The 72,089-nt window shown below is 42.3% G+C and overlaps 2 protein-coding genes across 2 annotated transcripts; one reads left to right on the top strand and one right to left on the bottom strand.

Annotated features, from left to right (window-relative positions):
* The first annotated feature begins 7,990 nt into the window (after positions 1-7,990).
* LOC110522527 (4-galactosyl-N-acetylglucosaminide 3-alpha-L-fucosyltransferase 9-like) lies at positions 7,991-11,819 on the top strand. The gene is made up of 2 exons (XM_021600973.3): positions 7,991-8,255; positions 9,510-11,819. Exon 2 carries the CDS (start codon positions 9,511-9,513, stop codon positions 10,621-10,623), a length of 1,113 nt encoding a protein of 370 aa, XP_021456648.3. The 5' UTR covers positions 7,991-8,255; position 9,510; the 3' UTR covers positions 10,624-11,819.
* A 22,911-nt stretch (positions 11,820-34,730) lies between these two features.
* On the bottom strand, positions 34,731-36,606 carry zgc:112001 (ankyrin repeat domain-containing protein 9). The gene has a single exon (XM_021600974.3). The coding sequence runs from the start codon at positions 36,168-36,170 to the stop codon at positions 35,286-35,288; it is 885 nt and encodes a 294-aa protein (XP_021456649.1). The 5' UTR covers positions 36,171-36,606; the 3' UTR covers positions 34,731-35,285.
* Between the last annotated feature and the right edge of the window lie 35,483 nt (positions 36,607-72,089).

Below are 72,089 nucleotides of genomic sequence, written 5' to 3' on the forward strand. Positions count from 1 at the left end.
GCGTGGTAAGTGTTAATATTTTTAATAACGTAATGAACACTGAACATAAACAAATAAAACGACAAATGAACAGTCCTGTATGGTGCTGAAAAAACACTGAACAGAAAATAATCACCCACACCACACAGGTGGGAAAAGGCTACCTAAGTATGATTCTCAATCAGAGACAACTAACGACACCTGCCTCTGATTGAGAACCATACCAGGCCAAACACAAAAAAACACCACATAGAAAAAGGAACATAGACAACCCACCCAACTCACGCCCTGACCATACTAAAACAAAGACATAACAACAGAACTAAGGTCAGAACGTGACAATTATGGATCCCCATTACCTTCAATTAAATTAAATTCAAATTTATTTATATAGCCCTTCGTACATCAGCTGATATCTCAAAGTGCTCTACAGAAACCCAGCCTAAAACCCCAAACAGCAAGCAATGCAGGTGTAGAAGCACAGTGGCTAGGAAAAACTCCCTAGAAAGGCCAAAACCTAGGAAGAAACCTAGAGAGGAACCAGGCTATGTGGGGTGGCCAGTCCTCTTCTGGCTGTGCCGGGTGGAGATTATAACAGAACATGGCCAAGATGTTCAAATGTTCATAAATGACCAGCATGGTCCAATAATAATAAGGCAGAACAGTTGAAACTGGAGCAGCAGCACGGCCAGGTGGACTGTGGACAGCAATGAGTCATCATGTCAGGTAGTCCTGAGGCATGGTCCTAGGGCTCAGGTCCTCAGAGAGAGAGAAAGAAAGAGAGAAAGAGAGAATTAGAGAGAGCACACTTAAATTCACACAGGACACCGAATAGGACAGGAGAAGTACTCCAGATATAACAGCTACTCTGCCTGGGGTCCGGCAAAGTGCTTTCTGTGGTGGTGGGGCAGCCAGCAAAAAAAGAATGGAGAGTAGGGGTTGGTAATGCTCTCTAGTTGAGCTGGGATTGGCTCAGTGTTCTATCATTCATGGGGACACTATGTCACTGCAAAATCTATGGGTAGAGTTCGAAAATTCAAGCCTCTTGGGTGCTGCCATGCTCTTACATTAGAAGTGCCCATCCAAAAAAGCTCAAGGTCATTGGCCACAGATGAAATGATGTCCATTCACATATCTACAGTAGCTTTGATTGATATTTTTTTTATTTATCCTTTATTTAACTAGGCAAGTCAGTGAAGAGCAAATTTGTATTTGTAATGACGGCCTACACCTGCCAAACCCAGACGAGTCCCTCTGGGACTCCCAATCACAGCCAGTTGTGATACAGCCTGTATTCGCCATATAAAGATAAATTATAGATAAAACGTATCAGTGCTCATCGGCCAATGGACATAAACATTACACAACAAGTTGGAAACTGCACATTCAACAATGAGTTCTAAGGCGCCACTGCGGCCCCGTGTTCGATCCCAGGCTGTGTCGCAACCAGCTGTGACAGGGAGACCCCATGATGTGGTGCACAATTGGCCCAGCGTCGTCCGGGTTAGGGGAAAGTTTTGCTGCCGGGATGTCCTTGTCTCATCATGCTCTAGCGACTCATTGAGGTGGGCCAGGCTTCTGCACGCTGACCTCGGTTGTCAGGTCGAGTGTTTCTTCAGACACATTGGTGCAGCTGGCTTCCGGGTTAAGTGGGCAGTGTGTAAAGAAGCGGTGCGACTTGGCTCTCGACCTTCGCCGACTCCGTAGGGGAGTTGCAACGATGAGACACGATCGTAACTACCAATTGGATATCACGAAAAAGGGGGTAATGCCATACGCCAGAAAAGTTTGAATACATCGGCCATGCTGTCAATCCAGCATGACTTCTGTCGCGTTAGAAACAACTGGAAACTCGGAGCTGGGAAATCTCACATATCAGTGAGTTCAAGACAACTGGGAACTAGCTCCGACTGGTAAAATTCTAAAATGAATTCCAAGTCAGGATTTCTAGAGAAGGACCCTAATAATTTGTTCCTCCCTCATTAGTCTACTGTTCTGACTTGTTGGTGCACATGTAGCCTATAGCCTGTTTTAGAGAAATGTCAACATCGAATATTGTAAGTGCTTTCATTGTCTGCTTATATGCCCCCTTTATTTATCCTACGGTTCTGACTTGTACAGGGAGAATAGTGTAAGAACGTCCCATGTTCTGGATTCTGTCGCTGTACATTTCAAAAGTTCTGAACATATGTGCTATATTGACTATGTCTGTCCTAGCTCGCTCATTAACGTCTTAATCGAAATGATGGATTGCCTCTTATCCGCTCGTCTTCCCATTATGCCATAGTTTGTACATATTCATTGTTAGTAGAAACCACATTTGTTTAAGCAAGTCAGCCATATCAGCTATGTTTTTTTCAAAGGCAGTAAATGAGGCTGATTGAACTGTTTCGCTGCTTAAAAGGCTCCGCTGATAGCCAGGTGTAGCAGTGGTAAGCGGTTGGGACTCTGCTGTTGGGACAGCTGTATGTAGGCCCTAACAGTTTGTGGGCACCGTTTGTCACCATTATAGTGAAAGTAATGTATTGTTAAGTGTTGTGGCTTTGCTGGCATGCATAAAACTTTTTTTGCCCCACCAAGATTTACATGCTAAAATCGCCACTGAGTGTAATACATAGCAGAATGTCAAAAGTCTGGGTGTGAGACTGGACAAAAACAGTGCAAAACAGTGAACTCCAGACATGAAATGCGTTAGAAAATAAAATACATATTGAAAGCAGGAAAAAAGTTTAAAGTAATTTTAGTCTCTACTAATGGATGTGAAATAATCTAAATTAACACGTACAGTTTATTTCAATAAAATAATAAACTGTGTGTAGGCCTAATATAGTTTACTTAATTAAAATACATTGTAATTTCCCCTCTCACCCTTCCTTTGGCTCTGCAGTCACTACTTTACTTGCCAATGTTGCCAATGTTGAAACCTTCAAGAAAGGAATTGAGTTCTTACATCTCCGGGTAAGTAGAAATGCTGCCTTCATTGCCAAAATTTGGCAACGTGGTTATCAACAGTCTTGTAACAGGTAACTAACTGTCTTGTAATTCATGTAGCTGTTCTTTAGCCTATGGTTTAAAATAAATGTGTTCATATGGGCAGATTTTAAGGCTTATACAGTGGGGCAAACAAGTATTTAGTCAGCCACCAATTGTGCAAGTTCTCCCACTTAAAAAGATGAGAGAGGCCTGTCATTTTCATCATAGGTAAACTTCAACTATGACAAAATTAGAAAAAAAATCCAGAAAATCACATTGTAGGATTTTTAATGAATTTCTTTGCAAATTATGGTGGAAAATAAATATTTGGTCAATAAAAAAAGTTTCTCAATACTTTGTTATATAACCTTTGTTGGCAATGACAGAGGTCAAACGTTTTCTGTAAGTCTCCACAAGGTTGGAACACACCGTTGCTGGTATTTTGGCCCATTCCCCCATGCAGATCTCTTCTAGAGCAGTGATGTTTTGGGGCTGTTGCTGGGCAACACGGACTTTCAACTCCCTCCAAAGATTTTCTATGGGGTTGAGATCTGGAGACTGGCTAGGCCACTCCAGGACCTTGAAATGCTTCTTACAAAGCCACTCCTTGGTTGCCCGTGCGGTGTATTTGGGATCATTGTCATGCTGGAAGACCCAGCCACGTTTCATCTTCAATGCCCTTGCCGATGGTAGGCTTTGTTACTTTGGTCCCAGCTCTCTGCAGGTCATTCACTAGGTCCCCCCGTGTGGTTCTGGGATTTTTGCTCACCGTTCTTGTGATCATTTTGACCCCACGTGGTGAGATATTGCGTGGAGCCCCAGATCGAGGGAGATTATCAGTGGTCTTGTATGTCTACCATTTACTAATAACTGCTATCATAGTTGATTTCTTCAAACCAAGCTGCTTACCTATTGCAGATTCCGTCTTCCCAGCCTGGTGCAGGTCTACAATTTTGTTTCTGGTGTCCTTTGACAGCTCTTTGGTCTTGGCCATAGTGGAGTTTGGAGTGTGACTGTTTGAGGTTGATGACAGGTGTATTTTATACTGATAACAAGTTCAAACAGGTGCCATTAATACAGGTAACGAGTGGAGGACAGAGGAGCCTCTTAAAGAAGAAGTTACAGGTCTGTGAGAGCCAGAAATCTTGCTTGTTTGTAGGTGACCAAATACTTATTTTCCACCATAATTGGCAAATAAATTCATAAAAAATCCTACAATGTGATTTTCAGGATTTTTTTTCTAATTTTGTCTGTCATAGTTGAAGTGTACCTATGATGAAAATTACAGGCCTCTCATCTTTTTAATTGTGAGAACTTGCACAATTGGTGGCTGACTAAATACTTTTTTGCCCCACTGTATTTTGTAGTTAAGGCTAAAGAATTTATGAAAATATTCAGATCAGGCAAAAGGCCAATATTTGGTTGTTTCAATAAAATAAAGACTGTTACATGACAATAGAAATGGAAACATTGTAATTTTAGAGACAAAAAGTAACAATAGCCTCTATGATGAAAGGGATAGAGCCCATTTGTTACTGGGCCCTCACAACATAATTATTTACATCCATAACGATACAGGGAAAGACCCAAATGCAGACACAGGAGGCAGATGGTTTGAGTCTCATATACTTATTAAAATACAAGGGGCAGGCAATAGGCAAGTTGAGGACAGGCAAAAGCTCAATAAACAGGTCAGAGTCCGAAAGGCATAGGGGGGCAGGCAGGTTCGAGGTATGGGCAGGCTGAATGGTCAGGGCAGGTGGAACCGGGAGGGCTAGAAAACAGAGACTAGGAAAACAGGAGCACGGAAAAACACACTGGTAGGCTTGACAAGACGAATTGGCAACATACAAACAGAGAACACAGGTATAAATACACTGGGGATAATGGGGAAGATGGGCGACACCTGGAGGGGGGTAGAGACAAGCACAAAGACACATGAAACAGATCAGGGTGTGACAACGTCATTCAAATTCACCAAATCATTGGCTGCGGTTCAAACACTTAAAAAAAAAACACACCCTTGTCCACTTACCAGCGCTTTATGCCCTTGGGGGAATCCTCCTTGCCATCTTGGAGTGTGGTCCAAATGATGAACCAAGCAAGGGAAGTTTGCAACGTAAGCCCTTCAGCCCTCGTTTTTCGTCGGCTTTGCAAGTGTACAAATATGTTCACTCCGGGCCTGAAACTCCCCATAATTCAATTCGGACGATTGTACATCCGCTAAGAAAAGTCCGCAAAAGCATAAAAACAACATCAATGGAGAAGTCAACCTATAAGTAAAAACGAATGCAAATACGTTAGAAATTGTCCTACTAATGCACATGAAGGTACATACATGTCTGTAAAAAGTCATTATGTTTTTGTTTGGTTATCTTTTGGAAATTGTAGAAGTAAAACATTTTCCTTCTTCAGAAGTTCCAGCGAGACAGGCTAACGTTAGTTAGATAATTAATTTGCTATCATACAGTAGGCGTATATTAATAATTATATATTTAAAATAAGTTAACATGCACTCATAATTAACTGTAGCGCATATAAAGCACCAACAAGCTACCGGTGGGTGCAAACACAATCATAGCGGGATGAACGAGTGACGAATTTCCGGCCAAGGGTGGTCCATTTAAAAATCATTACTTCCTCCCTCGCCCCTTGCCCTGCAAGTGTATACTCGTCAGACGTCATGATATGTCATCAGAAATGTTCACTTATTTTGAGGGCTGAGGGGATAGGGTGTGTCTTTTAAGTGTTTGGACCGTATCCCAGTGTATATAAGCCCACTAGGCTACAATGTGTCATTAAATGTCCTGAATAATACAAAGTGAAATACAGTTGGGTGTAAGCATAACAGCCCAGGCTATCCAACACAATTTGTGCACAGCTTACGGTGTCCAATGAGACGCACAGAAAAATATGAAACCATTAACTCATTACCTTTACTCTTTCTCTGTAAAATCTTCTATACTCTGATGCTTTCTCTGTTAAATCTTCTAACAATAGCAGATACTCAACATAAATGTAGGGGTATTGGATTGGATCCAACGTGGATCACAACTTCACTGGCGGAAAGCACTAGAAACCAACATATTCTGGATATTCTTCCCGCACTGGCTGCTTTTGCATCCATGATATAGGCCTATCACAACAGTTGTTTGTCACTTGACTGTCATTTAGACTTTCCCCCCTAGATAAGTTGATGATGGTCGACAATATTACGATGCCTAACTAAATAGCTCGATAACAAATGCACAACGAACAAGTAGCTCTATTAGCCGTTAATAGTGCACCATCTCACATACTCAATAATACAGTCCCACTGATGGCCCATAAAGGGGTGTTTTTAATGAATGTATTAGTAGGCTTAGGGATCACATTTCAAGTTATTCGCCTAACCCAATTTAATTTATTATGTCTAAAAGAAAGGTAAAGAATGCAGCACATGTTTATTTATTTATATAATATTCTGCCAATATGACCGAATTTACATAGGCCTATAATATTCTGCCACCAGCCAGCAGTCATTTACCAGAAAATAGCTCATTTGCGATGTTCCCCAGACAATCGCAAAGTCACAGACAAAAAGGAGTTGGGTTCTACGGCAGCCTTTGGGACACTACATGTCAATATGCTTCAGCGAGCCGTCTCTAAAAGAAGCCAAAATCAACGTACGGTATCCCTTCAATGGATTCTTTCGGCATAGATGAACCCACTCATTAAAACTCACCAGCTTATTCCACTACTTTAACCCTATCTGATCCTACCCCAGGCCAACGACACGAGAGGATGGGCACACTGAGATTTACAATCCATCTCTGCGGTAAAGTTGATCACCATTGCTAAGAAGCCAACCATATATCACTCATTGGTCTATCCCTCTTTTCTGGCACAGATCTACTGTTCACATGGATCCTCTGAGAATGCATGTCTCCACAAACAATAGTGGGACAGAAACGGCTAAAGATGTCATAATATCAAATAGAACTACAAATGCTAGATAGAACATAACACATCTATAATAGGTTTCTACTAGTACAAAACACATGTACAAATAAAAACTTAGGTGTTAGTATATGGAACCCATACTCTCAGAAACAGAGCAATACAGCCAAAAAACGGCACACAAAAATAAAAGAAATTTAAAACATATGCAATACAATAACAAAAACACATGTGTTTTTTAAATTATTTTTATTTACCTTTATTTGATCAGGGAGTCAAACTGAGAACAAGGTCTATTTTACAGATGAGCCCTGAATGACATAAATGACAGAAAATACACACATCAAAATATACATGTATAATGCAAGCAGAAAGAAAAACACGGTCATAAAAAACAAACACATTCATGGTAATGAGGTCCTCATTCAGCTTTCTGAATTACACTAGCGGGGCCAGAACATTACATTTGAGTACATTTTGAAGATCGTTCCACAAATAAGGTGCAAGAACTAAATTCTGATTTTACCAAAATCATTTTCAAAGTTAGCCATCCCCGAGACCGGGTGTGGTAACTTGTGTGTCTAAAGTTTAGTAATGATGTTAGGTAGAGTGGGACTTTTTGTAAAAATGCTTTATAAATGAAAACATAGCAATGTATCAACCTGCAGTACGTGACATCAGAGGGCCATCCAACTTTCTGGTAGATAATGCAATGATGAATACCAAAACTGTCACCCATAATAAAGCGCAGTGCGCAATGATAGATAGCTATGTAGAACCAGGATCTTTCTAAAAACAACTAGATACAGGTAAAGGTTATGGTAACCTGTCCGGGTAGTATCAGGACACAACAGTGGCGTCATGGATACAGGACACACTAATACCTGGGAGGGGGCTATGTTTGAAGCTAAGATGCTGACAAAAGGAATTTAAAACATTACCCTCATATCAAAATCCTAATTAAGTCATAATCTCTGTAGGGTTAATGAAGTATTAATTCAGAATAATTCTCTCTGGCTGAGTTTACGGTCGTTTTTCTCAATTTCTGCCCTTGCTGCTCATTGGCTGTGACTAAGGAGGAAGTATCACAATCTGCTTTGCCACTCCTGAAATTTTCCCCTGAAGCGTATTTCTGCCGCTGTCTGATGCTTCTTCCTTTTCAAATGTAAACAATAGGTGTATATTTTGAAGATAATTTGAAACAGCGTCTCACTGTTTCACGTTTATATACTTGAACAGATGAGTATGTGACTGAGAAACAAATCACACAGTTCAACATTTCTGACTGGGTGTGTGTAGGAATTCCAAAACCGATCACAAAGCAGATCACTGAACATCTCTGAACAAGAACAACCTGTTGACTCGTGAGTCGATCTTTTTCTCTTTGATTATAGACCTCATTAAACTACAGACTTCACTTATCTAAGAATATGGTAGCTAAGTGAACATAGTTTGTTTTATAGACCTGCTTGTAAATATGAAGGGAGAGGATCCTTAGGGTCATTTTGAAAGGTCAAGTGAAATAATCAAAGGTTAAGTCTGATTAAGTGTTTTTACACATGACAAATACATTTGAAACAATTTTAGAAGAGATTGTCATTACCTAAACCAGATCACATTGCAGAACAAAGCGGAAGAGCAGGTTGGAACTGTATTAGTAAAGGGTAGAGATTTGAAGTTACTTGTTTAAAATACACCTCACCAACCATTGTAAAATGTCCATAAAATTGTGTTGTACTGAGACTAAAAGTGAACTATTGACAGACACAGACCTGAGGTGGGTGTGTATGGCATGAACGAGAGAGACGTAATAGTTGTCTTTCAGCTACAGGGTAAAAGCTAATTAACAAATAAAAGTCTATTTTACAGATAAAAGCAGACTTGTCCCTCTTGAATAAGTTAACTGACATCTCTTACCATGTTGCTTGGCCCTGTATCGTCCGCTTCCCCTTTGTTGTAACAGGATTTGGTTTACAGTTCTGGGCTGACATATACTTTGTGCAGTTGTTGCATTTGCTATTTTCTCATACTTTCTTCCTGTACACAAAACAAGCTGTTAAGAAGTAAAACAAGCAGTTAACAAGTAAAACAAACTGTTAGTAAGTACAACAAGCAGTTAAGAAGTAAACAAACTGTTAGTAAGTACAACAAGCAGTTAACAAGTAAAACAAACTGTTAGTAAGTACAACAAGCAGTTAACAAGTAAAACAAACTGTTAGTAAGTACAACAAGCTGTTAACAAGTAAAACAAACTGTTAGTAAGTACAACAAGCAGTTAACAAGTAAAACAAACTGTTAGTAAGTACAACAAGCTGTTAACAAGTAAAACAAACTGTTAGTAAGTACAACAAGCAGTTAACAAGTAAAACAAACTGTTAGTAAGTACAACAAGCTGTTAACAAGTAAAACAAACTGTTAGTAAGTACAACAAGCAGTTAACAAGTAAAACAAACTGTTAGTAAGTACAACAAGCTGTTAGTAAGTACAACAAGCAGTTAACAAGTAAAACAAGCAGTTAAGAAGTCAAACAGACTGTTAAGAAGTAAAACAACCTGTTTTGTGTACAGGAAGATTCAATTGACTTAAAATCATTCAAAAAGTTTTTTTTTTTTTTGCAGAATGCCCAAAATGGTTTCTGGAGTTGTACGCGTTGTCCTGTTCTCGATCCTTGGTATAGGGGGATTTCTGACGCTGTTTGTAATGTACTATCAATCAGCTCCATCTCAGATCTGCCCTCCCCAACCTGCTTTGCCACGTCATTACTCAAAGTCACCTGAGAACAGCTCCTTATCTAAGAAGCAGCCAGAGCCAGACAAGCCCATCATGCTGTTGTGGTTCTGGCCAGAAAACCGCAGGTTTGATTTTAGAGATTGCACCACTTTCTTCAACATTGATGGCTGCCACCTGACAGATGACCGGTCTCTGTACAACAAGGCAGATGGGGTGCTCATCTTTCACAAATCCATCAAACATGATTTATCCAACTTGCCTCCATCACCTCGACCACCATTCCAAAAGTGGATCTGGTATCATGTGGAATCACCTACAAACACAATTAGAATACCTGGTCTAGAGAACCTTTTCAACTTGACCTTGAGTTATAGGGAAGATGCAGACATCCCTGTACGTTGGCGCTTAACTGCAAGGAAAGGCCAGGGTGAGGACTTTGTGCTGCCCAAGAAGGATAAATTAGTTTGCTGGATTGTGAGTAACAATAACCCTGCAACTGGAACAGCAGTAAGGGATAACTATTACAGAGAACTTGTCAAACATATTAAGGTGGATGTCTATGGAAAAGCCTTTGCAAGATTCTTGAGATATGAGGACTACTTCTCAACACTCTCCAGCTGTAAGTTCTACCTCTCCTTTGAGAACTCAGTCCACAAAGACTACATCACTGAGAAGCTTAACGGACCACTTGTAGCAGGAACTGTGCCAGTAGTATTGGGCCCACCGAGACAGAACTATGAGGACTTTGTCCCGGGAGATTCCTTCATCCATGTTAATGATTTTCCCAATGCAAAAGCCCTGGCTGAATTCCTCCTGAAGTTGGACAAGGATGATGAGGCATATCTGCGCTACTTTCAGTGGCGTAGAAACTTATTTGCTCAGCAACATCTAATTCAACTGAGTCAAGAGTTCATCCAATCTATTTGTTATGCCTGTGACCATATAGGCAAACATAAGGAGTACAGGGTTGTTCACGATCTTTACAAATGGTATTTGGTTTAATTAGTCCCTTCTGATTAGCTATTACCATCACTGGTGTAGTTCCCCCCCCCACCCCCCAGATATGAATATGAACATGTCATAAACCATGACTAACAATGTTTAGAATTACAGGAAATTAGCTGTAAAACTGCAAAGTTCTCACTCAGCCTTATGGCAAAGTGTGTAAAAAAGCACAAAATGTGCTTGAAAAATGTACAATTCTCTAGCACGAGATCACCTATTAAACTTCACATGTTTTTGAGAAACTGCTGTAGGCCACTGATTATCATCATATTGTCTGTATGCTCGTTTTCTTTAGGAAATATTTTTGTGGAATGTACTACTCTGCTGAGTGCACTCATTGCGATACATTGAGTTTCGTTGTAGGTCTATTTAGCGGGGAAACAGTGAAGCCAGCTGTAGCCTATTGCCTGTTTCTGTTCATTAGTTTTTTCTAAAGTAAATTGAAAACAAAGCTGTGTCTATTTCTTGCTTTTCATTCAATCTTATGGCTGTTACTTAGGCTTTGGTCTAAAATAAATTCGTTTAGAAGGGCAGATTTGAAGGCTTCTATGTTGTATTACAGGCTAACGAGTTTGTGAAAATAAACCGTTCCTACGGAAATATTCGGACCTGGCAAAAGGCCGACATTTTTTTCGTTTTAATTAAAAAATATATACTCACATGACAATAGAAATGGAAACGTTGTGATTTTATAGACACAAATTATGAAAGCGATGGAGTCCATCGGTTACTGCGCTCTCACCATCGTCAATATCATTATTTACACTTTTGAAATTCACCATTTTTTTAAATTTATAAATACACAAATGAAAACATTGCGGTATGTGTAAAGAGACAGTAAAATATTATATTTCTCAGACGTCATACGTGTGTCAAATCATTCCTGCACCAACATCGTTAGAGATGGATGTGATTGGTACATCTCTTCCTCTTCAAATGCATTATGTGTGTAGGTTTGAGTGAGAGGCAAGAGAGAAAATAGAGAAGGTGCCTGATGAATCAGGAATCAAGGGTTTTGCACCAAATATCAACATTTAAAGAGGTTTATGTTCTGCTTGTATAGTTGCATCTGTGCCACGGACTTAGTCTGGCTTTAAATGTCTTCAAATTAACAATTGATATGTTGGATTCACGACTACATCTCAACGAAAAATGAAAGACTAGGGATAAATCAAATAAACTTCATTTCAAGTTGGATTTGATTTAGTTATATTATTGAACTTGATTTTCCTCTTCAATTGTTTATATTTGGTTGCATTGACAACCAATCACAATTCAATATCATTTTTGAAATACATAAATAGCCTATTAACTTGACCATGTGTTGGATTAACGTCTCCAATTGAACCAAAAATAAAAGTTAAAGAATGGGATTAAGCCAGTGGCTCAGACGGAACTATCCAAGCAGTAGATACTGTACATCTCCTTTAAAATGTTGATTTTTGTTTACGTTGTCAAGTAAACAAAATGCTATATTACTTTTGTAATCCAGTAAATAGCCTAAAGTTAAGGCTGTTTTACAAACTAATGTAACATTCAACCTTACAGTGAGGAAGACATCCATAGCCACATTGAGGTTTCCCGGAACTATACATTATAGAGTAATAACGCATACATCTGTTTTATAAATCAACACATTATCTGGCATTGTTTTTCCATTTAAACTTTTAAATGGTTGTCTTTTTGAGTGGGTGAATAAATCTTGTAATCTCATTGATCAACATCACTCTCAACCAAATATTACCCAATTATCCAGGTGGAAATGACGTGGTGTGCCCAGTGAGTAGAACCTGAAAGCATTGTGGATTTGTTTGCTAATCCTGCTCTTCATAGTTCAGTGAAAATGCCAATGTTTACAAATAACTTTCCTGACCTCATTCGACATGTAAACAAAGAGTTCCTGGTTTATATTATATTGTACGCTAATTAGTAATGAGTACCGATATATAAAATCGACTGTATATCGATATTAGTTCAATTTTTTCGATGGACCTAAAATGAGTAAAATGAGGCTCTATATCGTGTTATAAAATATGTGAATGCGTGAATGTTCCCTTTTCTGATAACTTCCATGTCTCCTTAAAGTCGAGACAGCTATGATTATCCATCATCTCTCTATGTGTAGGGTACAATATGCAGTTTCAGCATATGGCGCGTGGAGAGAGGAATTATTCTTTATTTTATTTTGTATTTTATTATTGGCTGTTGCGAAAGCAGCAGCTACTCTTCCTGGGGTCCACACAAAACATGACAGAACTTTAATAGACAAGGTCAGCTCAAGGACAGAAATACATACATTTAAAAACGGAACTCATAGCCTTCACATTGTTTTACAATTTAATCTCCCGATCACAACTGGTCGCTATCAGAGTCCAAATAGGGCGGCACACAATTGGCCCAGCGTCGTCCGGGTTAGGGGAGGGTTTGGCCGGGTAGGCCATCATTGTAAAATATTAATTTGTTCTTAACGGACTTGTCTAGTTAAATAAAAGGTTCAATTAACGTGAATAAATAAAAAAACATCAATACACACAGTGCATTGTGAAAGTATTCATACTCCTTGACTTTTCTCACATTTTGTTTTGTTACAGCCTAATTCTAAAATCGATTAAATACGTTTGTTTTCTTCATCAATCTACACACAATACCCAATAATGACAAAAGAAAAAACAGGTTTGAAGAAATCTTTGCAAATGCATTAAAAAAAAGAAAGAAATTAAAACATCTACTAAATATGTAGACCCTTTGTACTTTGTTGAAGCACCTTAGGCAGGGATTACAGTCTTGATTATTTTTGGGTAGGATGCTACAAGCTTGGCACACCTGTATTTTGGTAGTTTCTCCCATTCTTCTCTGCAGAGCCTCTCAAGCTCTGTCAGGTTGGATGGGGAGCGTCGCTGCACAGCTATTTTCAGGTCTCTCCAGAGATGTTCGATCGGGTTCAAGTCCAGGCTCTGGCTGGGCCACTAAAGGACATTCAGAGACTTGTCCCAAAGTCACACCAGCATTGTCTTGGCTGTGTGCTTAGGGTCATTGTCCTGTTGGAACATGAACCTTTGCCCCAGTCTGAGCTCTCTGGAGCAGGTTTTCATCATGGATCTGTCTCTACTTTGCTCTGTTCATCTTTCCCTCGAACCTGACTAGTCTCCCTTTCCCCGCGACGCGGATCCTGTGTTCTGCCTTACAAACAGGACAACGGAGTGGATCCTATGCAGCGACCCAAAAAAACGACTCCGAAAGAGAGGGAAACGAGGCGGTCTTCTGGTCAGACTCCGGAGACGGGCACAGCGCGCACCACTCCCTAGCATTCTTCTTGCCAATGTCCAGTCTCTTGACAACAAGGTTGATGAAATCCGAGCAAGGGTAGCATTCCAGAGGGACATCAGAGACTGTAACGTCCTTTGCTTCACTGAAACATGGCTCACTGGAGAGACGCTATCCGAAGCGGTGCAGCCAACGGGTTTCTCCACACATCGCGCAGACAGAAACAAACATCTTTCTGGTAAGAAGAGGGGAGGGGGCGTATGCCTCATGGCCAACGTGACATGGTGTGATGAAAGAAACATACAGGAACTCAAATCCTTCTGTTCACCTGATTTAGAATTCCTCACAATCAAATGTAGACCGCATTATCTACCAAGAGAATTCTCTTTGATTATAATCACAGCCGTATATATCCCCCCCCAAGCAGACACATCGATGGCTCTGAACGAACTTTATTTAACTCTCTGCAAACTGGAAACAATTTATCCGGAGGCTGCATTCATTGTAGCTGGGGATTTTAACAAGGCTAATCTGAAAACAAGACTCCCCAAATTTTATCAGCATATCGATTGCGCAACCAGGGGAGGAAAGACCTTGGACCATTGTTACTCTAACTTCCGCGACGCATATAAGGCCCTGCCCCGCCCCCCTTTCGGAAAAGCTGACCACGACTCCATTTTGTTGATCCCTGCCTACAGACAGAAACTAAAACAAGAGGCTCCCACGCTGAGGTCTGTCCAACGCTGGTCCGACCAAGCTGACTCCACACTCCAAGACTGCTTCCATCACGTGGACTGGGAGATGTTTCGTATTGCGTCAGATAACAACATTGACGAATACGCTGATTCGGTGTGCGAGTTCATTAGAACGTGCGTTGAAGATGTCGTTCCCATAGCAACGATTAAAACATTCCCTAACCAGAAACCGTGGATTGATGGCAGCATTCGTGTGAAACTGAAAGCGCGAACCACTGCTTTTAAATCAGGGCAAGGTGTCTGGTAACATGACCGAATACAAACAGTGCAGCTATTCCCTCCGCAAGGCTATCAAACAAGCTAAGCGCCAGTACAGAGACAAAGTAGAATCTCAATTCAACGGCTCAGACACAAGAGGCATGTGGCAGGGTCTACAGTCAATCACGGACTACAGGAAGAAATCCAGCCCAGTCACGGACCAGGATGTCTTGCTCCCAGGCAGACTAAATAACTTTTTTGCCCGCTTTGAGGACAATACAGTGCCACTGACACGGCCTGCAACGAAAACATGCGGTCTCTCCTTCACTGCAGCCGAGGTGAGTAAGACATTTAAACGTGTTAACCCTCGCAAGGCTGCAGGCCCAGATGGCATCCCCAGCCGCGCCCTCAGAGCATGCGCAGACCAGCTGGCCGGTGTGTTTACGGACATATTCAATCAATCCCTATACCAGTCTGCTGTTCCCACATGCTTCAAGAGGGCCACCATTGTTCCTGTTCCCAAGAAAGCTAAGGTAACTGAGCTAAATGACTACCGCCCCGTAGCACTCACATCCGTCATCATGAAGTGCTTTGAGAGACTAGTCAAGGACCATATCACCTCCACCCTACCTGACACCCTAGACCCACTCCAATTTGCTTACCGCCCAAATAGGTCCACAGACGATGCAATCTCAACCACACTGCCCTAACCCATCTGGACAAGAGGAATACCTATGTGAGAATGCTGTTCATCGACTACAGCTCGGCATTCAACACCATAGTACCCTCCAAGCTCGTCATCAAGCTCGAGACCCTGGGTCTCGACCCCGCCCTGTGCAACTGGGTACTGGACTTCCTGACGGGCCGCCCCCAGGTGGTGAGGGTAGGCAACAACATCTCCTCCCCGCTGATCCTCAACACTGGGGCCCCACAAGGGTGCGTTCTGAGCCCTCTCCTGTACTCCCTGTTCACCCACGACTGCGTGGCCACGCACGCCTCCAACTCAATCATCAAGTTTGCGGACGACACAACAGTGGTAGGCTTGATTACCAACAACGATGAGACGGCCTACAGGGAGGAGGTGAGGGCCCTCGGAGTGTGGTGTCAGGAAAATAACCTCACACTCAACGTCAACAAAACTAAGGAGATGATTGTGGACTTCAGGAAACAGCAGAGGGAACACCCCCCTATCCACATCGATGGAACAGTAGTGGAGAGGGTAGCAAGTTTTAAGTTCCTCGGCATACACATCACAGACAAACTGAATTGGTCCACTCACACAGACAGCATCGTGAAGAAGGCGCAGCAGCGCCTCTTCAACCTCAGGAGGCTGAAGAAATTTGGCTTGTCACCAAAAGCACTCACAAACTTCTACAGATGCACAATCGAGAGCATCCTGGCGGGCTGTATCACCGCCTGGTATGGCAACTGCACCGCCCTCAACCGTAAGGCTCTCCAGAGGGTAGTGAGGTCTGCACAACGCATCACCGGGGGCAAACTACCTGCCCTCCAGGACACCTACACCACCCGATGTCACAGGAAGGCCATAAAGATCATCAAGGACATCAACCACCCGAGCCACTGCCTGTTCACCCCGCTATCATCCAGAAGGCGAGGTCAGTACAGGTGCATCAAAGCTGGGACCGAGAGACTGAAAAACAGCTTCTATCTCAAGGCCATCAGACTGTTAAACAGCCACCACTAACACTGAGTGGCTGCTGCCAACACACTGACACTGACTCAACTCCAGCCACTTTAATAATGGGAATTGATGGGAAATGATGTAAATATATCACTAGCCACTTTAAACAATGCTACCTTATATAAATGTTACTTACCCTACATTATTCATCTCATATGCATACGTATATACTGTACTCTATATCATCGACGGTATCCTTATGTAATACATGTATCACTAGCCACTTTATACTATACTATGCCACTTTGTTTACATTCTCATTTGTACATACTGTACCCGATACCATCTACTGTATCTTGCCTATGCTGCTCTGTACCATCACTCATTCATATATCCTTATGTACATATTCTTTATCCCCTTACACTGTGTACAAGACAGTAGTTTTGGAATTGTTAGTTAGATTACTTGTTATTACTGCATTGTCGGAACTAGAAGCACAAGCATTTCGCTACACTCGCATTAACATCTGCTAACCATGTGTATGTGACAAATAAAATTTGATTTGATTTGATTTGATTTGATTTGATTTGCTGCTGACAAACATCCCCACAGCATGATGCTGCCACCACCATGCTTCACCTCACGGATGGTGCCAGGTTTCCTCCAGACGTTACACTTGGCATTCAGGCCAAAGAGTTCAATATTGGTATCATCAGACCAGAGAATCTTGTTTCTCATGGTCTGAGAGTCCTTTAGGTGCCTTTTGGCAAACTCCAAGTGGGCTGTCATGTGCCTTTTGAGGAGTGGCTTCCGCCTGACCACTCTAACATAAAGGCCTAATTGGTGGAGTGCTGCAGAGATGGTTGTCCTTCTGGAAGGTTCTCATTTCGAATCTCATAGCAAAGGGTCTGAATACTTATGTAAATAAGTTATTATGCAAAATGTACACACAAAATATATGGGTCAAAAGGGGAGAGGCATTGTGCCATGAGGAATGACCTACCCAACCAGTCTGATCACAATGTGATGCTCATCAACTGCTGAATGCTCACAAGTAGGCAATTTACATTTTCTTTCAATCACTTTGGTGCAATGTTTCAAAACTGTAACCACATTTTCAATTCACTGAGTACAACAAAAATTCAGTCGCTTGTTCACTGCACCACTTCACTCTGGCAGAATGTATTCTTGAGCGATGTATCTTGCATTTTTTTGCTATTGTATTAACTGGTTGTTAAAACAACTAAATTGATTAGATATCATGTTGTGTTTTGGTGATTAAATCGATGTTCTCATGGTACTTCACAGTACAGCATATAACAGTGTATTTTGGATCAATGGTTCTGTGGTGAAATATGTCTCCAAACAAAATGAATGCAAAATAAAAGGTTTTGAAAATAAGAATTGCTGTGTTACAAGTGTTACCAGTTCTTGAGTTTTGTACTAAGAATTTGGAAAATAGCACCAAAGCCATTGAGAAAAAAAAAAAAATGTAACTGAAACCACTGCCACAGAATGTTCCAAATGAGATAGTGGGACAAAAAAGTATTTAGTCAGCCACCAATTGTGCAAGTTCTCCCACTTAAAAAGATGAGGCCTGTAATTTATCATAGGTACACTTCAACGATGACAGACAAAATGAGAAAAAAAAATCCAGAAAAATCACATTGTAGGATTTAATGAATTTATTTGCAAATTATGGTGGAAAATAAGTATCACAAAGTTTTAATTTATCAAATCCAGTCAGATGCACAGTATCTGAAGTACAGTGTGAAACTGGTCATTTGATCTCCACACCTGGCCAAGAATGTGTTCTTGCCTGGAGCTTCAAAACTAGTCATGCAAATAGGTGTCAAGATCAGGTTTCTAGATCCCAGGCCAACACACTGACAAGGTTCTTTATCTCAAACATTCTTGGGGGGTTTCATGCAAGGATACTTTATGGACACACACAGGAATGAAATGGGCATGAAAGGTGGTAGAATGGTAGTGGTTTTGAAACAGCGGAAACAGGTAATGAATACATGGTACATACAAGAGCAGAACTAACATTAAGATAAGAGTGTATAACTGTACATGCTACCTGTGCATATAACACAGGTACAAACAGAAGCAGTTTACAATATGAATAGGCAATAGTTTCATTCCAAAACAGTATATATCCATTTTTAGAAATGATGGTGAATCTGCTTGTATTGTTCAAAGAAATTATGAAAGCGATTGGTGTTATTGTTCACTGTCTAATCATGGCATGGGGTTGTTCAATGACAGACATGTATTTGTTTAAAATCTACTTGATGGTTTCATTTCAGGGAGACAAATAATCATGTTACTTTTGTTGCAAAATGCTTTACAGTGGCTTGCGAAAGTATTCACCCCACTTGGCATTTTTCCTATTTTGTTGCCTTACAAATAATTCCAGGTTGTATCATTTGATTTACACAACATGCCTACCACTTTGAAGATGCACAATATTTTTATTGTGAAACAAACAAGAAATAAGACAAATAAAACAGAACTTGAGTGTACAACTATTCACCCACCAAAGTCAATACTTTGTAGAGACACCTTTTGCAGCAATTACAACTGCATGTAACGGTTTTCTTGAGGTGAAGGAGAGGCGGACCAAAACGCAGCGTGGTTTCTATTCATGGTTCTTTAATAAAGACAACTATACATGAACAGACTAACAAAACAAATAACTTGAAAACCTAAAACAGCCCTATCTGGTGCAAACACAGAGACCGGAACAATCACCCACAAAACCCAACACCAAACAGGCTACCTAAAAATGGTTCCCAATCAGAGACAATGACTAACACCTGCCTCTGATTGAGAACCATATCAGGCCAAACATAGAAATAGACAAACTAGACATGTAACATACAATGCCCACTCAGATCACACCCTGACCAAACAAAACATAGGAACATACAAAGCAAACTATGGTCAGGGTGTGACACTGCAAGTCTCTTGGGGTATGTCTCTATAAGCTTGGCACATCTAGCCACTGGGATTGTTGCCCATTCTTCAAGGCAAAACTGCTCCAGCTCCTTCAAGTTGGATGGGTTCCGCTGATGTACAAATATTACATTTCCACAAAGTTTGCTGCTTCAGTGTCTTTAGATATTTTTGTCAGATGTTACTATGGAATACTGAATTATAATTACAAGCATTTCATAAGTGTCAAAGGTTTTAATTGACAATTAAATGAAGTTGATGCAAAGAGTCAATATTTGCAGTGTTGACCCTTCTTTTTCAAGACCTCTGCAATCCGACCTGGCAAACTGTCAATTAACTTCTGGGCCACATCCTGACTGATGGCAGCCCATTCTTGCATAATCAATGCTTGGAGTTTGTCATAATCTGTGGGTTTTTATTTGTCCCCCCACCTCTTGAAGATTGACCACAAGAACTGTCCCTGGATGGTTGGGAGAAGATGCTCTCGGAGGATGTGTTGGAACCATTCTTTATTCATGGCTGTGTTCTTAGGCAAAATTTTGAGTGAGCCCACTCCCTTGGCTGAGAAGCAACCCCACACATGAATGGTCTCAGGATGCTTTACTGCTGGCATGACACAGGACTGATGGTAGCGCTCACCTTGTCTTCTCTGGACAAGCTTTTTTCCAGATGCCCCAAACAATCGGAAAGGGATTCATCAGAGAAAATGACTTTACCCCAGTCCTCAGCAGTCCAATCCCTGTACCTTTTGCAGAATATCAGTCTGTCCCTGATGTTTTTCCTGGAGAGAAGAGGCTTCTTTGCTACCCTTCTTGACACCAGGCCATCCTCCAAAAGTTTTTGCCTCACTGTGCATGCAGATGCACTCACACCTGCCTGCTGCCATTCCTGAGCAAGCTCTGTACTGGTGGGGCCCCGATCCTGCAGCTGAATCAACTTCAGGAGACAGTCCTGGCACTTGCTGGACTTTCTTGGGCACCCTGAAGCCTTCTTCACAACAATTGAACTGCTCTCCTTGAAGTTCTTGATGATCTGATAAATGGTTGATTTAGGGGCAATCTTACTGGCAGCAATATCCTTGCCTGTGAAGCCCTTTTTGTGCAAAGCAATGCTGACGGTACTTGTTTCTTTGCAGGTAACAATGGTCAACAGAGGAAGAACAATGAATCCAAGCATCACCCTCCTTTTGAAGCTTCCAGTCTGTTATTCAATCTCAATCAGCATGACAGAGTGATCTCCAGTCTTGTCCTTGTCAACACTCACACCTCTAATGAGAGAATCACTGACATGATGTCAGCTGGTCCTTTTGTGGCAGGGCTAAAATAAGGTGGAAGTGTTTTTCGGGGATTCAGGCCATTTGCATGGCAAAGAGGGACTTTGCAATTAATTGCAATTCATCTGATCACTCTTCATAACATTCTGGAGTATATGCAAATTGCCACCATTCAAACTGAGGCAGCAGACTTTGTGAAAATTAATATTTGAGTCATTCTCAAAACTTTTGGAAACAACTGTACAGGAACGTGTTTGCTTATTTCTTTCTTTAAGCAATGGATTTTTTTCTGGCTACTCTTCCATAAAGCCCAGCTCTGTGGAGTGTACGGCATAAAGTGGTCCTATGGATAGATACTCCAATCTCCTGTCACGCCCTGACCTTAGAGATATGTTTTTTTTCTCTATTTGGATAGGTCAGGGTGTGATGTGGGGTGGGCATTCTATATTTTGTATTTCTGTGTGGTTGGCCAAGTGTGGTTCCCAATCAGAGGCAGCTGTCTATCGTTGTCTCTGATTGGGAATCATACTTAGGCAGCCTGTTTTTCCACCTTAGTTGTGGGTTGTTGACTTTGTTAGTGGCCTGTATAGCCCTAGTAAACTTCACATTCATTTTGTTGTTTCTTGTTTTTGTTCTTAATAAAAGATAATGTACACTCACCACGCTGCACCTTGGTCTGGTCATTTCCACCTTGATGATGATCTTGACAACTCCGCTGTGGAGCTTTGCAGCTCCTTCAGGATTATCTTTGGTCTCTTTGTTGCCTCTGATTAATGCCCTCCTTGCCTGGTCTGTGAGTTTTGGTGTGCAGCTGTAACGGGATTCTTCTGTTGAAGGACAGGCGGACCAAAACGCAGCGTGGTTATTGTTATACATCTTTAATAAAGATGAAAATAGAACAATATACAAAAAACAAGAAACCGTGAAAAACCAAAAACAGCCCTGTCTGGTGTAACAAAGACAGGAACAATCACCCACAAACCCCAACACCAAAAAGGCTACCTAAATATGGTTCCCAATCAGAGACAATGACTAACACCTGCCTCTGATTGAGAACCATATCAGGCCAAACACAGAAACAGACAAACTAGACACACAACATAGAATGCCCACTCAGATCACACCCTGACCAAACAAAACATAGAAACATACAAAGCAAACTATGGTCAGGGTGTGACAGCAGCAGGTTTGTTGTGGTGCCATATTCTTTAAAAAATGTAATAATGGATTTAATGGTGCTCTGTGGGATGTTCAAAGTTTTGGATATTTTTTATAACCCAACCCGGATCTGTACTTCTCCACAACTTTGTCCTTGACTTGTTTGGAGAGCTCCTTGGTCTTCATGGTGTCCCTTGCTTAGTGGTGTTGCAGACTCTGGGGCCTTTCAGAACAGGAACTGAGATCATGTGACAGATCATCTGACACTTAGATTGCACACAGGTGGACTTCATTTAACTAATTATGTGACTTCTGAAGGTAATTGGTTGCACCAGATCTTATTTAGGAGCTTCATAGCAAAGGGGGGTGAATACATAGCATGCACCACTTTTCCGTTTTTGATTATTTTTTTAAACAAGTGATTTTTTTTCATTTCACTTTACCAGTTTGGACTATTTTGTGTATGTCCATTACATGAAATCCAAATAAAAATCCATTTAAATTACAGGTTGTAATGCAACAAAATAGATAAAATGCCAAGGGGGATGAATACTTTTGCAAGGCACTGTATATCCGCCTCACTCTCAGAGAAATAAGCACTACTGCTAGGTTTTACAGTCAAATATAACAAATAACTGCATTTTTAATAAAGAACTGTACAAATTATACATATGTGACATCAATATTTATGTTTAAAAATAATAATTCAGTTAAGTAATATCAGATCCAGTGCCTAAATTAGGTTTTTCTCCCCAGTCGGATAAACACTCTAAACAGTCTACCCAACTACTCCGAGGCATCCACATTGCCCAAAACCACACAGTTGCAATATTTTGTATCAAGTTCCAATGATAAAACTGGGGGGACAAAAATGCAATTTCTGAATTTGGGGGTGACATGTGAAAGTGAAAGTTGTGCCCCTGATGAGATCTGTATGTAAAACATGTATATTTGACATTTTTGTCATTTGGCTGATGCACTTATCCAGAGTGACTTACAGTTAGTGCATTCATCTTAACATTGCTAGGTGAGACAACTACATATCACAGTCAAATATACAGGATACAAACATTCCATTCAAGATAAACAATGGATAGGCGTTTAGCAAAAAAACACTTTCATACAAACCTAAAATCTATGAATGAAACATCTGTGAAATATAAGCAATCATTTATGATGAAAATACACAAATGTGACAAATTGGTGGATATAGCGTTGAACTATGAAGACCAATGTACAACTAACTGTACACACACACACACTAGAGGTTGACATGGGAACAGAACTCCCCTGGAAAGTAGGAATGGGAGTCAAGTTCTGGTCAGGACGGTACAGGATCGAGAGTCCCGGTGGGGAGAGTATGTGTGAAGCGTTTCATTAAAAAAATAATAATAGTTTACTTAATAAAAATCTATAAAAAAAAGAAATGCTAATTCCCCCTCTCACCCTTCCGTCGACCCCGCAGTCACTACTTTACTTCAGATGCCAATTTTGAAACCTTCAGGAGAGGAATTGAGATCATCCGACTCCGGGTAAGCAGGGCTGCCTTGAATGCCAACATCTGGTAATGTTGTTATTATCAGCCTTGTGCGCAGAGCAGGCAACAGAAGAGCAGCCAAGCCGAGCAGTTGCTATGGCTACTCACACAGAGCGGGCGAAAGACAGAGACTAGTGGCGAACGAGGAAGTTATTTCGGATTTCTGCGTGTAATAATTAGCATTATAATTTTGGATATCATTACAGTTTAAATTATGTTCTTTTCATCATCGCTATGCGAACAAGGCTGATTTCTGCAACAATTCTTCTGTTTAAACAAGTTTTGTTTAGCTAATAAAATTAAAACGATAATTATCACTACTTTTTTGTCCCTTGTTAACATTGCAACATTAAATGAATGTCTTAAACGTTGCTAAATTTCGGAAATGGCAAAAAAAAACATGGAATCTGCTTGACACATTAAAGTACATATCACGAAGTCATCTAATTTCCACTCCATTCATAAATCCGTTTGATTCATACACTGGTTTGTCTGGCTTTGATGTTTTTGTTTTAACCTGCTCTTCCCTTGTCTACACTTAAATAATATAATTTCAGTAGTCCTCATTTTTTCTATCTCGCATAGCTCATTGGTACACCCTTGTGGTTGAATATTTTTGTATCTATTGTTGGTCCTCGGATACAACAATTAATAATGTGGAACAAATGAATACCATCAAAGGATACCTTACAACTTACAATAATGAACACCTTGTTAAACAGCTGTAAAAACCAACCAATCAATATTTAAGATGAGTACATACCCTTTGATCGTTTTTTGGTACAGTTCTGTCATTCATTTATTTTTACAGATGATTTTTTGTGCACTCACATGGCAATCATACTGAAATACTTAATTCTGGTGTGTGGAATAAAGAGGTGGGTGCAGTGTGGTTGGGAGGTTCTGCCTGTCACTTGTTCTCAACAGACAGTCTCGGAAGGGGGACTTGAAGAGGGAGACTGCGAAGTCCAGGCACTGCTACTCTCTTTGTTCTGAGTGTTTGCAGTGCTAGTGTTTTTAGTTCATCTGTGTATCTCACATATTATATGCCCAGTATGATATGGCTAGCAAACTTTATTAGCAGATATTGACAACATGACAATAACAGTAGCTGTAGATGATGTAAGGAGATGGAGGAGGGGATGGGATGAGTGGGCAGATTGTTGGCCAATCCGAAGTCACTAGATGCAGAATTCTGTCTGGAGGGAGAGGAGAGAAAGGATGAGGAGAGAGGAAAGAGGCAGAATCAAGAGATGCTTGATCAGGTGCTGCGTCTAGTTCTTCCTGTCGTTTCTTCCTGTCATTTGTCATCGACTGGCAACCAGTCTCAGTCAGGGGTTCAATAACATGGGCCCTAATCTAGATTTCACATGACGGGGAACAGCCATGGGTGCGCCTGGGAGGGCATGGGCCACCCACTTGGGAGCCAGGCCCAGCCAATCAAAATGAAATTTCCCCCACAAAATGGCTTTATTATAGACATAAATACTCCTCAGTTTCATCAGGTGTCCGGGTGACTGGTCTCAGATGATCCCACAGGTGAAATGCCAGATGAGGAGGTCCTGGTCTGGCGTGGTTACACGTGGTCTGCGGTTGAGAAGCTGGTTGGACATACTGCTAAATTCTCTAAAAGAACGCGGCTTATGGTAGAGAAATTAACATTCAATTCTCCTGCAACAGCTCCGGTGGACATTCCAGCAGTAAGCATGCCATTTGCACGTTCCCTCAAAACTTGAGACATCTGTGGTATTGTGTTGTCCCCAGCACAAGGTGCACCTGTGTAATGATCATGCTGTTTAATCAGCTTCTGATATGCCACACCTGTCTGGTGGATGGACTATCTTGGCAAATTAAAAATGTTCACTAACAGGGATGTAAACAAATTTGAGATAATTTGAGAAAAATAATTATTATTTTGTGCGTATGGAAAAATTCTGGGATTATACGAATTGTTTGTTTCACTGTAATATCTGTGTTTTGCATGTACATTGGGCTTGAGATAGTTAAAGATATTAAATCATGTAAGATAGAAAAGTGTGTATGTATTAGTAGAGGCCTGTTCTAACTGTTCTTTGTGGGTAGTATGACCCCATGATGCCTGGCAGCTCAGCCAAGACCTGACAGAAATTAACTGGTTCCTCTTAGCTTAACTGGAGACAGAGCGAGGTGTTATATCCTGCACACCAATGATAAAGCTGTGGTCGTGTTTGGACCCTGTTTCTGGCCGAAAGGTTCACATATGTGTGTGTGTGTGTGTGTGTGTGTGTGTGTGTGTGTGTGTGTGTGTGTGTGTGTGTGTGTGTGTGTGTGTGTGTGTGTGTGTGTAGGGGTAGGACGTACATCATCTGGGCCGACAGTCAAAGGCGCTTGCATGCGCAACTTGGGGGAACCATTGAGCTACTGTTAGAGGAAATATGTCTGGAGTGACTTCCTGTCACATTGGCACCTGTCATCCTCACTCAGTTGCGCCTGAATGCGACAACCTTTTCATTATAGCCTGTACCCCGTAACCCAGTTTCGTCTCTCCCCACACACATACATAAACATAAGATCACGTGTTTGGCAGATGCTTGCATAAGATAGCTTGACTATATAAGGCTTTCGTACTCTTTGTGTGCGGGCTCTCACTTCATTCACTGTGCGTTGTGTGACCAGCTTCCTTATTGCAATAAGCTTTTAACAAAATGAATGCCTTGATTGTTGGATATCCTAACTCTGGCTGGATTCCAATGGAAATTGCATATCACTTTGCATGCCAGCATAATGTGACTTGCCCAGGAGTTTTCTCACCACTGTGTTAGGGTATTAGGGTAGGGTATAACTAGGCCCTCAAAGAAAGGCCATATGATATATGTAATGTAAATAATTACATTTTAAAGGCTAATATAGCTGGTGGGTTCTACCCGTTCTAGGAAGAACCCCCCAAAGATGAAAGGGTTCTCGGTAGAATGCTTCATAGACGGTTCTAGTAAGAACCTTTAGATGATAAAATGGTTCTTGCTAGAACCCTTTATAGAGGGTTCTAGAAGGAAACCTTCATAGAGGGTTATAGGTAGAACGATATAGAGGGGGTTCTTTGAACACATCTGGATTTGAGCTTTCATTTGATACATTTTAGGTAATAAGCCTCTAGTGTTAAAGTGCAGAAAACCCAGACTTTTACGAGAGCAGAAATCAGTGAAACAGATATCAGAGCACAAATCAGAATTGGGGCTAGCAACAGTAGATGGGTCAGGGTGTACATGCACATTTCCAGATATAATCAGCAGTAATACAATCAGGGCATGGCAGAGGACAGGGAGAGCTCTGCAGTGTTGATTTATAATAGGCGGTGTCAGAGGAAAGCCCATAAAATTGTCAGAGACTCCAGTCACCCAAGTTATACACTATTTTCTCTGCTACCGCACGGAAAGCGGTACCGGAGTGCCAAGTCTAGGACCAAAAGGCTCCTAAACAGCTTCTACCCTCAAGCCATTAGACTGCTGAACAATTCATAAAAATCGCCACCGGACAATTTACATTGACCCCCCCCCCCCCCCCCCCCCCTCACCCACTCTTGTACACTGCTGCTACTCGCTGTTTGTTTGTTACTTGTGCATAGTCACTTCGCCCGCACCTACATGTACAGATTACCTCAACTAGCCTTTACCCCTGTACACTGACTCGGTACCGGTGCCCCCTGTATATAGTCTCGTTATTGTTATTCTTATTGTGTTACTTCTTATTATTACTTTTTATTTTAGTCTACTTGGTAAATATTTTCTTCTTCTTGAACTTCACTGTTGGTTATGGGCTTGTAAGTAAGCATTTCATGGTAAGGTCTACACTTGTTGTATTCGGCGCATGTGGCAAATAAAGTTTGATTTGATTTTGATTTGATAACATTGGAATGTGCATCAAGATCATATTGTACAGCAATTTCATCAGGTAACATGAATACAAAGCCGGCGAGAGGTGGTTAGAATAGGATGGGAAGCCAAGAGTCCGTCAGCCACTCCCCCAGTACACTCTCTCTCTCCCTCTCCCTCTCTGTGTGTGCTTGTGTGGTTGGAGACAGGTGTGCTGGAGTCAGAGCAGATCCCCACCAGCTGCAACCCATTCCATAATCAAGACCTCTACAAATACTCAATCCTGCCACTTCCACTAGGCCAGAACGTAATCTCTGCTCAGTCAGTTTATGATTCTAGCTATGTATGATTATTCAAGATCCTGTTACCCTGCTGTGTCTGTTTCCCTGCCTGATGCTGTTTATCCTCTCACTGCAGTTTTGCCGCTCTGACTCTGGATCCTGTCTCCTGTTCCACATCTCACCACCCTGCTACCCTTTTCTGGATTCACCACACCACCACTCAATTGAATTCCCCTCCTGACCTGTTTACCCTGTTCCAACCTCAGCCTCCATATCTAGTTTCTTACAACTCGTCCGAGCTTCCCCGGATCTGCACTCCATATCTCCCTGTGTCACAATAAATACCTTGGTTCATTCATCCCTGTTTCCTCGTCTGAGTCTGCTCTTGGGTTCCCCTGTGCCGCTCCGCCTAACAGACCCACTTGGAGTTTGCCAAAAGGAATCTAAAAGACTCTCAGACCATGAGAAACAAGACTCTCTGGTCTGATGAAACCAAGATTGAACTCTTTGACCTGAATGCCAAGCGTCACGTCTGGAAGAAACCTGGCACCATCCGTACAGTGAAGCATGGTAGTGGCAGCATCATGCTGTGGGGATGTTTTTCAGCAGCAGGTACTGGGAGACTGGTCCGGATCGAGGGAAAGATGAACGGAGCAAAGTACTTAGAGATCGTTGATGAAAACCTGCTCCAGAGCACTCAGGACCTCAGACTGGTGTGAAGGTTCACCTTCCAACAGGACAATGACCCTGAGCACACCACCAAGAAAATGCAGCATTGGCTTCTGGACAAGTCTCAATGTCCTTGAGTGGCCCAGCCTGAGCCCGGACTTGAACCCGATCGAACATCTCTGGAGAGACCTGAAAATAGCTGTGCAGCAACGCTCCCCATTCAACCTGACAGAGCTTGAGGGGATTTGCGGAGAAGAATGAGATAAACTCCCCAAATACAGCTGTGCCAAGCTTGTCGCGTCATACCCAAGAGGACTTGAGGCTGTAATTGCTTCCAAAGATGGATCAACAAAGTCCTGAGTAAATGGTCTGAATACTTATGTGAATGTGATATTTCAGGGGGCTGGGGGATTTATTCATTTACAAAAAATTCTACATACCTGTTTTTGCTTTGTCATTATGGGGTATTGTGTGTAGAGTGATGAAGAAAAAAAAGAATAATATAATACAGTTTAGAATATAGCTGTAATGTAACAAAATGTGGAAAAAGTCAAGGGGTCTGAATACTTTCCGATTTAACTCTACACCATGCTGCAACAATATCTTTTTACAATAGTCTACTGCTTTACAATACCTTTTTACTGTAGTCTACTGCTTTACAAATCAAATCAAATGTATTCATATAGCCCTTCGTACATCAGTTGATATCTCAAAGTGCTGTACAGAAACCCAGCCTAAAACCCCAAACAGGAAGCAATGCAGGTGTAGAAGCACGGTGGCTAGGAAAAACTCCCTAGAAATTGCCAAAACCTAGGAAGAAACCTAGAGAGGAACCAGGCTATAAGGGGTGGCCAGTCGGGTGGAGATTATAACAGAACATGGCCAAGATGTTCAAATGTTCAAAAATGACCAGCATGGTCCAATAATAATAATCACTGTAGTTGTCGAGGGTGCAGCAAGTCAGCACCTCAGGAGTAAATGTCAGTTGGCTTTTCATAGCGGATCATTAAGAGTATCTCTACCACTCCTTCTGTCTCTAGAGAGTTGAAAACAGCAGGTCTGGGACAGGTAGCACGTCCGGTGAACAGGTCAGGATTCCATAGCCGCAGGCAGAACAGTTGAAACTGGAGCAGCAGCACGGCCAGGTGGACTGGGGACAGCAAGGAGTCATCATGCCAGGTAGACCTGAGGCATGGTCCTAGGCCTCAGGTCCTCAGAGAGAAAGAGAGAAAGAGAGAATTAGAGAGAGCATACTTAAATTCACACAGGACACCGGATAAGACAGGAGAAGTACTCCAGATATAACAAACTGACCCTAGCCCCCCGACACATAAACTACTTCAGCATAAATACTGGAGGTTGAGACAGGAGGGGTCAGGAGACACTGTTGCCCCATCCGATGATACCCCCGGACAGGGCCAAACAGGAAGGATATAACAATACCTTTTTACTGTAGTCTACTGCTTTACAATACATTCTACCCCTATATCTGACAATTTAATCTACATATGCTCTGTATAGAGGATACCACAACTGAACGACTGACATTTTTTACCACATTCCCCAAACTTACATGTGATACAAACAAATGATTAGCACTTCAAAAAGAACAGTTTAGAAAATTGTATAAATGAGCAAGGGGTGTGGTATATGGCCAATATAACCCTTAGCCAAGGTATATTGGCCATATACAGTATAACAAACCCCTGAGGTTTCCTATTGTTATTATAAACTGGTTACCAACATAATTAGAGCAGTAAAAATGTTTTGTCATACCCGCGGTATACCACGGCTTCAGCCAATCAGCATTCGCACCACCCAGTTTATAATGTATTTCTTGCTAGTGGATTAAACGTTAGGCTCCCCGTTGAGTCATTTTACATATCATTATCTAATATATTACTGACTAAACTAAACGTTCTAACGATAAACTTAAAAGGTGGGGTGTGTTCGACTCCAATGAATGCACAATTAAAGGTTATGACATTACAAGAAGTGTTATCCGTTTAGAGTTTTGTACTTAAAGTTTTGCAGAAATGCCACTCGCAGTATGCATATTCCTGCCCTTGGTTTGTTTATTCTGATATGTTACCTGTATTGTCTGCATTTCTGCCTCCTCTGGTTCATATTTAATATGCGAGCACTCCACTAATTCCTATACAGCTGTTCCGTATTATCTCTGTATGTAACCTTGTCAAGGTATTAGGTTATTACAGCCTTATTATTATGTTCCTTTATTTGTGTATATTACAGAGCTTTATGCCACTTATTGGCGCTTTATTGGTATACCTTCATGTGGCCTGTTTATGTCTAAAATGGCGGTGACCAATTACTTGACAGCAAGGTGTATTTCCGTTTCTTTGAGGGAGTTGTGCTTAGTGGCCTTTTTAGAAGTAGATACTGACATCTAGCGGCAGAGCTGTATTACTGTTAACTATTTCATGGCTACTACGTATATTCCTTGTATTCATCATTCTGTAATTCTCTCTTTACATTTCAGAGAACACATGCTTACTGTACAACACATCCATGATTAATAAATAACTGAAGGTTGAATGGATCTGTTGGGCAACCTTTCCTTCTAACAGAGGAAGCACACTGACTGTAGTATGTACCCCAGTCAAGCCAGTTACGCATCTAGTGTTCCACAGTAACCCTTGTGGCACTTTTTCCTCCATGTTTCTTCAGATAAAACAAAGAAAAAGATTTGATGTGTAGGTGATTAATCACTGACCAATTAGATATGATAAACACTCATTTCACGTAAACAAACACTCGTTGGAAGTTGTTACAGTGGTCTCACTGATAAGTAAACACAGATCAGATTATAATTCAAATATGGATGATGCTGATTTGGAGGATAATAACACGTGTATTGATCAGGCCTCAAAATGATTCAACAAAGTGATCTGGGTAGGTTTTTCAGGTCCCATCGCCAATAGAAAAAACAATAGGGGCCCACAAATACAGAGGACTACCATACAGTACCTTTCCTGGTGGATATTTGGATAGACGAACAGCACTCAGCCTACATTTCCCATGTCCCCGCAAGTCTGTATGAGAGACTGTATTTTCTGACCATAATGAGTGTACTGTCAGTGCTTATTATCAGAATCATTATCATTATTTTAACATCAGCAATCCAGAAACAAATATTGTGTGAGCGCTGGCCTCTGGCCAACTACTGCCAGGAGAAACTATCATCATTGTAATGTTTGCCTAATATGTGTGTGATATTGATGAGGCCTATTCAAACCCACAAATCATGTTTAAGAAAATGTCACACTGTATTGACTAGAACCAAAAAAATAAAAGTAATAATAATAATTGATCACATTACTCCAGTGCTAGCCTCTCTACACTGGCTTCCTGTTAAGGCTAGGGCTGATTTCAAGGTTTTACTGCTAACCTACAAAGCATTACATGGGCTTGCTCCTACCTATCTTTCCGATTTGGTCCTGCATACCTACACGTACGCTACGGTCACAAGACACAGGCCTCCTTATTGTCCCTAAAATTTCTAAGCAAACAGCTGGAGGCAGGGCTTCCTCCTATAGAGCTAAATTTTTATGGAATAGTCTGCCTATCCATGTGTCAGACGGAGAATCGGTCTCGACCTTTAAGTCTTTATTGAAGACTCATCTCTTCAGTAGGTCCTATGATTGTGTAGTCTGGCCCAGGGGTGTGAAGGTGAACAGAAAGGCACTGGAGCAACTAACCGCCCTTGCTATCTCTGACTGGCCGGTTCCCCTCTCTCCACTGGGATTCTCTGCCTCTAACCCTATTACAGGGGCTGAGTCACTGGCTTATTGGTGCTCTTCCATACCGTCCCTTTGGCGTCATTTGAGTGGGTTGAGTCACTGATGTGATCTTCCTGTCGGTGTTGGCACCCCCCTTGGGTTTGTGCTGTGGGGGAGATCTTTGTGGGCTATACTCAGCCTTGTCTCAGGGTAGTATGTTGGTGGTTTGAAGATATCCCTCTAGTGGTGTGGGGGCTGTGGGTGGGGGTGGGGTTATATCCTGCCTGATTGGCCCTGTCCGGTGGTATCGTCAGACGGGGCCACAGTGTCTCCTGACCCCTCCTGTCTCAGCCTCCAGTATTTATGCTGCAATAGTTTACGTGTTGGGGAGCTAGGGTCAGTCTGTTATATCTGGAGTTTCCTGTCTTATCTGGTGTCCTGTGTGAATTGAAGTATGCTCCCTCTAATTCTCTCTCCTTCCTCCCCTCCTGGAGGACCTGAGCCCTTGGACCATGCCTCAGAACTACCTGGCCTGATGACTCCTTGCTGTCCCCAGTGCAACTGCTCGTGCTGCTGCTCCAGTTTCAACTGTTCTGCCTGCGGCTATGGAAACCCGATTTGTTCACCTGACGTGCTACCATGTCCCGGACCTGCTGTTTTGGACTCTCTCTCTACCGCACCTGTTGTCTCTAACTCTGAATGCTCGGCTATGAAAAACCAACTGACATTTACTCCTGAGGTGCTGACCTGTTGCACCTTCTACAACCACTGATTATTATTATTTGACCCTGCTGGTCATCTATGAACGTTTGACCATCTTGGCCATGTACTGTTATAATCTTTATCTGGCACAGCCAGAAGAGGACTGGCCACCTCTCGGAGCCTGGTTCCTCTCTAGGTTTCTTCCTAGGTTCCTGCCTTTCTAGGAAGTTTTTCCAAGTCACTGTGCTTGTACATCTGCATTGCTTGCTGTTTGGGGTTTTATGCTGGGTTTCAATATAGCACTTTGTGACATTGGCTGATGTAAAAAGGGCTTTATAAATACATTTGATTGACTATATAAGGGTATATAAGGGTATTATACCAGGCTTTTATTAGTCTCTTAGCCAATTGTAACACACGCCAATATGACTTGTAATAATATATGTTTAATTAAATAGGACTTATAAAGCTTATACAGGGCATTTAAACCATCCTTATTAAGCTTATAAAGGGGATTTAAACAGTCCTTATGAAGCTTATACAGGGCATTTAAACAGTCCTTATGAAGCTTATACAGGGCATTTAAACAGTCCTTATGAAGCTTATACAGGGCATTTAAACAGTCCTTATGAAGCTTATACAGGGCATTTAAACAGTCCTTATGAAGCTTATACAGGGCATTTAAACAGTCCTTATGAAGCTTATACAGGGCATTTAAACAGTCCTTATGAAGCTTATACAGGGCATTTAAACAGTCCTTATGAAGCGTTTACAGGGCATTTAAACAGTCCTTATGAAGCTTATACAGGGCATTTAAACAGTCCTTATGAAGCTTATACAGGGCATTTAAACAGTCCTTATGAAGCTTATACAGGGCATTTAAACAGTCCTTATGAAGCTTATACAGGGCATTTAAACAGTCCTTATGAAGCTTATACAGGGCATTTAAACAGTCCTTATGAAGCTTATACAGGGCATTTAAACAGTCCTTATGAAGCTTATACAGGGCATTTAAACAGTCCTTATGAAGCTTATACAGGGCATTTAAACAGTCCTTATGAAGCTTATACAGGGCATTTAAACAGTCCTTATGAAGCGTTTACAGGGCATTTAAACAGTCCTTATGAAGCTTATACAGGGCATTTAAACAGTCCTTATGAAGCTTATACAGGGCATTTAAACAGTCCTTATTAAGCTTATACAGGGCATTTAAACAGTCCTTATTAAGCTTATACAGGGCATTTAAACCGTCCTTATTAAGCTTATAAAGGGGATTTAAACAGTCCTTATGAAGCTTATACAGGGCATTTAAACAGTCCTTATGAAGCTTATACAGGGCATTTAAACAGTCCTTATAAAGCTTATACAGGGCATTTAAACAGTCCTTATGAAGCTTATAAAGGGCATTTAAACAGTCCTTATGAAGCTTATACAGGGCATTTAAACAGTCCTTATGAAGCTTATACAGGGCATTTAAACAGTCCTTATGAAGCTTATACAGGGCATTTAAACAGTCCTTATGAAGCTTATACAGGGCATTTAAACAGTCCTTATGAAGCTTATACAGGGCATTTAAACAGTCCTTATGAAGCTTATACAGGGCATTTAAACAGTCCTTATAAAGCTTATACAGGGCATTTAAACAGTCCTTATGAAGCTTATACAGGGCATTTAAACAGTCCTTATGAAGCTTATACAGGCCATTTAAACAGTCCTTATGAAGCTTATACAGGGCATTTAAACAGTCCTTATGAAGCTTATACAGGGCATTTAAGCAGTCCTTATGAAGCTTATACAGGGCATTTAAACAGTCCTTATGAAGCTTATACAGGGCATTTAAACAGTCCTTATGAAGCTTATAAAGGGAATTTGAATGTGTTCGGTGGCATGGTAGAGCTTTAAAACAAAACACTGACAGCACTATGACACATCTAGGCCACAGTATGCCGGCAGAGAGCGGAGCTGCTGCTGACTACAAATGATCTAACTATCAGTTAAGGCAATAGGAAAGATACTAATCAATAAGCTTGTCACTTCTATTCAAATTATAAAAGACTGAAGAGAAGAAACAACAATGAAGCGAGTTTCGATTTATTTGTTTCTCAAGTTCTCTTTTCTCTTGAGTATTATGTTGATAATGAGGAAAGCGCTCACTGGAGAAGCATAATGGAATTGATAGTGGCATTTTAAATATGTTTAAAAGTTCCTAGATCATAATTCCTATTAAGTTATTAAACATATTTGAGGTAATCATTCTATACAGATAACCAATCACACATGGTCTTTGTTCTGTAGGCTATAAAAGCGTCAAATTCAGCACAGCAATGAAAATATATTGTTATACTGTAGTCTGTAGTACTGTAGACATTTGCATACAACTTATATAAAAAGGTTTAAAAATCAAATAAAAATAATTTACACAATTACCTCTTCATTTCATATGAAACTTGAATCACAGATATTATCATAATTAGCACCCATTCTTATAGCCTCTTAATTTCATACAAGGGGTTTGTATTGACACAACAATACATAGGGCCTACATGCTCATCACACAGATATCTTAATCATGCTAAAACATTCATATAAATACATCATGTAGACAGTTTTTAAAACTTGTCAAAACACGTTTAAAACACTTTCAGCTGTCCAAGCTGTTTGCAGGGTAGTGGTTTCAATGAGGAGGGTATGGGAAGCTCATCTAGGCTGTCGGGGAACTGCTCTGGTGGAAGCTGCCTCAGAATTGTTTGCATAGCCATGAGAAACAGTGGAGCTGGCTTCTGTCCAACGAGGTATTTGAATTTGTCCTCACCTAGGACTTTGGACCAACAAACTGGGTCTCCTTCGAGCGCACTCTTCATTTTGAAACGAATCTCTGGCATAAACATTAACAAGTTGTCAAGACACAGCTTTTTGGGCCCAATGTTCACTTTGGAGTCCCACAGCTGTTCCAAAATGACATCCAATGGCGTCATACCGTTTTGATCTTCTGCCTGTGGCGAGGCGCCGTTGCCCAACAACAGAATAACGGACTCTGAGCGCAGGAGCTCACAGGCCAGATGCAGTGGAGTTTTACCGTCCTCCATGTGAAAACATCCGCCTCGGTTCATATATGACCGCAGACTAGGTAGTCGATGCGCTTCTTGCAATATGAGACCTAGTATGTCCCGTCTGTCATATCTGACAGCCATCGCCAAATGCGGGGCCGATGATGGACAGCAGCAAAAGCGCTCGCCGGGCATGGCCAGTGCTTCATCGGTGTAATGACTGAGCAAGTATTGAGCGTAGGCTTGGTGGTCATGTACGATAGCGTACAGTAATGCCTCCGAGGGAGTGTAGGATCTCTGGCTGGCGTCTTCCTCCCAGTAAAAAGTCTCCATTGTCCGCATGTCCTCCAACATCCAAACAGGCTTTAGATCCCGCACGGCCTGGTAGAAGAGAAAAGATTGGTATTTTCGCTGTTTGCATTTCTCGTCCGTATGGAGTCTACCATTGTTCGTAGCCGAAGTAGACATGATGATCTGAGGTCCGATTGCTTTACTAATGCCCCTCGTTCGTGTCCTTCAATGAGACCGCAGTTCATGCATGTGCTATTTATAAAAATTAAAATCGCACATACTGTCCATGGTAGCCTACTAGGTTAAAATACTTATATTGTTTGTATGTAGGCCGGACTATTCTAATACTTCGAACTATTATAATATAAACGTTCAAGCACACACGCAGGATTAGCCTACATGCACACACATCGGCTACAGGACCCCCATTTCACAGCAACCGCCCCCAACACACATCTGAACTGGGAGTGGGATTTCCCTCCGCAGTACAGTGCTACTACGCAGGCGCCTGGATCTAATATTTTAACCAAATGTTCTCTGAATTAAATCGTAAAGAGGAAAGAATATGTAGGCAATAAAAATATGTTGAAGGCAAACAAAGTTATGTCAATTGGTATTGGTATGTTATGCAGATCATATTTACCACCCTCCTCCATGACCTCTTCAATGGATATCCCATACCTTATGAACAGGGTATGAAAACCATGACCAAAACAGTTTTTTTTCATTCACATTCACCACAAATACCAAGGTATAAATACTGTTGTGTGCATGTTTTGTTGATCATCTGTATAATTACTATTTTTTTGGATTCACAGACTTCACCCTCTCTACACCTCTGATGAATATAACAGGAAACCTGTTCGCTCACAATGCCCTGCAAAATCATTCTGGCTATGGATACGGAGAACATCAACACACCAGAGGACTTGAGGCTCTGCAGGAAGTTGACCTCATATTTAGATTTTTTAAATTATGCTTTGCCACTAAAATCATAATAAACACTGAGAACTAAAATATTGGGTTATTTTTATGTGTATTATTATTATTAATAATAATATAAAAAAATATATAGGGAGGGGGTATTTTTTTATTTTTATGATTAACCCCAAAAGGTTATTCAAAAGGTTCTTCGAGGAAGAATTAAAACGGGTTCTTTAACAAACCCTTTTAAATGGTTCCTCGAAGAACTTATAGGGGTTCCCCCACAGTTTCAATTTAAAGAACCCCTAAAGGTTACTACAGGAACCTTTTCTTTTTATAAACAATAAAAACATTGAAACATCAGGTCTACAGTTTTGTTATAGACCAATGACATAATCACTCCAGAAATCTTAACAAAAGTTTGTAGTTTGGATTTTCTTAAACAATAGGTCTAATTGAAAAACTTACAGAACTGACCCATTCAGTCCAAACATCTCCATTATTACAAAGTATGTATTTATTTAGGCATGTAAATCATTTAACCATTCAACCAATTTGTCTACTTTGGATTTGCTTAGCTATAGCTCTCCAGGAGGCAGTGGCCGACAATTCCACAAATTAAAACAAATGGCCATGCTGATCATTGACAAAGTCTTGAAATATGCCAAGGAATACAACAAATAACAAATGTGGTTCCCACCTTATAAAGGCTTTATAGGCTACACAAATGCTTCATAAGCACTACATAAAGGCATCATAAGCACTACACAAATACTTCACAAGCACTACATAAATGCTTCATAAGCGCTACATTAAAGACTTCATAAGCACTGAATAAAGGCTTCATAAGCATTACATAAATGCTTCATAAGCACTACATAAATGGTTATGCTTCACAAATAGTCTGTGTATGTCATACTCTATAAAGGTGTATAAACATATATTTTTTTATTTTTTATTTTATTTAACTAGGCATGTTAGTTAAGAACACATTCTTATTTACAAGGACGGCCTACCCCAGCCGAAACCTGGACGATGCTGGGCCAATGGTTTTTCAAAGACCCCCTTTTAATGGTTCCTCAAAAACCTTTGGGGGTGAATTTTTTTAACGACCCCCCCTATTATTATTAATAATACGCATACCAACAATAATAAACACTGACAACAAAAATATTGTGTTTTGATTTTAGTGGCAAAGCAGAATAAAAAAATCTAAATATGAGGTAAACTCCCTGCAGAGCCCCAAGTATAATAGTATAGTCAAGGTTTTCACTGCTGGTCATTTGAGTCAAGTGCAGGAGAGCAGAGAGTAGGTGATCAGGCGTCTTTATTTGCCAAGAGCAATAAACAGACGGGAGCAAAATCCCATCAATACAACTATAAAGTCACCAAAATAATTCCCCAATGGGTACAGGCAATGCCCAGGGAGAAAACCCAGACTGGTGCGATAAACATAAACCCAACACAAAACAATCCCACACAAAGACATGGGGGGAACAGAGGAATATCTATACACAGTGTAATTGGGGAATGAAAACCAGGTGTGCGGGGAACAAGACAAAACAAACGGAACAATGAAACATGGAGCGGCGATGGCTAGAAGGCCGGCGACGTCGACCGCCGAACGCCTCCCGAACAAGGAGGGAAGGCGACTTCGCCGGAAGTCGTGACAGGTATATCCTCTTGTGTGTTGACATTCTCCATATCCATAGTCAGAATGATTTTGCAGTGCATGGTGATCGAACAGGTTTCCTGTTATATTCATCAGAGGTGTAAGGAGGGTGAAGTCTGTGAATACGAAAAATAGTAACAGATGATTAACAAAACATGCACACGACAGTATTCATACCTTGGTTTTTGAGGTAAATGTGAATGAAAAAAACTGTTTTGATAATGCTTTTCATACACATACCTTGTCCATAATATAAAGGCCTATGGGATATTCATTGAAGAGGTAAAGGAGGAGGATGGTAAATGTGCTCTGGTAAATGTGCTCTGCATAACAATACCAATTGACATACCTTTGTATGCCTCCTCGTCTGTATATTTGCAGACACAGACACAAAAGTAAGCAGTTCAGTCATCTGCACCCAATACAGCTAGTCTACATCTTCTTACCTCTGTTGATTGATATCCATTGAATTGTGTCCAGTTTCTGTTTTTAGAAATATGAAAAGATATAAAGTATTATCATTAAAACAATATCAATTTAGATCACACAGGGGAAAAAACACAACTTAAACTGAGATCTTCACATTTTTCAGTTAAGTGCCTCCACCTGCTGTCCTTTCAAATTAAAATCTAAATGTTTCTGTTTGGTAGTTTGGTAGTTTGGTAGTTGGTAGTTAGGCTCCTGCAAGAACCCCCACCAACTAAGGAGGTTCCTCGATGAGCCCCACCTTCTATGGGGTTCTTGGAAGAACCTTTTGGGGGAAATGTTCAGTGCCATGAACCCTAAGGTTCTTCGATGAACTTTGAGGATCTGAGAGGATGTTGTTGAACTCCTCATTTTTTAGAGTGTATTCAGATCCTTTCACTTTTCCCATATTTTGTTACATCAATCTACACATCTACACATCAATCTCCTCATCAATCTACACATCGACACATCAATCTCCTCATCAATCTACACATCTACACATCAATCTCCTCATCAATCTACACATCGACACACCAATCTCCTCATCAATCTACACATCTACACATCAATCTCCTCATCAATCTACACATCGACACATCCATCTCCTCATCAATCTACACATCTACACATCCATCTCCTCATCAATCTACACATCGACACATCAATCTCCTCATCAATCTACACATCTACACATCAATCTCCTCATCAATCTACACATCAATCTCCTCATCAATCTACACATCGACACATCAATCTCCTCATCAATCTACACATCTACACATCAATCTCCTCATCAATCTACACATCGACACACCAATCTCCTCATCAATCTACACATCTACACATCAATCTCCTCATCAATCTACACATCGACACATCCATCTCCTCATCAATCTACACATCTACACATCCATCTCCTCATCAATCTACACATCGACACATCAATCTCCTCACCAATCTACACATCTACACATCCATCTCCTCATCAATCTACACATCTACACATCAATCTCCTCATCAATCTACACATCGACACATCAATCTCCTCATCAATCTACACATCTACACATCAATCTCCTCATCAATCTACACATCTACACACCAATCTCCTCATCAATCTACACATCTACACATCAATCTCCTCATCAATCTACACATCTACACATCAATCTCCTCATCAATCTACACATCTACACATCAATCTCCTCATCAATCTACACATCTACACATCAATCTCCTCATCAATCTACACATCTACACATCAATCTCCTCATCAATCTACACATCTACACATCAATCTCCTCATCAATCTACACATCTACACATCAATCTCCTCATCAATCTACACATCTACACATCAATCTCCTCATCAATCTACACATCTACACATCAATCTCCTCATCAATCTACACATCAATCTCCTCATCAATCTACACATCTACACATCAATCTCCTCATCAATCTACACATCTACACATCAATCTCCTCATCAATCTACACATCTACACATCAATCTCCTCATCAATCTACACATCAATCTCCTCATCAATCTACACATCTACACATCAATCTCCTCATCAATCTACACATCTACACATCAATCTCCTCATCAATCTACACACAATACCCAATAATGACCAAACAAAACAGGTTTTTAGACAAATTTATACATTTATTCAGACCCTTCATTCAGTACTTTGCTGCAGCACATTTGGCAGCGATTACAGCCTCAAGTCTTCTTGGGTATGACGCTACAAGCTTGGCACACCTGTATTTGGGGAGTTTATCCCATTCTTTTCTGCAGATCCTGTCAAGCTCTGTCATGTTGGATGGGGAGCATCGCTGCACAGTTATTTTCAGGTCTCTCCAGAGTTAGATCGGGTTCATCTGGGCCACTCAAGGATATTCAGAGACTTGTCCTGAAGCCACTCCTGCTTTGTTTTGGCTGTGTGCTTAGGATTGTTGTCCTGTTGGAATATGAACCTTTTCCCCAGTCTGAAGTACTGAGTGCTCTGGAGCAGGTTTTTAATCAAGGATCTCTCTGTACTTTGGTCGGTTCATTTTTGCCTCGCTCCTGACTGGTCTCCCAGTCCCTGCCCCTAAAAAACATCCAAATTGTTACGACTTCGGCCAAAGTTGGTCCCTCTCCTTGTTCGGTTGGCGTTCGGCAATCGACGTCACCGGCTTTCTAGTCACTACCGATCCATTTTTCATTTTCGTTTTGTTTCGTCTTAATTATTACACACCTGGTTTAGATTCCATTTATTATGTTCCTTATTTAACCCCTTGCTTCCCTCTCTGTTTTGTGTGTTATTGTTTGTTATGTGGGTTTGTGTTTTGTACTCGGGAATGTTATGTTTTTCCTGATTGCAACATTACTTCTATTTTTGAGTACATTTTCAGATTATTACTCATATCTGTGCCCTGCGCCTGACTCCGCTTTTTCCCATTCACCAACACCCTCACACCAATAGCATAATGATGCTACCACCATGCTTCACCGGTTTCCTCCAGATGTGATGCTTGGTATTCAGGCCAAAGAGTTCAATCTTGGTTTCATCAGACCAAATAATCTGTTTTCTCATGGTCTGAGTGTCCTTTAGATGCATTTTGGCAAACTCCAAGCGGACTGTCGTGCCTTTTACTGAGGAGTGGCTTCTGTCTGGCCACTCTACCATAATGGCCTGATTAATGGAGTGCTGCAGATATGGTTGTCCTTCTGGAAGGTTCTCCCATCTCCACAGAGGACCTCTGGAGCTCTGTCAGAGTGACCATTGGCTTCTTGGTCACCTCCCTAACCAAGGCCGTTCTCACCTGATTGCTCAGTTTGGCCGGGCAGCCAGCTCTAGAAAGAGTCTTGGTGTTTCCTAACTTCTTCCATTTAATAATGTTGGAGGCCACTGTGTTCTTGGGGACCTTCAATGCTGCATATTTTTTTTTGTACGCTTCCCCAGATATGTGCCTTGACACAATCCTGTCTTGGCGCTCTAAGGACAATTCCTTCAATCTCATGGCTTGGTATTTGCTTTGACAAACTGTGGGACCTTATATAGACAGGTGTGTGCCTTTCCAAATCATGTCCAATCAATTGAATTTACCACAGGTGGACTCCAATCAAGTTGTAGAAACATCTCAAGGATGATCAATGGAAACAGGATGCACCTGGGCTCAATTTCGAGTCTCACAGCAAAGGGTCTGAATACTTATGTAAATAAGGTATTTCTAAATACCTGTTCTCACTTTGTAATTATGGGGTATTGTGTGTAGATTGATGAGAAAATATAATAATTCATCAATTTTAGAATAAGGCTGTAACATATGAAAATGTGGATAAATGAAAGGGTCTGAACACTTTCCGAATGCACTGCTTAAGTAAACCCTTTTTGACCACACACTATAAGGACTTTAGTTATGGCCTAGTTATCCTAGACATTGGTTCTTTATTCCTGTCTGCGCGATGTACTGAGAACCCAGCTGGCTGTATGGACGGGGACAGTATATCCATAGAGATCCATGATTCCGTGAAACAGAGTATGTTACAGTTCCTGATGTCTCTCTGGAAGGAGATCCAGGGATAAGTTCAATTGCCCTGGGGGGACCCACCAGACTCACCAATCCTGTAGAGGTTAACAGTGTGTAGAAGAGGTCAACCGATTAATCGGAATGACCGATTTTTTAGGGCCGATTTCAAGTTTTCATAACAATCGAAAATCTGTATTTTAGACTCCGATTTGGCCGATTTTTTTTGTACACCTTTATTTATCCTTTATTTAACTAGGCAAGTCAATTAAGAACACATTTTTATTTTTGAATGATGGTTTAGGAACGGTGGGTTAACTGCCTTGTTCAGGGGCAGAACAACAGATTTTTAGCTTGTCAGCTCGGGGATTCAAACTTGCAACCTTACAGTTAGCTAGTCCAATGCTCTAACCACCTACATTGCACTCCACGAGGAGGCTGCCTGTTACGCGAATGCAGTAAGAAGCCAAGGTACGTTGCTAGCTAGCATTAAACTTATCTTATAAAAAACAATCAATCAATCATAATCACTAGTTAACTACACATGGTGGATGATATTACTAGTTTATCTAGCTTGTCCTGTGTTGCATACAATCGATGCGGTGCATATTCTCGAAAAAGGACTGTCTCGCTCCAATGTGTACCTAACCATAAACATCAATGCCTTTCTTAAAATCAATACACAAGTATATATTTTTAAATCTGCATATTTAGTTAATATTGCCTGCCAGCCTGGCTCGTTGCGAACTCTGTGAAGACTATTTCTTCCTAACAAAGACAGTCAACTTCGCCAAACGGGGGATGATTTAACAAAAGCGCATTTGCGAAAAAATACCAATCGTTGCACGACTGTACCTAACCGTAAACATCAATGCCTTTCTTAAAATCAATGCACAGAAGTATAGATTTTTAAACCTGCATATTTTGCTAAAATAAATCCAGGTTAGCAGGCAATATTAACCAGGTGAAATTGTGTCACTTCTCTTGCGTTCATTTCACGCAGAGTCAGTGTATATGCAACAGTTTGGGCCGCCTAATTTGCCAGAATTTTACGTAATTATGACATATCATTGAAGGTTGTGCAATGTAACAGGAATATTTAGACTTATGGATGCCACCCGTTAGATAAAATACGGAACGGTTCCGTATTACACTGAAAGATGATAGTTTCCAGATTCGACCATATTAATGACCTAAGGCTCGTATTTCTGTGTTATTATGTTATAATTAAGTCTATGATTTGATAAAGAAGTCTAACTGAGCTATGGTAGGCACCAGCAGGCTCGTAAGCATTAATTTAAACAGCACTTTAGTGTGTTTTGCCAGCAGCTCGCCGCTGTGCTTCAAGCATTGCGCTGTTTATGACTTCAAGCCTATCAACTCCCTAGATTAGGCTGGTGTAACCGATGTGAAATGGTTAGCTAGTTAGCGGGGTGCACGCTAATAGCATTTCAAACGTCACTCGCTCTGAGACTTGGAGTGGTTGTTCCCCTTGCTCGAGGGTGGCTGTTGTCGATGTGTTCCTGGTTCGAGCCCAGGTAGGGGCGAGGAGAGGGACGGAAGCTATACTGTTACACTGGCAATACTAAAGTGCCTATAAGAACATCCAATAGTCAAAGGTATATGAAACACAAATCGTATAGAGAGAAATTGTCCTATAATTCCTATAATAACTACAACCTAAAACTTCTTACCTGGGAATATTGAAGACTCCTGTTAAAAGGAACCACCAGCTTTGATATGTTCTCATGTTCAGAGCAAGGAACTTAAACGTTAGCTTTTTTACAAGGCACATATTGCACTTTTAGTTTCTTCTCCAACACGTTTAATTTTATTTGAGGCTAAATCGATTTTATTGATGTATTATATTAAGTTAAAAGAAGTGTTCATTCAGTATTGTTGTAATTGTCATCATTACAAATATATATATTTTTTAAATCGTCCGATTAAACGGTATCGTTTTTTTTTAGGGTCCTCGAATAAATCGGTATCGGTATCTGCGTTTAAAAATCATAATCGGTCGACCCTCAACTCGATGTGTAGGTTTCCTTTCCAGCCCTCCAGACTTAAGACCATGATTCTTCTAATGTGTGTTAGTGATGGGCCGGACCAAAAGTCTGCACACAGTAGCTCTCCAGGACCAGAGTTGAAGAAACTTGGTTTTAACTTGCTGCAGAGTAAGTGTGGATAGGGAATAAAACAACATGGTAGAAAATGCATAGACTTCTTGATATGAAGCAGTAATGTGAAAAGAGGAAAATCCCACATGATCCTGATCCTTTCCTCCACTTCAAAGCCAGCAAAAGAATATCACCTCATGATGCATAGACATATCTGAAACAAGAAAGTACATATCACAAGTTCATGTCAAAACTTACCAGTGGCAACATATCATTCAGGATAGGTGGGGCAGAGCCTGTTTAGCAAAAAATACATAAATAATAATAATGTTTTGCATGTTACTTTGGTATTAATACGTGTTACAAATCAATTTGCAAACAATGTAAAAAATAATTGAGTTAATAAAGCCGCATGCAAACACGGTCTCTTTTTTGCTTTTTTGAACAAGGCAGCTCCAAAATACAGGTGTTTCAGCCTAGCTCAGTGCTTTCTGTGTTTTTTAAATTTGTATTTATTTTATTGAACCTTTATTTAACTAGGCAATTCAGTTAAGAACAAATTCTTATTTACAATGACGGCCTACCAAAAGGCAAAAGGCCTCCTGGGGTGAGGGGGGCTGGGATTAAAAATATAAATATAGGATAAAACACACATCACGGCCAGAGACACCACAACGCTACATAAAAAGAGACCTAAGACAACAACATCGTATGGCAGCAACACATGACAACACAGCATGGTAGCAACACCACTTGACAACAACATGGTAGCAACACAACATGGCAGCAGCACAACATGGTAGCAACACAAAATATGGTCCAAAAATAATTGGGCACAGACAACAGCACAAAGGCAAGAAGGTAGAGACAACAATACATCACGTGAAGCAGCCACAACTGTCAGTAAGAGTGTCCATGATTGAGTCTTTGAATGAAGAGATGGAGATAAAACTGTCCAGTTTGAGTGTTTTTTGCAGATCATTCCAGTCGCTAGCTGCAGCGAACTGAAAAGAGGAACGACCCAGGGATGTATGTGCTTTGGGGACCTTTAACAGAATGTGACAGGCAGAACGGGTGTTGAGTGTAGAGGATGAGGGCTGCAGTAGGTATCTCAGATAGGCCCCACTCACCCTAAGAGGGTTTTATAAATAAGCATCAACCAGAGGGTCTTGCAACGGGTATACAGAGATGACCAGTTTGCAGAGGAGTATAGAGTGCACTATAAGGAGAATTGGTGGCAAATCTGGCCTATGACCGAATGGTAAATCTAGCATGGGTAGGATGGTCATCTGAATCAGGGTTATTTTGGCAGCTGGGGTGAAAGAGGAGCGATTACAATAGAGGAAACCAAGTATCGATTTAACCTTAGCCTGCAGCTTTGATATGTGCTGAGAGAAGGACTGTGTACCGTCTAGCCATACTCCCAAGTACTTTTATGAGGTGACTACCTCAAGCTCTAAACCATCAGAGGTAGTAATCACACTGGTGGGGAGAGGGGCTTCTTCTTACCAAACCACATGACCTTTGTTTTGGAGGTGTTCAGAACAAGGTTAAGGGCACAGAAAGCTTGTAGGACACTAAGAAAGTGTTGTTGTAGAGTGTTTAACACAAAATCCAGGGAGGGGCCAGCTGAGTATAAGACTGTATCATCTGCATATAAATGGATGAGAGCGCTTCCTACTACCTGAGCTATGTTGTTGATGTAAATTGAGAAGAGCATGTGGCCTAGGATCGAGCCTTGTGGGTACTCCCTTGGTGACAGGAGATGGCTGAGACAGCACATCCATAACCTGAGCGACAACCAGATTGCATACCAGAGAGAATACTATAGACATCAAGAAAGCCAGTCGGTTGATTATTGCCATGTTTTTCTAACACTTTTGATGGTCAGGGCAAAATAGAAATTGGTCTATAACAGTTAAGATCAGCTCTATCTACCCCTTTAAATAAAGGATGCATCGTGACTGCCTTCCAAGCAATGGCAACCTCCCCAGAGAGGAGAGACAGGTTAAAAATGTCAGAGATAGGCTTGGTGATGATAGGGGATGCAACCTTAAAGAAGACCGGATCCAAACCAGATGGTTTTTTGGGGTCAAGTTTTAGGAGCTCCTTTAGCACCTCAGACTCAGTGACTGCCTGCAGAGAGAAACTTTGTAGCAGGGCAGGGGAAAAAGAGGGAGGAGCATCGGGGCTAGTTGCATTAGAAGGGGTCGGAGATGAGGAAATGTTGGACGGGTAATGAGGCATGGCTGAGTCAAATAGGAATCCTGACTTAATGAAGTGGTGATTAAAGAGCTCAGCCATGTGCTCCTTGTCAGTAACAACCACATCATCAACATTAAGGGACATGGGCAGCTGTGATGAGGAGGGTTTATTCTCCAGGTCTTTAACTGTTTTCCAGAAATGATTGGGGTTAGACCCACAGAGAGAGAGAACTGCTCCTTTGAGTAACTGACTTTGGCCTTCCGGATAGCCTGAGTGCACTTATTTCTAATTTGCCTGAACGAGAGCCAGTCAGCCAAGAGTATGCGTGGGCCAAGCCTTTCACCAAATGGAATTCTTGATGTGGAGTAACTCTGACAGATCACGGTCAAACCAAGGGATGAAACTGTTTTTAATTATAATTTTCTTTATGGGGGCATGTTTGTTAACAATACCACTGAAAATATAAAAAACGAAGGTCCAAGTGTCTTCGACAGAGGGGATCAAGCTGATTCTATACCAATTTATAGAAGCCAGGTCATGAAGGAAGGCTTGCTCATTAAAGTGTCTATGACAAATCAGGGCAGGTCGTTTCACTGAGCAGCCATCACGAACACAGGCTGTAAAACAGTCATCACTAATGTCATTACAGAAAACACAACACTGATACCTATCAGGATTATTTGTGAGGATAACATCAAGGAGAGTAGCCTTTTCTGGGTGTTTGTAATCATACTTTTTGTGATTGATAATAATCTGAGAAAGATTTAGGGAGTCCCATTGCTTTAGGACTTGGTCAGGGGGTTTAAGAATGTCCCAGTTTTGGTCACCTAGTAGGACAAATTCAGACTTAGTGTAAGGGGTCAGGAGAGAGTTTAGGGAAGGTAGGGTAGAGGCCAGTGCAGATGGTGGACGATAACACCCAGCAACAGACTTGCTGACAATCGAGCACTGAAGGTGTTTCTTGGTCAAGATTGCCACTACACCACCTTTGGAAGATCTGTTTTGCTGAAAAAGGTTAGAACCACAAAAGTTAACATCAGTGTTCAAAACACTCTTTCTTAACCAAGTCTCAGTAATGACCAACACATCTGGATTGGAGCTGTGAACCCACACTTTCAATTGATACATTTTAGGTAATAAGCTTCTAGTGTTAACATGCAGAAAACGTAGGCTTTTGCGAGAGCAGAAGTCAGAATTGGGTCTAGCAACAGTAGATTGCCCAGTCTGTACATGCACATTTCCAGATATCATCAGCAGTAATACTATCAGGGCATGGACAGGGACTGCTCTGCGGTGTTAATTTTTTTATGACATTAAGATGATATTGTAGAGCAATTCATCAGGTAACATGAATACAAAGTCGGCAAGAGGTGGTTAGAATAGGATGGGAGGCCAAGAGTCCGTGTAACCAACAGAGAGTCAGAGTCCCGAATGTAGGAATAAACGTAGTCTGTCCCATGGTTGGGTAAACAAGCAACTTCATAGTCAACAAAGCATGCAGGAGTCATGAGGCAAATAACATAAAACACAATAAAAAATATAACAACTTAGGGCCAGCCATTTTAAGTTCAAAGAGTCACTTGCCCCAACAAGATAACTTGAGAGAGTACCTCTCTATGAGTCCAGTAGGCTATAAAAGTATGAGATAAAATAAACAAATAAATAGTAGGCCTATACTAGTTTATTGAAGTGTTTCTGAGTAAGCTCACATAATAAGCTTCACAAGTTAATTAGCCGATTTAAAATTCTGATCAGTCCAAAGTCTGTGGTGTGTGTGTGTGTGTGTGTGTGTGTGTGTGTGTGTGTGTGTGTGTGTGTGTGTGTGTGTGTGTGTGTGTGCGTGTGTGTGTGTGTGTGCGTGTGTGTGTGTGTGTGTGCCGAAGGCGTCCATCCTAGCTCGCTCAAAAATGTCTTAATCAAAATTACAGATTGTCTCTTATCCTCTTGTCGTCCCCTCACGCCATAATTTGTACATCTCAATTGTCAGTAGAAACCACATTTGTTAAAGCAAGTCAGCCATATCAGCTATGTTTTTTTAAAGGAAGTAAATGAGGCTGAATGAATTGTTTTGCTGCTAGAGTAGGCTCCGCTGATAGCCAGCGATAGCAGTGGTAAGGATGCACTCTATTGTGCTGAAAAGTAAGCTGCTTTTGGGGTAGCTTTATATAGACCCTAACAGTTTGGGGGCACTGTTTGTCATCTTTATAGTGAAATGAATGTATTGTTTAGTGTTGTGTAATGGCTTGCTGGCATGCATGCCCCACCAAGATTTACATGCAAAGATCGCCACTGTAGCTTACCCAACCCATTTGAACATAGTCAATGCTATTATCAGTTGAATACTATTCAAACTACCGTTCAAAAGTTTGGGGTCACTTAGAAATGTCCTTGTTTTTGAAAGAAAAGCTGTTTTCTTGTCCTTTAAATAACATCAAATTGATCATAAATACCGTGTAGACATTGTTAATGTTGTAAATGACTATTGTAGCTGGAAACGACAGATTTTTATGAAATATCTACATAGGCGTATAGAGGCCCATTATCAGCAACCATCAATCCTGTGTTCCAATGGCACGTTGTGTTAGCTGATCCAAGTTTATCATTTTAAAAGGCTAATTGATCATTAGGAAACCCTTTTGCAATTATGTTAGCACAGCTGAAAACTGTTGTTCTGATTAAAGAAGCAATGAAACTGGCCTTCTTTAGACTAGATGAGTATCTGGAGCATCAGCATTTGTGGGTTTGATTACAGGCTCAAAATGGCTAGAAACAAAGACCTTTCTTCTGAAACTTGTCAGTCTATTCTTGTTCTGAGAAATTAATGTTATTCCATGCGAGAAATTGCCAAGAAACTGAAGATCTCATACAACGCTGTGTGCTACTCCCTTCACTGAAGATCGCAAACTGGCTCTAACCAGAATAGAAAGAGGAGTGGGAGGCCCCGGTGCACAACTGAGCAAGAGGACAAGTACATTAGAGTGCCTAGTTTGAGAAACAAACGCCTCACAAGTCCTCAACTGGAAGCTTCATTAAATAGTACCTGCAAAACACCAGTCTCAACATCAACAGTGAAGAGGCGACTGATCATCTTGATGTTATTTTAATGTACAAAAAATGTGCTTTCTTTAAAAAACAAGGACATTTCTAAGTGACCCCGAACTTTTAAACGGTAGTGTACCACACGTTGCTGAGCAAAAAAAAGGGAACATAAGACATGAGGAAGGGAATGAGAGATAAAACAGAATGATGTAACTTACACCACTGCCTGTTTCCTCCATTTCGTGTGTTCATTTCCTGGTTTAACTATCTAGTTCTTCCCTCAAAATAAAACAGGACAGTAAGCATGTCATGATGTAGCTTATTCTATTTGTTTTATTCTGTGGGTAATAACAAGCACATTACCTAGCATTAGTGTTAGTTGACTTGAAGGACTCTCTCACTCCTCAAATTCTCTCCAGCAACATAAAACTGTCTGATAAGAAAATGCAACAATCGAATGGCTAAAGCCAAGTGGTGCAATACTGTCGACCAACCACACATGAATGTAAATGAAGGACAACAGGAGTCAATGAACTAGTCAATGAACTAAACATATAGCTAGCTATGTATGAAATACTGTGAATACTGATACACTGGGTCAAAAGACAGGAGCCCTGTGCTAAATAAGTGGATTAGAGAAATGTGGTTTGGGTTGCTAGCTAGCAGCCACAGTTAGCTGTAGATTTAAAGGCTCCTCTCTGCTGGTATAGTAGTGGCTTGCCCATGGGCTTGCCTACTCCTGGCTGGCTACGAACGTTAGCCTGCTAGGTAGCTAACTAGACAACAGAGAACACGCAACCACCAGCAGAGAAAACAAATATTTGTATAACTAACCATGTTTCTCACCACAGCAGAGCTGGTTAGGCTGTTTTCATGTTATCCAGCGCCTTAGTGACCGTAACTGTGCTGCTGGCAACAATTTAATTAAAATGTTTTGTTGACATTTACTGACACCGGGCATATTCAACTTTATATGGCGGTTGGCAACCAACTTTAAGGTGCATTACCATTACCAACTGGACTGGAGTGTGGACCTCAGTTCATCTTTCAATCACCCACTTGGGTATATGCTCCTAAAAACCAATGAGGAGATGGGAGAGGTGGGGCTTGCAACGCGTTAAGCATCACAAATAGAACCAAGTTCTGTTTTAGCACCTGGCTACGCAGATGCTCGGTGAAGCGCGAGAAGTGTGGGTGCAATGATTGAATAACATGTATGTGTAAATTTATTTTGCGAATGCGACGCGAGTGGTGTGGTCAGCATGTAACAATCACACAAATTGTTTTGTATTTTTGTAACGGTTTTCTTAAAATATTACCAGGTAGTGAGTGAGTGCATAAGCTATTAGAATGAGAACATATAGGTGTTTTTGCAGCATATGGAATATGCTCTGTTGTTTGCCATTGCATCATACACTTATACATTTCTCATTATTATTTGTGATTGTGCAACATGGAATTGTAACAGATTAAGTCCACAAAGATTCTTACTGGATATTAATGTCAGCATCACTACAGCCCAGAGTGGATCTCTTTAATTCTCAACCTTTATGTTGCTTTTGTCAATAAGCATATAAGGAATATAATTTTATTCAATCACATGAAGGACAAAACACTCACTGTACAGAAAAGGATTAGACTGTACATGTACGTCAGTTCACATAAGTTATTGAGTAAACAATATGCCAAGCAATATGCCAAGCAGTCAAATGCACTTGGTATTTTTTTCAATAATATTACAGACAAGACAAATGGTAGGCTATAACATGGGACACATTATAGTAGCATATAGATAAATACATGAGTTATATTGTCACAAGTAGGATATTTCATTTATGTTAGACATTTGGATCACAGTTAGGCCTATATAATTAGAGGCTTTATCTGTGTCCGGGAAACTGTCTCTTAATGAGAAAGTACCCCAGACACCAGTTATGAAAGTACCCCAGACACCAGTCAAGACCTCTCGAGTGGTGCAGTAGTCTAAGGCCCTGCATCTCAGTGCTAGAGGTATCACTACAGACCCTGGTTCGATTCCAGGCTGTATCATAACCAGCTGTGATTGGGAGTCCCATAGGGCGGTGCACAATTGGCCTAGCGTTGTCCGGGTTTGGCCGGGGTAGGCCGTCATTGTAAATAAGAATTTGTTCTTAACTGACTTGCCTAGTTAAATAAAGGTAAAATATAATTTGGCTATATGACCAAGGAGAGTGATGGAGTGCTGCATAAGATGACCTGGCCTCCACAATTACCTGACTTCAACCTAATTGAGATGGTTTGGGATGAGTTGGTCCACAGAGGAAAGGAAAAGCAGCCAACAAGTGCTCAGCATATGTGGAAACTCCTTCAAGACTGTTGGAAAAGCATTGCAGGTGAAGCTGATTGAGAGATTCTGCAAAGCTATCATCAAGGCAAAGGGTGGCTACTTTGAAGAATCTCAAATATAACATATATTTTGATTTGTTTAACACCTTTTTGGTTACTACATAATTCCATATGTGTTATTTCATAGTTTTGATGTCTTCGCTATTCTTCTACAATGTATAAAATAGTAAAAATAAAGAAAAACCCTTGAATGAGTAGGTGTCCAAACTTTTGACTGGTACTGTTGATAATCTTAGAAATATATATAAACAATACAAAACATGCACAAACATCCACAACATCACCTCTGCCCTACCTGCACACACCCATGTCTCCAGTGCCTACATCACTCTCTGCCACATGGCCTCAAACTGCACCATTTTGTTTCTCTCCGTCACCCACGCACTTTCCACATTTAGATAATGAAGCATTTTATCTTTCCATTGTTTTAATGATGGAGGATTAGTTGACTCCCAGTTTTTAAGTACATGTTTTTTCAAGATGATTGACTGACGAGAAAAGTATCATCCAACCCATCGGATATCTCACTGAACACTCATATGCCATGTCTTGAAATATGCAGACAGACCAGTGGCGATTTTAGCATATACAGTGCCTTGCGAAAGTATTCGCCCCCCTTGAACTTTGCGACCTTTTGCCACATTTCAGGCTTCAAAAATAAATATATAAAACTGTATTTTTTTGTGAAGAATCAACAACAAGTGGGACACAATCATGAAGTGGAACGACATTTATTGGATATTTCAAACTTTTTTAACAAATCAAAAATAAAAAAATTGGGCGTGCAAAATTATTCTGCCCCTTTACCCTCAGTGCAGCATACTCTCTCCAGAAGTTCAGTGAGGATCTCTGAATGATCCAATGTTGACCTAAATGACTAATGATGATAAATACAATCCACCTGTGTGTAATCAAGTCTCCGTATAAATGCACCTGCACTGTGATAGTCTCAGAGGTCCGTTAAAAGCGCAGAGAGCATCATGAAGAACAAGGAACACACCAGGCAGGTCCGAGATACTGTTGTGAAGAAGTTTAAAGACGGATTCGGATACAAAAAGATTTCCCAAGCTTTAAACATCCCAAGGAGCACTGTGCAAGCGATAATATTGAAATGGAAGGAGTATCAGACCACTGCAAATCTACCAAGACCTGGCCGTCCCTCTAAACTTTCAGCTCATACAAGGAGAAGACTGATCAGAGATGCAGCCAAGAGGCCCATGATCACTCTGGATGAACTGCAGAGATCTACAGCTGAGGTGGGAGACTCTGTCCATAGGACAACAATCAGTCGTATATTGCACAAATCTGGCCTTTATGGAAGAGTGGCAAGAAGAAAGCCACTTCTTAAAGATATCCATAAAAAGTGTCGTTTAAAGTTTGCCACAAGCCACCTGGGAGACACACCAAACATGTGGAAGAAGGTGCTCTGGTCAGATGAAACCAAAATTGAACTTTTTGGCAACAATGCAAAACGTTATGTTTGGCGTAAAAGCAACACAGCTGAACACACCATCCCCACTGTCAAACATGGTGGTGGCAGCATCATGGTTTGGGCCTGCTTTTCTTCAGCAGGGACAGGGAAGATGGTTAAAACTGATGGGAAGATGGATGGAGCCAAATACAGGACCATTCTGGAAGAAAACCTGATGGAGTCTGCAAAAGACCTGAGACTGGGACCGATATTTGTCTTCCAACAAGACAATGATCCAAAACATAAAGCAAAATCTACAATGGAATGGTTCAAAAATAAACATATCCAGGTGTTAGAATGGCCAAGTCAAAGTCCAGACCTGAATCCAATCGAGAATCTGTGGAAAGAACTGAAAACTGCTGTTCACAAATGCTCTCCATCCAACCTCACTGAGCTCGAGCTGTTTTGCAAGGAGGAATGGGTAAAAATTTCAGTCTCTCGATGTGCAAAACTGATAGAGACATACCCCAAGCGACTTACAGCTGTAATCGCAGCAAAAGGTGGCGCTACAAAGTATTAATTTAAGGGGGCTGAATAATTTTGCACGCCCAATTTTTCAGTTTTTGATTTGTTAAAAAAGTTTGAAATATCCAATAAATGTCGTTCCACTTCATGATTGTGTCCCACTTGTTGTTGATTCTTCACAAAAAAATACAGTTTTATATCTTTATGTTTGAAGCCTGAAATGTGGCAAAAGGTCGCAAAGTTCAAGGGGGCCGAATACTTTCGCAAGGCACTGTAAATCTTGGTGGGGTAAAAAAACAAAACAAGTGGGATGCATGCCAGCAATGCCACTACACAACACTAAACAATACATTAATTGCACTGTAACGGTGACAATCGGTGCCCACAAACTGTTAGGGTCTACATAAAGCTGTACAAATAGCAGTCCCAACTGTCATGACTTCCACCCAAGTCGGCTCCTCTCCCTGTTCGGGCGGCGTTCGGCGATCGACGTCACTGGCTTTCTAGCCATCGCCGCTCCATTTGTCATATATCCATTTGTTTTGTCTTGTTCCATTACACACCTGGTTTTCATTCCATAACTACTGCGTGTATTTAGTCCTCTGTTCCCCACCATGTCTTTGTGTGTAATTGTTTATTGTTATGTGGATTTTTCCAGGTGCTATACTTTTGCTATGTTCCTGTTTTTGGTACGTTATTGTTCTTATGTGCTGTCATTTTTGGACCGGAATTAAAGTGCGCCTGTTTATTACACTCTGCTCTCCTGCACCTGACTTCGCCTCCCGTACACACACCTGACAGAATTACACACCGAACCATAGAGTCAGCAGGAGCAGGGACCCCGGTTAGAGGAGTTGAGGAGTGCATCCAGGAACATTCGGCTATGTTACATCATCTTGGTGCCATGATGGATCGCGCTGTCCAGACTATGGACCGCTGGGAGAGACAGGAAGTCTCCCCAGTGCCTCGACCAGCGCATCCGGGGTTAGCTCTACCCATCCCATCCGGAACCAGTCCCAGTAGGATGCGTCTCTCCCTTCCCAGGAAGTATGATGGGACGGCAGCACAGTGCCAGGGATTCCTCTTACAACTGGACCTCTACCTGGCCACTGTGCACCCAGCCCCCTCTGAGAGGGAGAGAGTGTCTGCCCTCGTCTCATGCAAACGCCGTGTGGGGAGAAGGAGACGCGGCATTGGAGGAGTACACCCAGAAGTTCACCCGTCTTTGACCATCCGCCCGAAGGTAGAGCGAAGGGAGAACGGCTCTTTCATTTGAGGCAGGGGACGAGGAGCGCCATGGAATTCGCCATGGAATTCCAGACCTTAGCAGCCGGAGCAGGCTGGAACGACAGGGCCCTCATCAACCACTATCGGTGCAGCCTGCGTGAGGACGTCCGATGTGAGCTGGCCTGCAAGGATGCCACCATCTCGTTCGACCAACTGGTGGATTTGTCCATCCGGTTGGATAACCTGCTGGTCACCAGCGGACGTCCAGAGGGGGCTCTGTCGGTGCCATCTTCTAGCAACCCTGCTCCAGTGCCCATGGAGTTGCACCATCTGTGGCCGCAGAGGGAACACTGCTGGTCGGTGCCATGTCGGTTCCTCTAGGAGTAGAGGCAACAGGCGGGCACTCTGGCGTCACCCCAGGTGAGTCTGCACCACACTCGTCCAGAGTCCTCTGTTGACCACTTGTTTGTACCTGTTTGTTTCCCTGATTTTCCCCGCATTTCCAGCATAAGGCGCTTGTTGATTCTGGCGTAGCTGGGAAATTTATCGACAGAGCATTAGCCCTTAGTTTAGGGATCCCCATCATTCCTGTAGTTAGACTGTTCCTGGTTCATTCTCTGGACAGCCGACCATTAGGGTCCGCGCTAATTAGGGAAGCCACCATCTCCTTGGGCATGGTGACGCAGGGGGTCACGAGGAGAGAATCAGTCTCTTCCTCATTTATTTTCCTGCATTTCCTGTGGTACTAGGCCTTCCCTGGTTAGCTCAGCATAACCCCACTATCTCCTGGCAACAGAGGGCTCTCACGGGGTGGTCGCGAGAGTGTTCGGGGAGGTGTGTAGGGGTTTCCGTTGGTGCTACCATGGTGTAAGGTCCAGACCAGATCCCCACTGTGCGCATCACCCCAGAATATGCTGATTTGGCTCTCGCCTTCTGTAAAAAGAAGGCGACTCAATTACCATCTCATCGACGGGGGGATTGTACAATAAATCTCCTGGCAGACACAGCGCTTTCCAGGAGTCACGTGTATCCCCTGTCACAGGCGGAGATGGTGGCTATGGAGACATATGTCTCTGAATCCCTGCGTCAGGGGTACATTCGGTCCTCCACTTCACCCGCCTCCTCGAGTTTCATTTTTGTGAAGAAGAAGGATGGAGGTCTCATCCCGTACATTGATTATAGAGGTCTCAATCAAATCACAGTGAGGTACAGTTACCCGCTACCTCTTATCGCCACGGCGATTGAGTCAATGCATGGGTCACGCTTCTTCACGAAACTGGATCTCAGGAGTGTGTACAACTTGGTGTGTATCCGGGAGGGGGACGAGTGGAAGACAGCGTTTAGTACCACCTCGGGGCATTATGAGTACTTAGTCATGCTGTACGGGTTGATGAATGCCCCATTAGTTTTCCAATCCTTTGTAGATGAGGTTTTCAGGGACCTGGACGGGCAGGGTGTAGTGTTGTATATCGATGACATTCTGATATACTCCGCTACACGCGCCGAGCATGTGTCCTTGGTACGCAAGGTACTTGGACGAATGTTGGAGCATGACCTGTACGTCAAGGCTGAGAAATGCCTGTTCTTTCAGCAAGTCGTCTCATTCCTAGGGTATCGCATTTCCACATCAGGGCTGGAGATGGAGAGTGACCGCATTTCAGCCGTGCGTAATTGGCCGACTCCCACCACGGTAAAGGAGATGCATCGATTTTTAGGGTTTGCCAATTACTACCGGAGATTTATCCAGGGTTTTGGCCAGGTGGCTGCTCCCATTACCTCATTGCTGAAGGGGGGTCCCGTACGGTTACAGTGGTCGGCTGAGGCGGACAGAGCTTTTGGGCATCTAAGAGCTCTGTTTACTTCGCCTCCCGTGCTGGCCCATCCGGATCCCTCTTTGGCGTTCATAGTGGAGGTGGACGGGTCCGAGGCTGGGACAGGAGCCGTGCTCTCACAGCGCTCAGGTACACCACCAAATCTCTGCCCCTGTGCTTTCTTCTCGAAGAAGCTCAGCCCAGCGGAGCGTAACTATGATGTGGGGGACCGGGAGCTGTTGGCTGTCGTTAAAACGTTGAAGGCGTGGAGACATTGGCTTGAGGGGGCTAAACACCCTTTTCTCATCTGGACTGACCACCTTAACCTGGAGTACATCCGGGCAGCGAGGAGACTGAATCCTCATCAGGCAAGGTGGCCCATGTTCTTTACCTGTTTTGTGTTTACCATGTCCTACAAACCAGGTTACCAGAATATGAAGGCAGACGCACTGTCCCGGCTGTATTTCACAGAGGAGCGGCCCATGGATCAGACTCCCATACTCCCGGCCTCTTGCCTGATAGCACCGGTCGTGTGGGAGCTGGACGCGGACATTAAGCAGGCGTTGCGTACAGAGCTTGCTCCCCTCCAGTGTCCTGTCAGGTGTATGTACGTTCCGTCTGCTGTCTGTGACCAGTTGATCTATTGGGCCCACACGTCACCCTCCTCTGGTCATCCGGGGATCGGTTGGACGGTGCGCTGTCTGACTGTGAAGTACTTGGGGCCCACCTTGGCTAAGGACGTGAGGGTTTATGTTTCCTCCTGCTCGGTGTGTGCCTAGTGTAAGACTCCGAGACACCAGCCCAGAGTTAAGCTACACACCTTACCCGTTCCACAACGACCTTGGTCACACCTGTCTGTATATTTTTTAACCAATCTACCTTTTTCACAGGGAAACACTACTATCCTGGTCATTGTGGATCATTTCTCTAAGTTCTGTCGTCTCCTCCCTCTGCCCGGTCTTCCTACAGCCCTACAGACTGTTGAAGCCCTGTTTACTCACGTCTTCCGGCACTACGGTGTACCTGAGGATATAGTGTCTGATCGGGGTCCCCAATTCACGTCGAGAGTCTGGAAGGCGTTCATGGAACGTCTGGGGGTCTCGATCAACCTTACCTCCGGCTTTCACCCCGAGAGTAACGGACAGGTTGAGAGAGAGTCAAGCAGGATGTGGAGCAGGTTTCTGCGGTCCTACTACCAGGACCAGCCGGGGGAGTGAGCGGCGTTTGTGCCCTGGGCCGAGATGGCACAGAACTCGCTTCGCCACTCCTCCACTAACCACTCCACCTTTCAGTGCGTATTGGGGTACCAGCCAGTTCTGGCAGCGTGGCATCAGGGTCAGACCAAGGCTCCTGGAGTGGACGACTGGTTCAGGCGCGAGGAGGAGACATGGGAGGCTGCCCATGTTCACCTCCAGCGAGCCGAGCTTCGCCAAAAGAACAGCGCGGACTAAACCGTAGTGAGACCCCGGTGTTCGCACCGGGGGACCGGGTCTGGCTCGCGTCCCGAAACCTGCCCCTCCGCCTGCCCTGCATCACACCTTGTTGTGCTGTGCTCACTTGAACAGGAAGGTGGTGAGGGACTCCCTGTGGGAAACTTTTGCCAGTCTGGCATTCTCTGGATTTGTGGTGCTTTCAAAACAACCGTGAACTCTGGAAAAAAACAAGGTCGAATCCAGATGACGTCATTGATCTTCAGGTCGTAGCTCTGGAAAGAGGACGATTTACAATTCAGAGTTGGATGACCGTTCAAAACTTTTTTCCCAGTCAGAGCGGTGGCACAGCCGTCTTAGGCACTGCGTCTCAGTGCAAGAGGTGTCACTGTAGTCCTTGGTTTGAATCCAGGCTGCATCACATCCGGCTGTGGTTGGAAGTCCCATAGGGTGGTGCACAATTGGCCGGGGTAGGCCGTCAATGTACATAAGAATTTGTTCTTAACTGACTTGCCTAGTTCATTTTTTAATTTTTTTTATTAAATAGTTTATTCCCAACTTCCCAGTTGTCTTGAACTCACAGAAGTCACAAAGTATGCTTCATTGACAGCATGGCTAATGTTGAATGTTTATTATTTTAAACTTGGAAAAGAGCCGACTAATCCCAGATTTGGGACCATACATCCACTTTATTGAATAGCAGGCTAGGGATTGCAATGCTTGCAGTTAGCCACAGTCACTGATTCCTTCCAAACCACTCATTGTTGAATTTGTGATTTCCAACTTGTTGTGTAATGTTTATGTCCAATGGCGGATGAGCACCGATATGTTTTATCTATAATTTTCTCTTAATTTTTTCTCTTCATATGACAAAGATCAAAAAGGATTTGCCAGTACATTTTTGACTTGATTCATGATGATGACTGGTAGCTAAGATTTTGAAAGTATGATGTTCAGTCCAATCAAAGCTACTGTAGATACAATGTGATTTGAAGTGATTTTATCTCTGGCCAATGACCTTGAACCTTCTTGAATGGGCACTTCTAATGTAACTCTATGGCAGCACCCAAGGGACTAGAATTTCCTAGCTCTACCCTTAGACTTTATTGGATATTTTTGAGGTATTTTGTGTAGATTGATGAGAAAAAAACGAACTATTTAATCCATTTTAGAATAAAGGCTGTAACTTAACAAAATGTGGAAAAGGTCAAGGGGTCTGAATACTTTCAGAATGCACTGTACATAAGCAGCGTTTCAAATTTAGGAAAGATAATTTTCACCACAAAAATGCACCTTTATAATAAAAGCATTACAAATACAGTGCCTTGCGAAAGTATTCGGCCCCCTTGGACTTTGCAACCTTTTGCCACATTTCAGGCTTCAAACATAAAGATATAAAACTGTATTTTTTTGTGAAGAATCAACAACAAGTGGGACACAATCATGAAGTGGAACGACATTTATTGGATATTTCAAACTTTTTTAACAAATCAAAAACTTAAAAATTGGGCGTGCAAAATTATTCAGCCCCCTTAAGTTAATACTTTGTGAGGTTGGATGGAGAGCATTTGTGAACAGCAGTTTTCAGTTCTTTCCACAGATTCTCGATTGGATTCAGGTCTGGACTTTGACTTGGCCATTCTAACACCTGGATATGTTTATTTTTGAACCATTCCATTGTAGATTTTGCTTTATGTTTTGGATCATTGTCTTGTTGGAAGACAAATATCGGTCCCAGTCTCAGGTCTTTTGCAGACTCCATCAGGTTTTCTTCCAGAATGGTCCTGTATTTGGCTCCATCCATCTTCCCATCAATTTTAACCATCTTCCCTGTCCCTGCTGAAGAAAAGCAGGCCCAAACCATGATGCTGCCACCACCATGTTTGACAGTGGGGATGGTGTGTTCAGGGTGATGAGCTGTGTTGCTTTTACGCCAACCATAACGTTTTGCATTGTTGCCAAAAAGTTCAATTTTGGTTTCATCTGACCAGAGCACCTTCTTCCACATGTTTGGTGTGTCTCCCAGGTGGCTTGTGGCAAACTTTAAACAACACTTTTTATGGATATCTTTAAGAAATGGCTTTCTTCTTGCCACTCTTCCATAAAGGCCAGATTTGTGCAATATACGACTGATTGTTGTCCTATGGACAGAGTCTCCCACCTCAGCTGTAGATCTCTGCAGTTCATCCAGAGTGATCATGGGCCTCTTGGCTGCATCTCTGATCAGTCTTCTCCTTGTATGAGCTGAAAGTTTAGAGGGACGGCCAGGTCTTGGTAGATTTGCAGTGGTCTGATACTCCTTCCATTTCAATATTATCGCTTGCACAGTGCTCCATGGGATGTTTAAAGCTTGGGAAATCTTTTTGTATCCAAATCCGTCTTTAAACTTCTTCACAACAGTATCTCGGACCTGCCTGGTGTGTTCCTTGTTCTTCATGATGCTCTCTGCGCTTTTAACGGACCTCTGAGACTATCACAGTGCAGGTGCATTTATACGGAGACTTGATTACACACAGGTGGATTGTATTTATCATCATTAGTCATTTAGGTCAACATTGGATCATTCAGAGATCCTCACTGAACTTCTGGAGAGAGTTTGTTGCACTGAAAGTAAAGGGGCTGAATAATTTTGCACGCCCAATTTTTCAGTTTTTGATTTGTTAAAAAAGTTTGAAATATCTAATAAATGTTGTTCCACTTCATGATTGTGTCCCACTTGTTGTTGATTCTTCACAAAAAAATACAGTTTTATATCTTTATGTTTGAAGCCTGAAATGTGGCAAAAGGTCGCAAAGTTCAAGGGGGCCGAATACTTTCGCAAGGCACTGTATAATCACATTTGCGGTCAGTTTTGATAATGGTGTTTTCCGCTAATGGTACATTCAAGCTTATGTGGCATGTCTGCTCTTATAATGTGAAGAAATAGCCTAATAGTTTATCAAAATTGAAAGCTTAACGTTCTGATCTGCTGCGTCAGCCACATTGCGTAAATAAGTTTTGTTTGATGCTAGTCGTTGTATTAATTTGGGATCTATCACATCCCACAACTATCCCAGACTATGTTTCAAATATTTTTTTCTAGCACAAAATAGAATAGGTCAACTTTTGTACTATGGGGGCTAGTAGATTGCCATGGGCTAGTGCTTTTGCTGTTCGTTAGGCATGCTCATCTTGATGGGTGACGAAAAGTAAATGTGGACAGTTCTTCCAATATCTTAAATAAGCACCTCGGAATTGGATATGGACGCGGACAGTTGTGGGGTGCGTTTTTTGTAGGGTGCATTATAGCCACACAAAGAGGATATCGCTGTGAAATTCGAGGCATTGGTCGTGGATGTCTGATTCACATTTCAGTTGAATGCATTCAGTTGTACACCTGACTAGGTATCCCCCCTCCCCTTTCCCTTTAATAAAGTGTGTACAGCACATGGCTTTCAAGCGACTTTTTTCCAAATCATCATTAGAGTCACATCATGCAGCCTTACAATTTATTAAAAATCAAAACGTATAGCTCAACGTTTGTAGAACAACTGAAGTTACATTAATAACTCAAAATTAAAACCTGTTAGATCTCTAGGGGCGCTATTTCATTTTTGGATAAAAAACGTTCCCGTTTTAAGCGCGATATTTTGTCACGAAAAGATGCTCGACTATGCATATTCTTGACAGTTTTGGAAAGAAAACACTCTGAAGTTTCAGAATCTGCAAAGATTTTGTCTGTAAGTGCCCCAGAACTCATTCTACAGGCGAAACCAAGATGATGCATCAACCAGGAATTAGCAGAATTTCTGAAGCTCTGTTTTCCATTGTCTCCTTATATGGCTGTGATTGCGCAACGAATGAGCCTACACTTTCTGTCGTTCGCCCAAGGTCTTAGCAGCATTGTGACGTATTTGTAGGCATATCATTGGAAGATTGACCATAAGAGACTACATTTTCCAAGTGTCCGCCTGGTGTCCTGTGTGGAATTCGGTGCGCAATTGCCAGCTGCTTGTACTTTACCATTTGATTCAGGGGAGAAAGCATGTGTCCAAGAACGATGTATCAATGAAGAGATATGTGAAAAACACCTTGATGATTGATTCTAAACAACGTTTGCCATGTTTTCAGTCGATATTATGGAGTTAATTTGGAAAAAAGTTCGCGTTTTGAGGACTGAATTTTCGTTTTTTTTTTGGTAGCCAAATGTGATGTATAAAACGGAGCTATTTCTAATACACAAAGAATCTTTTTGGAAAAACTGAGCATCTGCTATCCAACTGAGAGTATCCTCATTGAAAACATCAGACGTTCTTCAAAGGTAAATGATTTTATTTGAAGGCTTTTATGTTTTTGTTGAAATGTTGCGTGCTGTATGCTAACGCTAATGCTAACGCTAAATCCTTTGTTTGCTAGCTACTGTTACACAAATTATTGTTTTCCTATGGTTGAGAAGCATATTTTGAAAATCTGAGATGACAGTGTTGTTTACAAAAGGCTAAGCTTGCGAGATGGCATATTTATTTCATTTCATTTGCGATTTTCATGAATAGTTAACGTTGCGTTATGGTAATGAGCTTGAGGCTGTAGTCACGATACCGGATCCGGGTTTGGGAGATCAGAGAGGAGCACATACTGTAGTACCTATTACTTTGTTAACCGCTCAACACAGAATAGCCGCATGTGCGCACTCCCTCATTGTTTGGAGAAAATGTCCTTTCATTTTTTTCCAGATTTATTTAATTGTATTCTTCATACTATAAAATTATGTAACGGAATTCTAAACAAATCTTGTCTGCTAAATGAACTAGTGTCGCCCACTGTCATTAGGCATAGCCAGATCAGGACCTAACATTAAGACAACTCAAAGCATGCTATTCTGTTCTTCTGAAAAATACTAAATTTTCTTCATATCATGCTTCTTTAGACCTGTCTAAAATAAATAATGTATTTATTGTGAAAGTGTAGGCTATATTACATGGATTTATTACACTTTTTAAAATGTATATATTCCAAAGGTCAGCATCAGTGGCTTGTGTGGAAGCCAGGAGATGCTAAATGTGTTTATGTTAATTAACGTCAATTACCATGAGACTGATAGTTATTTTCTTGACAATCACCAGCTGACAAAATTGCATGACCACCACAGCCCTAGCCACTGCACATTCTCTAAAGCCTTGTTCATTTGACAGTTTGAAGTGACTCCCCCAAATTTTGTTTTGCATATCCGATTCGAATCTGTTCTTTTTCCTGCAGTCTGAACAGCCAAAAGCACATGGAATCGGATACTACTAGCCACATTTCAAATCATCTTCGTAAGTGGTTTAAAATCAGATATAAATTTGACTCCTGTTCATGTGACTTGTGTCTGAATGGTCAAATCTGATTTATTCGCCCTCAAGTGGTTTTTAGACTGTTCATTTACATATCTTGTTGCAAGTTAGCTATATTGTTGAGAATTGGACAAGATCATGTGGTAGCTAACTAGCTTGTTAATTTTTTACCAACAAATTAGTGTATGTGCCAGAAAGCTGAACAGCTACCTAGGTATCTTGATTGTTGTGGTTAGCCAAAAATGACACATTTGTAAAGTTCAAAGTTCTTACACTTTGATTTTGAACATTCAATGAAACTGGGAAATGTCCATGGCAGGCAGTGGTGGAAAAAGTACCCACATGTCATACTTGAGTAAAAGTAGAGATACTTTAATAGAAAATTACTCAAGAAAAAGTCAGTGTCACACCCTGGCCTTAGTATTTTGTGTTTTCTTTATTATTTTGGTGAGGCCAGGGTGTGACATGGGTGATTATGTGTTTGTCTTGTCTAGAGGTTTTGTAGATTAATGGGGTTGTGTTTAGTGGAGTTGTCTAGGAAAGTCTATGGTTGCCTAGAGTGGTTCTCAATCAGAGGCAGGTGTTTATCGTTGTCTCTGATTGGGAACCATATTTAGGCAGCCATATTCTTTGAGTGTTTTGTGGGTGATTGTTCCTGTCTCTGTGTTTGTTTGCACCAGATAGGGCTGTTTCGGTTTGTCACGTTTATTGTTTTTGTAAACTGTTCATTTATCATCTTCATTAAAGATGTTTATGAATAACCACGCTGCATTTTGGTCCTCCTCTCTTTCGACAGAAGAAAACCGTAACAGAATCACCCACCACAACAGGAAGTGGCATGGTGACAGGCAGCGGCAGCAGGAGCAGCGAAATCCAGATTTCTGGACATGGGAGGAAATCTTAGACGGTTAAGGACCCTGGGCACAGCCAGGAGAATATCGCCGCCCCAATGAAGAGCTGGAGGCGGCGAAGGCGGAGAGGCGCTGGTATGAGGAGGCAGCACGGCGGTGTGGATGGAAGCCCGAGAGTCAGCCCCAAAAATTTATTGGGGGGAGGCACACAGGGAGTATGGCGAAGCCAGGTAGGAGACCTGCGCCAACTTCCTGTGCTTACCGGGGGGCTAGAGAGACCGGGCAGGCACTGTATTATGCTGTGGAGCGCACGGTGTCTCCAGTGCGGGGGCATAGCCCGGTGCGGTACATACCAGCTCCTCGTATCGGCCGGGCTAGAGTAGGCATCGAGCTAAGTGTCATGAAGCTGGCTCTACGCATCTGGTCTCCAGTGCGTCTCCTTGGGCCGGCTTACATGGCACCAGCCTTGCGCACGGTGTCCCCGGTTCGCCTTCATAGCCCAGTGCGGGTTATTCCACCTCGCCGCACTGGCAGGGAGACCGGGAGCATTCAACCAGGTAAGGTTGGGCAGGCTCGGTGCTCAAGAGCTCCAGTGTGCCTGCACGGTCCGGTCTATCCAGTACCACCTCCCCGCACCAGCCCTCCGGTGGCAGCTCCCCACACTAGGATTCCTGTGCGTGTCCTCGGCCTAGCACCACCAGTGCCAGCACCACACACCAGGCCTACAGTGCGCCTCGCCTGTCCAGCGCCGCCGGAGTCTCCCGCCTGTCCAGCGCCGCCGGAGTCTCCCGCCTGTCCAGCGCCGCCGGAGTCTCCCGCCTGTCCAGCGCCGCCGGAGTCTCCCGCCTGTCCAGCGCCGCCGGAGTCTCCCGCCTGTCCAGCGCCGCCGGAGTCTCCCGCCTGTCCAGCGCCGCCGGAGTCTCCCGCCTGTCATGACCCGCCGGAGTCTCCCGCCTGTCATGAGCCGCCGGAGTCTCCCGCCTGTCATGAGCCGCCGGAGTCTCCCGCCTGTCATGAGCCGCCGGAGTCTCCCGCCTGTCATGAGCCGCCGGAGTCTCCCGCCTGTCATGAGCCGCCAGAGTCTCCCGCCTGTCATGAGCCGCCAGAGTCTCCCGCCTGTCATGAGCCGCCAGAGTCTCCCGCCTGTCATGAGCCGCCAGAGTCTCCCGCCTGTCATGAGCCGCCAGAGTCTCCCGCCTGTCATGAGCCGCCAGAGTCTCCCGCCTGTCATGAGCCGCCAGAGTCTCCCGCCTGTCATGAGCCGCCAGAGTCTCCCGCCTGTCATGAGCCGCCAGAGTCTCCCGCCTGTCATGAGCCGCCAGAGTCTCCCGCCTGTCATGAGCCGCCAGAGTCTCCCGCCTGTCATGAGCCGCCAGAGTCTCCCGCCTGTCATGAGCCGCCAGAGTCTCCCGCCTGTCATGAGCCGCCAGAGTCTCCCGCCTGCATGGAGCAGCCAGAGTCTCCCGCCTGCATGGAGCAGCCAGAGTCTCCCGCCTGCATGGAGCAGCCAGAGTCTCCCGCCTGCATGGAGCAGCCAGAGTCTCCCGCCTGCATGGAGCAGCCAGAGTCTCCCGCCTGCATGGAGCAGCCAGAGTCTCCCGCCTGCATGGAGCAGCCAGAGTCTCCCGCCTGCATGGATCTTCCAGAGCCGCCAGTCGGCCAGGATCCGCCATTCAGCCAGGATCCACCAGTCAGCCAGGATCTGCCAGAGCCATCAACCTGCTTAAGCTACCCCTCAGTCCCGAGCTACCCCTCAGTCCCGAGCTACCCCTCAGTCCCGAGCTACCCCTCAGTCCCGAGCTATCCCTCAGTCCCGAGCTCCCTCAGTCCCGAGCTGTCCCTCAGTCCGGAGCTGCCCTTTGTTAGGGTTACTAGGCCAAGGTCGGCGGCGAGGGTCGCCAATCTAAGGACGCGGACTAAACGGACTAAAACTATGTTGGAGTGGGGTCCACATCCCGCGCCAGAGCCGACACCGTGGACAGACGCCCACCAGACCCTCCCCTATGGATTTAGGTGTGCGGCCGGGAGTCCGCACCTTTGGGAGGGGGTACTGTCACGCCCTGGCCTTAGTATTTTGTGTTTTCTTTATTATTTTGGTCAGGCCAGGGTGTGACATGGGTGATTATGTGTTTGTCTTGTCTAGGGGTTTTTGTAGATTAATGGAGTTGTGTTTAGTGGAGTTGTCTAGGAAAGTCTATGGTTGCCTAGAGTGGCTCTCAATCAGAGGCAGGTGTTTATCTTTGTCTCTGATTGGGAACCATATTTAGGCAGCCATATTCTTTGAGTGTTTCGTGGGTGATTGTTCCTGTCTCTGTGTTTGTTTGCACAAGATAGAGCTGTTTCGGTTTTTCACGTTTAATGTTTTTGTAAACTGTTCATTTATCATCTTCATTAAAGATGTTTATGAATAACCACACTGCATTTTGGTCCTCCTTTCTTTCGACAGAAGAAAACCGTAACAGTCAGCCAGTAAAATACTACTTGAGTAAAGGTCTAGAAAAAAGGTATTTTTTTTATTTACAGATAGCCAGGGGCACACGCTAACACTCAGACATCATTTACAAACAAATAATTAGTGTTTAGTGAGTCTGCCAGATCAGAGGCAATAGGGATAAACAGGGATGTTCTCTTGATAAGTACATAAATTTGACAATTTTCCTATCCTGCTAGCCATTCAGTCTAACGAGTACTTTTGGGTGTCGGGAAAATGTATTGAGTAAAACGTACATTATTTTCTTTAGGAATGTAGTAAAGTAAAATAAAAAGTTGTCAAGAATATAAATAGTAAAGTTAAGTACAGATACCCCCAAAAACGACTTAAGTAGAACTTTAAAGTATTTTTTTCTTAAGTACATTACACTACTGATGGCAGGCAGTGTTGTCACCTTAGCTTGCTACATAACCTCTGAGTGATAGGAAGCAGGAGAACCACCACCAAACAACCTACACCACGGCACACAAACCTGTCGTTACAATGACAACCAGCCATGTCAGCAAATTACTGCTGTCTGAACACACAAATCCGATTTGGTCACTTGTAACTTTCTGTTTTGACAGTCAGTATTCCAAAATGGATTTGAATAACAAAACTGATTTGAGTAATAAGGCCTGCAGTGTGAACAAGGCTTTATTTCTCTATGTTCACTCTACATATTTGTATATAATGTATGTAAATTCCTCTGTCTGTATTCTGTCTATGAATGTTGTCTATCACCAAGTCAAAGTCTGAGTATGTGCAAATGTACTTTAAGGTGATTCAGATTCTACTGTATTTCAACAGCCTGTACAGCTAACTTATAACCACAGGGAGGCACTACTGTACTATGTGGATCATTTTTGCACACATTGGGGTCTATCTATGCATGACTGAATGTACTTTAAAGCTCACTCATTTTAATAAAGGCACCTACCTATTCACTTTTAGCTCGTCAGTATTTTCCTTGAGTTCACTGTAATTGTAAATTATCCAAAATACACCCTGATTTCTTTGGTGCAGTAAGGACACACATCTGAAAGGTTCCAGGAACAAACATCTCATGCACTTGTTTGGTTTTGAGGTAGTAAATTGTTGGTAAGTTGTTGCAGCATTCACAATTGCATAAAAATATATTTGTTGATATATTTGTTGACTATGTTGACTATGTTGACTATGTTCTATTTCATCATTTAAAGATGAAGAGAATGGTGTTTTTGTAGAACACTGGTCATATAGGCACAACACAAGTGTATCCATGCGACCCATCAAACATTATTTGTGCACTTGGAATCAGTCTAATAACACCAGGTTCCCACTTTAACCTTAGTGACCAGGACCTGAAGACTAAGACAGAAATATGTAGTGACCTGCTTGGACAGTTATGTGCCTGTGTTCTGATGTTCTGTTGTTATGTGGTTTTTAGGGCATGTTTATCAGTTAGCTCTGGTTTAGTCGGGGTCCAGCATGCCAGTCCCTCTGCTGTTTGCCAATCAAGGGAATGCCTGGAATGTGTCAGTGCCAAATCAAATCAAATCAAATGTATTTGTCACATACACATGGTTAGCAGATGTTAATGCGAGTGTAGCGAAATGCTTGTGCTTCTAGTTCCGACAATGCAGTAATAACCAACGAGTAATATAACCTAACAATTTCAAAACTACTACCTTATACACACAAGTGTAAAGGGATAAAGAATATGTACATAAAGATATATGAATGAGTGATGGTACAGAACGGCATAGGCAAGATGCAGTAGATGGTATCGAGTACAGTATATACATATACATATGAGATGAGTAATGTAGGGTATGTAAACAAAGTGGCATAGGTTACAGTGGCTAGTGATACATGTATTAAATAAAGATGCAGTAGATGATATAGAGTACAGTATATACATATACATATGAGATGAGTAATGTAGGGTATGTAAACATTATATTAAGTAGCATTGTTTAAAGTGGCTAGTGACATATTTTACATCCATTTCCATCAATCCCCATTATTAAAGTGGCTGGAGTTGAGTCAGTGTGTTGGCAGCAGCCACTCAATGTTAGTGGTGGCGGTTTAACAGTCTGATGGCCTTGAGATAGAAGCTGTTTTTCAGTCTCTCGGTCCCTGCTTTGATGCACCTGTACTGACCTCACCTTCTGGATGATAGCGGGGTGAACAGGCAGTGGCTCGGGTGGTTGTTGTCCTTGATGATCTTTATGGCCTTCCTGTGACATCGGGTGGTGTAGGTGTCCTGGAGGGCAGGTAGTTTGCCCCCGGTGATGCGTTGTGCAGACCTCGCTATCCTCTGGAGAGCCTTACGGTTGTGGGAGGAGCAGTTGACGTACCAGGCGGTGATACAGCCCGACAGGATGCTCTCGATTGTGCATCTGTAGAAGTTTGTGAGTGCTTTTGGTGACAAGCCTAATTTCTTCAGCCTCCTGAGGTTGAAGAGGCGCTGCTGCACCTTCTTCACAGCGCTGTCTGTGTGGGTGAACCAATTCAGTTTGTCTCTGATGTGTTACCCATGTAATGGGTAAATCATTAAATGTTTATATTGCATTAAAGCAATTCAATCAATGATGTTCCTTTAATTACTGTATTACTGTTGTTTTTGATTTCATAGACAGATTGCCTATTGGTCAGTTAGCTGATGGTCCTCAACAGGCTCCAGTATTGTTTACCTTATGCAGATACACGGTAACGACCATGTCATTGCAGTGTTTCATTTTAACTGTTCACTAAGTGAATTAAGCATCAAACAGGAGCCATTGTATGTTTACTGGAAGCATCGTTGCTTTGAAAGACAACATGAGTGGCTGCTGCATCTGCATGGTGTGTTCATTTCAATGCAAACCATTGTTTGATTCTTCCACTGTTGTCTCCTGCGGGTTAGGATGCTGCTGTGAGTTCATGGTTTGTGGTAGAGCAACAACCCTTCTGCCACGCTGATCCTCAACACTGGGGTCCCTCAGGGGTGTGTACTTAGTCCCCATCTGTACACCCTGTTCACCCATGACTGCGTGGCCAAGCACGACTCCAACACCATCATTAAGTTTGCTGACGACACAACAGTCTGATCGTGGACTAAGGAAAAGGAGGGCCGAATAGGCCCCAATTAACATCGATGGGGCTATAGTGGAGCGAGTCAAGAGTTTCAAGTTCCTTGGTGTCCACAACATTAACAAACTATCATGGTCCAAACACACCAAGACAGTCGTGAAGAGTGCACGACAGCACATTTTCCCTCTCAGGAGACTGAAAAGATTTGGCACGTGTCCCCAGATCCTCATAAAGCTCTACAGCTGCACCATCGAGAGCATCCTGACCGGTTGCATCACCGCCTGGTATGGCAACTGCTTGGCATCAGACCATAACGCACTACAGAGTGTAGTACATATGACACAGTACATCACTGGGGCCAAGCTTCCTGCTATCCAGGACCTATATACTAGCTGGTGTCATAGAAAATTGTCAAAGACTCCAGCCACCCAAGTCATAGACTGTTTACTCTGCTACCACATGGCAAGTGGTACTGGAGGGCCAAGTTTAGGTCCAAAAGGCTCCTTAACAGATTCTACCCCCAAGCTATAAGACTGCTGAACAATCAATCAAATGGCACATGTACTCAGTATCGGTACCCTCTGTATATAGCCTCATTATTGTTATTTTATTGTGTTACTTTTGATAAAAATTTTTACTTTAGTTTATTTAGTAAATATGTTCTTAACTCTATTTCTTGAACTGCATGGTTGGTTAAGGGCTTGTATTTCACCTGTTGTATTCGTGACAAATGTGACAAATAAAATGTAATTTGGTGTGGCTGCTCCTGGAGGGGAAGATAGCTGAGACTGACAGCCTACTATCCTATCCTCTGCTGCTGTAGAGGCCTATGGATGGATGTGGCAGGGAGGGTCTGAGCAATGGGCGGACTGCCAGGCAAGCTGTGCGTCCTCCACACTGAGCAGCACTATCTCTCCTCTGCTCTACCCACCATGACACCCACCAGCCACCATCACCATCTTTCTCACCCGGCACAGAGTGTCTCACACCCATTAAATATCCCTGACATGCACGTTCCCCCCACAGGGTCCACACACACACACACACACACACACACACACACACACACACACACACACACACACACACACACACACACACACACACACACACACCAACCCCTCAGTGGGCACTATTGGACAGTGGCTGCCCCCTACACACATATTGTTGTGGTCAACAGGGAGGTCTGATTCGGACAGGAACCACATAGTGCTGTTCTACACACTGACGGTAACCCACCGAAAGAGCAGAAAGAGTGTAATTTCAGCTTGAGCATCTAGTGGGGAGTTGGACTGAACGCTGACTCTGTTGTGCAGTGTGTCGGTGGCGGAGTGAGGGGATTTGTAATGAAGAGAAGCAGCATTGTTTGATTGACATTGTGCAAAGGCCCAACTCTCTATCCTTCGTTTTGATCTTTTCTTCTTTTTCTCTGTCTCAAGGATGGAATGTGCTGCAGGGCTGATAAAATGGGAGAATACAAATTAGTCTCCATACCGATGACCTTGGCAATGTGAAGATGCTGGAATACAGTTCCTGCAGTTCCTGGGAGTAATGGCACTGAAGGGGATGGCTGCCGTTTTATGGGCTCCTAACCAACTGTGCAATTTTGTTTGTTTTTTCAAATTGTTTATAAATTATTTTGTACATACTATAATGTTGCTGCTACCGTC

Source organism: Oncorhynchus mykiss, chromosome 4 (assembly GCF_057628025.1).
Source record: "Oncorhynchus mykiss isolate SJ-2025 chromosome 4, ASM5762802v1, whole genome shotgun sequence".
In the NCBI taxonomy this organism is placed as follows: Eukaryota; Metazoa; Chordata; class Actinopteri; order Salmoniformes; family Salmonidae; genus Oncorhynchus; species Oncorhynchus mykiss.

Bases quoted from the DNA above. Each gene is read 5' to 3' on its own strand.
- zgc:112001 (XM_021600974.3), bottom strand. From the start codon at position 36,170: ATGTCTACTTCGGCTACGAACAATGGTAGACTCCATACGGACGAGAAA.
- LOC110522527 (XM_021600973.3), top strand. From the start codon at position 9,511: ATGCCCAAAATGGTTTCTGGAGTTGTACGCGTTGTCCTGTTCTCGATC.